We start from the raw sequence: 72,089 nt of genomic DNA, 5'->3' as shown, positions 1-72,089 counted from the left end.
ATAAATAGTATGAAACATAAATATTAAGTAATGCACCTAACATTAAGACATGATATAAATTACTGATTTATACTGACGTAATACTGCTGACATAAATTGAGTAAACGCGATCATAGACATAAATTCAAGATAAAATAACAGAAAGAAAAATACAATAAATCCGCTCACATTTCCATAAAAATATTTTGTTTTTCCCTTTCTGAACAAAAAATGTCATAACGGATAGTATTACTCAAACAAAGTACGGGTAACAAACAAAATCATAACGTTATTTAAAGCAAAATCACTTAAATACAGCCTCTTCAAACTCCGTAACTCAAATCTAAGTTACGTGGCCAAGAAATTCAGTCAGGCTAAACGGGAAGTCACAAACAGGAATACAGCATTGCGCGTTATCCACTTCTATAATTCTACGTTTCTTAATTTTCTTACGATAATTCCTGTCATCCGTGCAGCGTTTCAGACAAATCGCACTATTTCTGTTGTAATTAGGTTGTGTCCCATTATCGACAAAATTAGGTTCAGATACACAATTATTAGCCCCGTTACTGTCACTGGTAGGATTGGGTTTAGTTACTTTAAGTTTAGTTCTTTCTCGTTCTGTTGATATGGCAGTGTCGTGTCTTTTGACACATCTGTATCTTTTCTTTCCGCAACACGCACGAAACTTCATCCTACCACGGGTTCTGCTTCTTCTGTGTTTAGGTCCGGTTGTACCATCGGTACACATGAATTGAACATCACCTTGTACGTTGTGATCACACTTCAATCGCACACGCATATTTCGAACTTGTTTCCGACGGTTAGCTTGGTTCAAGTAAGCACCGTATTGTATCACTGAAAGATTCTCAAAACCTTGCATCTGTGAAAACACCATCAGACAGTTTGTTGAGATCACTTTAGTATTGTTGTTCACATTACTATCTCCCTTGTACTGGATTGGTTCACTGCTTTGATAGTTGCCAAGTCCGTTTATGCGCAGAGGTGTTTCTACTTCTCCAGTAGCAATCTGCAAACGAACTGAAACTTCTTTCATCAGCTCTTGGTTAGTCACAGATTTAATCCGGTTTATCGAAATACCAGCCTTTTCAACACCTGCACCTTCGCTCATTGCTTTAGTTATTGTTAACATTGCTTTTCTCCTCGCACTTTTCACTATGCTTTTTTGTTCCGGTGCATCATTAGATAGTGTAGTCTTCGGAATGTTAGAAGAACCATCAGTATCGGCATCGCAGCATGGATCTTCTAATGGTCTTGCATTATCTATTCTATCATCATCTTTCGTCGGGAAATTAATCTTTTCATCTGTAACCTTTCGTGACATATTGTTTGTAATTTTAGTAGTAACCTCATCAGCCGGTATATGCAAATCTCCTTTTCGATTATGTTGCAGGTGATCAAAACTTCCTTGTATAACCTGTATTTTATTTGGAAGAGATATGTGTTGTATCAGTATTTGTTCTAGTTTTTGAACATTCGATTTTTGTATCTGTTCCAGCTTTTTAGCGTTCGATTTTTGTATCTGTTCCATCTTTTTAGCGTTCGATTTTTGTATCTGTTCTAGCTTTTCAGCATTCGATTTTTGTATCTGTTCGAGTTTAACAGTTAGTAGTTGACTGATCGTATAAACAAGATTAGACTGACCATGTTCGGATACGGATTCGGTGTTTTCGGGCATGGTTTCCACTAAAGCACTTGAAACATCCATAACGTCTGAATTTTGCATATCTCTAGTTCTTTGGATTATATACCTCGTCCTTACTCGTATTCAGGACTTTAAGGTAGATTCCCGGGTCTACGGCACCAGATAAAACAAAAATACTTGATTTATTTTGTTTTTCGTTCTAGCTCTAATCCGCTGAAATACCAAATCTATCTCAATGAGTTATAACATTAAACATATCAATTAATGATTACTGACCATAAATTTATCATTTTTAGTCCTTTTAAATCATACGAATCGTGTCCAGATATCGTCGATTTATTCTTCTCAGCCATTCTTTTCGTGTATATTGTTTCAATAATAATTTTTACTGACAACCGATTAATTTAATTACTTATTTTCTCTTTTTTTAAAACTGTATATATGTTTGATTATTACGCCTCTGATCATATATCAATAAAATAGGTACAGATTGTCAATACCATTATATACCGTTGTACATGGGATCCGAACCACAAGAGCTCCTGCCAAATATTGATCAAAGGGTTTTCCGCGCTGAAAACCACATAACACCACATAGCTATGAGGGAACTCTACTTAGTTGTTAGTCTATAAAAAGCCACAACTTAAAGTTTGCCTTGACGTTAGCGTGTATAAGCTGCAGCTTGAATTGAATTTTGTGTAACGTTCACAATCCACAGTATAACGTTCTGGTGTGCATAGAGACAACAGATGGCAGGACTTCTACTCATGTAAAGTTGTCAGAACATAATTACACTTACAAAATTATTTTCATGAAGGACTACAGGAAACATTGTACGATATTCTCATTCGGTACAAATAACAAATATACCGCATCTAGTTCTGCTCATAGCAATAAGTAACAACTAATATAACTTCTCACAGTTAGATATTTAAGATACCCTACAAAGGTGATGACCTTGGTGTGGAGGTAACACGCTAACAGTGATAGACAAATTGAAAAAATGAAATGAAATATTTGAGTTTTACGTCCCACATTTATGCCGCCTACGCTAAAGGAGCGGTAATGCTGAGAAATGAATAAAATGGTGGAATGAAGAAGGTGGGAGGAAACGGGAGAACCTCGAGAAAACCCACGCACACGGACGTAACGGACGTACATACTAGCATTACAATGTTATAAGTACCACTAGTGTAATACAACAACAGCAACAACAACAACAACAACAACTACTACTACTACTACTACTACTAATAATAATAATAATAATAATAATAATAATAATAATTATTATTATTATTATTACTTATACTATCTTATAAAAGAGTAGAAGTGATTCATCAACAATATCCAGGACACACTACTGTGTATATAGGTAGAATATAAACATGGAATTTGAAAAAAAAAAAAAAAAAACAAGTCCATTTTGTCACGAAAGCGAGTAATAAGGAAATATTTTTAGAAATTCGTATCCTAAGTGGGGTAAGGTGGGCATGGTGCCTCAGTGATAGAATGCTTATCGTTAGTACGGGGAGTCCCCTGGTTCGATCTCAGTCAGTAGCGTCTTCTCTGGGTGTGCAAGTCGTGTGTTAACGCCCAACAAAAAATGAAAAAAGAGAGTATTTTAATTTAATGAAATCTTGGAACACGTCGGAACTTGGAACTTGGAACGGATCGCCAGAACTTGGGATTTTTTATTTTCAACGAGTCAGAATCAACTGTTAAAGTGCAAAAGAACAGAGAAGTGCTGTGCGGTCTCCGTCATGTTTTGAGGAGGCAACTCTGCGAGTAAGTCGTTGGCAACGCTTTGCCTGAATTTGCAATGCTTTAGAAGACTCCTATTGCGCATGCACTTCGTGTTTCTCACCTCGTGCTTGTGACCAAGGCGTTGGTTAGGAAATCAACATCTTGAGTTTTCTGCTTCTCTCAAGCGTTGCCAAGTCTGTAGATTTATTTGTGGATGTACAGATATTTTATAGCAATACGGAAATATGTTTTGGGGGTTAGAGGGGGTATGATCTATCTACACACTTTTTTATTGCTAAACATATCATTCAATTCAAAAGTTAATGGTGCAATCGACTTCTTCCTAAAATACGTGTAAGGAGTACGGTAAAAACAAACATCATTTTTTCTCGATCCAAGTTGTGTTGAAAGTGTTAGTTGATGAAAAAAAAAAAAAAAAGCCTGGACATTAAGCTACAGAACGGTTTTCCATTCTGCCTTTTTATTTCCTTAATTTTCATTTACTTTGTCGTTAGTGGGCCATCCTCAAGACTCACGGTTTAGGGCCCTATTACTGTTTCTAAAGCAGTAATCAAGAGGTTTCTACGCAAAGAAAGACGACTTGAGCTGAAATTCACGTAATTGTAAGTAAATAATTGCTTGTTTTTGATTTTCAGTTTCATATTTTGAGGGTATATTTACTTATACTATAATTATTATAATTAAATGTATTCCTGACGTAATAACATCCTCCTTGATTCCTCTTTATAATTTCCAGACTAAATTGTTAGAAGTAAATTGCTATTTAGTAATGAGCGCAAGAGTCTTGGTCTTGCAGTTTTTGCAAGAGTCTTGCTTGCAAGACCAAGACCAAGACCAAGACCAGGAATCCCGATACAAGACCAAAACCAAGACCAAGACTCTTGCACAAGTACCGACTAGGGATGGCCAGAACCGGTTCTTGGCGGAACCGGTTTTCGGGTCTGAACGGATCCGGTTCTAGAAGATCCGGTTCCGGAACCGGTTTTTCGGATCCAGGTCTGGAACCGGTTCTTCGGATCCAGATCTAGAACCGGTTCTTCGGATCCAGGTCTGGAACCGGTTCTTCGGATCCAGGTCTGGAACCGGTTTTGCTGGAACCGAAACTTTGTTACCATCCCTACCTAAACGCGAGCTGCTGGCAAGCTGTGAACAGTATGCTAGATGAAATGGTGGAAGCGACAGGCAGGCCCCCAGGCGGCGGCAGCTTGTCTCATTTGGCTAAATAAACTGGGTAACTGGCAAACTCATTGGCTAAACAGGCAAACTGGCCAACTCATTTGGCTAAACACCCACTGGTGGACCAAATTTTTTTTTCTGGGGGCACAAGCGGGTCTGGGCGGGAAAGGCACAAGCGCATGGTCCTCTTTGCATTATTTTTGAAGGTGAACTTTGTGCCTCCTTCGGGTCTTTGGAGGCTTGCGGATCCAGGTCTGGAACCGGTCCCTATGATCCGGTTCTGGAACCGGGTTTTCAGATCCAGATCTGGAACCGGTTCTTAAGATCCGGTTCTGGAACCGGGTTTTCGGATCCAGGTCTGGAACCGGTTCCTAAGATCCGGTTCTGGAACCGGGTTTTCGGATCCAGGTCCGGAACCGGTTCCAGAACCGGTTCTGAAAACCGGATCTCCGAGAACCGGTTCCTTACGGAACCGGTTTCGCCGGAACCGGAACTTTGTGGCCATCCCTAGTACCGACACTACTTGAATTTTTTATATAGAATGTAAAAAAGAAGGTGATTGATTTCTTGGCTTCAGTCAAAATGCTGCTGAAGTGAATGTGTCCTGTGCAATGCAATCTGTTTGAATCGATCAGCCCCTGTAGCATATAACTACAGTATGTCATTTTCTAAATTGGTTGTTCGCGTTTTCTGTAGATATTGCTCGTTTTAAGCCACACAGGTGTCATCTTGCGCATTGTGAGCATTTTGGTGGATAAACATTGTGAGCGTGGATTTTCTCGGCGTTTTTCTGTTTCCTCCTACTTTCTTCATTGCACCATTTAACTCATTTCTCATCATCACTCTCCTTTAGCCTTGGTGCATAAAAGTGGGACGTTAAACTAGATACTTCATTTCATTTTAAAGCATATTAGAGGTGTTCTTCTTCTAACACTAAAGAGAAATGTAGCATTGAACATCGGTAATACCGTACACCATAGGTGTCTACTACGTGGGTATGGCCTTGGCTCCGAGGCTCAAGCATCCTTTGGAAATGTTTAATATGTGCTCACAAAATTAAACTAATATCGAAATAACATTTTCATGATATTGACAAAAACTTAGTGCATGTGACCGCAAGTTTGATTTCATAGACGGATGCTTGTACGTTGAATAATTGTTTATTAATATAACTTTTAGCCTCCTTAGGTATATGGCACATCGAGGATTGAGCGATATTATATTATACTACAACAATAAATCTATATTATAAAATTGAAAGTGACTATTTTTGTTACTACTAATCTCTTGAACCTCACGACCGATCTTGATCAAATTTTCAACATACATGAGGTTTGGGCCTGGGAATGTTTTCATCATTTCACTTTGACGGTAAAACATAGGGGAGGAGAGAAGGGGTAGTTATGAAATAATAAATAAAACTTAATAACTCTTGAACCAAACTACCAATCTCGATCATTTTTTTTTTTTTTTTTTTTTTTTAACATAGATGATGTTCAAGCCTGGAATGTTATCTGTCAGTTCACTTTGATGGAACAACGTATGGGAGTAAGGGGAGATGTACTACAAAAATCAATATAAATAAAAATAAAAGCGACTAAGTTTGTGACGTAATAGCTTTTGAACCGATCTCAATCAAATTTTTAACATGTATAAGGTTCGGTCCTGGAAAGTATTTTAGAGTTTGATTCATTTTGATGGTGGAACGTAGGGGAGGAGGAGGCGAAGAGGATATATATATATAAATAAAATAAATAAAACTTAATAACTTTTGAAACACCCGACCGAGCTTGATCATATTTTCAACATAGATGAAGTTCAGACCTGGAGCGATTTTTATAATTTTACTTTGATGGTGGAACAAGGGTTGGGGAGGAGCGAGATATACGTATAAAAAAAAACTAAAAATATAAGTGACTGTCATTTTAACTTCATCACTCTTGATCCAGCCGATCGATCTCAAATTTTCAACATACATGAGGTTCGGACTAATGGTGGTTTTTATCGAATCCACTTTGACGGTAGAACTTATGGGAAAGGAAGGGAATGGAAAATGTACAAAAATAAATAAAATTCAATAACTCTTGAACCACCAGACCGAACTCGATCTCATTTTCATCATAGCTGAGGATCGGATCTGAGATGGTTTCTGTCATATCTGTTTGACGGTGTAGTTTAGGGGAGGGGAAGGGAAATATATTTAAAATGATCGAAAATGACCGACATTAAAATGGAATCTATAGTTTTGGGGGTCGCTGAGCTAAACAGTGACACTTCCGATGCTGTTTAAATTCAAATTCAGTCCCGTAGCTTGTCAGAGGGAAGGGAAGAGATATAAAAATGATCGAAAATGACGAATATTAGTGTCGAATCCATACTTTTCGCGGTCGTTCAGTTGAATACTGACCTTCCGATACCGTTTACAACCAAATTCAGCCTTGTAACTTGGGGGAGAGGGAGATACATAATAATGATCAAAAGTGATGAAATACAGTGTATTAGTGTCGAATCCATAGTTTTCGACGTCGCTAAGGTGAACAGTGATTCTTCCTATCCCGTTTAAATGCAAATTCAGCACCGCAACTTGGGAGAGAAAGGAGATACATTAAAACTATCGAAAATGACTATTATCAATGTCGAACTCATGGTTTTCAAAATCATTGGGATGAACAATGACACTTCTAATGCCGTGTCTCGCAACATGGGGGAGGAGAAGATATATAAGTTTATTGAAAATGACCGATATTAGTGCCGAATCCATAATTTTCGGGGTTTCCGAGACGAACAGTGATACTTCTGATACCGTTTAAATCCAAATTCAGCCCCGCAACTTGGGGAGAAGGAGAGGAAAGAAATATAAAAATAATCGAAAATGATCGATATCAGAGAGCGCTTTACTAATAGTAAAAAGTGACTGACTAACGAAATATTTTTATTTTTTTAGTCTAACCTAACGAAGTGGGTAATTGATGCTAGTAATCCATATTCACAAGTGAGACTTCAAGTAACTTGGAATTTGATGCCGTTATTTTTTATTTCTAATACAAGTCGAAAGTATTCATATACATTGAGTTTATACAAGACATAGACAGTTGACTTATTTTCAGTTTTTGCTCAAATTACTCTAAAATATTAAGAGGTTTGATTATAATAATTATTATTTTAATTTTCTCTCTCTTTTTTGGTCAATGTTGCTAAACATATCATCATCATCATCATAGCTGTTCTACCATTATTGGGAGGTTACTTGCTGCAACTGAGAAGGTTTGACGTTCGGTGGTCCTCAGCTAGTCTCTTCGTCTTGACGTAGCAATTTTCTGTTTTAATACCTTCCTTCAACTAGTCTCCTTCACTCCCTCCCTCTCTCTCTTTCCTTCCACAATACTCTCTACCACGTCCCTCATAATACAGTTCCTCCTCAGCCAATATCCTAACCAGTTCCTCTTACTCCTCTTAAGAATATCTAAAATTCTTCTTTTTCAACCTACTGCTAATATTTCTAACACCTTCTCATTCGTTTTACGTTCAACACACTAATTCTCTCCTTTTTTCTCCATGCCCATATTTCGAAAGCCTGCAATTTTTTAAATCGCTTTTGCGTAATATCCATGTTTATGCCCCATAGAGTACATATTGGAATCAGTGAAACAAAATCTCAATATTTAATTGGAAGTTTGTTTAATACAAGGGCTAATCGTGGTTGAAAAGAACAATCTGTCGCCTTTAGAGTATAAACATAATTTTACAATTCATGGTATTTCAATAATCTGCGCAGCCTTGATTTTCTTTCATGAGTCTGAGGGGTAGTCTTCCCAGTTTGGGAACCAGTGGAGTGTTGGATCTGTTAAAAAATATAAACAGATTTAGGCATATCTTATAAGTAGTGAAGCGTGGGCACCCATTAAAAAATAAAGGTTATCACCTATGTTGTACACTATCATCATACTTACACGACGTTAAATTATATTACATTTAGAAACATACATTGTATTTCCGTTATTACTGGTGCATTGTAGAGTTTATTATCCCTTATATCCATAGTAAAATTTACCTATGAATAGCTTGAGATTTCTTAAATGCAAGACTTACAAGACTCTTGCATGCAAGACCAAGACCAAGACCATCCCGGTCTTGGTCTTGGTCTTGCATTTGCTCATTACTATTGCTATTTATAGGTTGGTGTAACTAGGACATTATGCGGTGACGATCATGGTTCCTTACTTTCGAAAATCGCGAGAACTTCCAGGTACAAACTACGAGGAAATCGATGGGTGGGCAAAGTATAGTCACTATTAAATACTCGTATGCTGAATGCGAATGCCACTAAAATAGTTATGCGTAAATTAAGGTAAATTCATCACAATATTTTTGATCAGTAAAAAAATGTGGGTGGGCCCATCTTTGCTCCTGGGAAGAGGGGGTTCCCCCTCTAGTATCACCTATGGTTGCGAGGGTTAATATATTTTTCTTTTCTTGCCAACGCCTGAACATCCACGTCAGAAGACGCTACTGATCCCGGTACAAGTAAGTTTGTGGTGGACAACATCGTTTCCATGGGTTTTCTCGGGGGTTCTCCCGTTTCCTCTGACATTCTCATTCCACCAATTCTTCCATTATCATTCACTTGCCTTAATCATTCATTTCCCTTAGCCTACAGGGCATAATCGTGGGATGTTAAACTGAATGATTTCATTTCCTAAGCGGGCTAAGGGAGTTCCAAATTGTTTACAACAACAAAATATCCCATGGAACCTTGAAGTTGAAACAATGCGTATTTTTAAAAATTCCACACCTAAAGCAAGAAAGGGAGATCAATTCCAATAGTTTAATATTAATATTTTCGATTATTAATTCAGAAAATGTCCTATGTAAGGATTCACTCAAATTAGAGTTTTTAAATTAGGTGTTTAAACTCTTCATTAAAAACGAGTTTACCAAGTATCAGCAATTACGAAAATCCGCTTCTAGAGGAGTAAAGGGGAAATTTCCATAATATTTATGCTTATGATTTTATATTTATTCAATTCAAACCGTGTAAACAATAGGCATTTTTGATAGTAATAATATAAGGAACTGTACTCCCTTGTGCTATAATCCATGAAGTGTTATGGTCAGTTGGATAATAATATGGATTAGGATTTTGGATTTAGATTTCTGCTTGTTCGACATTTATGGTCATATTAGCCTGTCACTATGAGGGATGCTGTCCCCTGGCGATCACACTATTCGGGGAAACGGAACGAAGGAGCGGCCTGGAATCTATATGTTAGGTACCACCCCGGCATTTGCATAGTGAGAATGAGGAAAACCCAGAAAGACGTCATTCAGGATGGTTGATCTCGATAAGCTTTCTACACTTTTTCGACCAAGTACCCCCACCTGGAATTGAACTCGGAACCGCTCGCACCGAAGGCGACAGTGGTAGCGACTACGTTACGCGGGGCCACAGGTAGTAATACAGTAGACCCTATGTTATGCTGAGGGAGCAATGGTCAGTAAAATTCTTGGCTTTCTAAAGCAGACTTTAAAGGGACAAGTTTTGCCGATAGATGGCACTACAGTATTTGTATCTCTCCCATGTATTTTTTACCTTTCAGGAAAATTCACTATTTCTCTTACAAATTTCAACCTACAGACTTCAAGTTTTTAGAAAAGGAACTTCATAATATATCGAAGGCAAAAATCCGTGCCGATTTTTTATTTAGAATTTTCTTCATTGTTGAAATGGCTTGATTGTTGAAAAAGATATCCAAACTTTTAACAATGGAACTGTTTCAATAATAAAGAAAATTCTAATAAAAAATCGACACAGGTTGTTCCCTTTAATAGGTTATGAAGTTCCTTCTCTTAAAAAAATGAAGTCTTTAGGTTGAAGTTAGTAGGAGAAATTTTAAAATTTCGTGAATGGGAAAAAAATACATGGGAGATATACGAAGACTGTAGTGACATCTATCGGCAATACTTGTCCCTTTACACTAGGGTGACCAAATCGTCAACTAGAAAAAACGGGACACCTTTTATTTCTGGATAGGTTGCTCCCCTAAATATACTTTTTAGCTTCTCCGTTTTCGCTCTCATACACACAAAAAAGGGCAAATTTACACTTTTTCCTTTTAAAACCTATTGAAAAGGTTGTGGAATTAATTAGATAATAAGTAACTATCAGCAGCTAACAAAAAATGAAATATTTGAAAACATTACTAAAAATATATGAGCGCTCAAATATATCACCGACAGGATTTATAATTACTCTCAGTATCGGATTCCAACTCCTTTTATTTGCATTTTCTTACTTTTAAACATTATTTCATTTACAACTAGTTTTCTTATTACTTTCACTTTTATAGTTCTATACTTCTGGTCACCTTTCGTAAATGGAAGTATGTTACATCTTAGTCAAATCACGGAAACACTGTACTGTACCGGTGACAGCGCCTCTTCCACCGCCCGATACAGAGTAAAAACAGGTTACATTTGTTCTCCATAAAACTTTCAGCCCTTTGCACTGTCGTCTGCAGAGTGGGGAGGCCTAGGAGGGAAAACAGTGTAGCCACCACATCCAATATTGCAAATGTCGTAATGACGTTGCTCAGTAATTAGACATAGTCCAATATAATCACATAGCTTAGAAAAAATAATATAAATTAGGAAATTTTAGCGATTCGAAAGGTTTTTTGTAACCAATGTACGTAAATACGGGACATTTTGGCGTCCCGGGAGAAGTTTTCGGGACACCGGGAATGGTAGTGTAAAAACGGGACAATCCCGTTTTTACGGGACAGTTGGTCACCCTACTTTACACTAACCTTAATATCTATAATTGGAGTAACTTCTCAATTGCCTCGAGAGGTTGGGTAAACATTAAAATAAAGAGCATTTTATTTAATTAGGTATAATATTGTGGTGGGAATCTTCAACCGCTGTGAAATTATCTTGCTTCCTGCTTCTTATTAGGAAGACTCTTTTTGTAGCCACGGTAAGGAGGCTATCAGTTTTCGAAAATCTCTAGAGGCAGATTTGGTTACGTATATCTCGATTTCAGCATCGGAAACGGATTATGCTATTTCCTACAAGTGTTTTCGCTCTTTCTTCTTTCTGTCCCATCTGGTTACAAGTGCGTTTCCTGTTCTTCTCCCTGTTTCTCACTGCTTCTGTTGCCGGAAGCCAAGGTACCGGAAGTGACGACCTTTTAAAGGTCTCATTCACCATAGAGAAGAAGTGGAAGAAGAAAAAGCGAGCTTCCAATAGACTAGAAGAGGAAGTAGAGGAAACAGTAAATGCACCAAGGGAAAATATGGTAGCCAAACAAATCTTACCCGCAGTGTTGCTACAAGAACGATATTTATGTAAAACTAACTAAAGTATTCCACGTTACTAGGCAGAATACATCTATGGAAAATATTTGAGAGTTATATTTGAAACTCTATTCCCTCTATAGGATGCATATTTGAATCGAAATGAAGTAAGAAAGAAAGAAAACAGTTCGACCTAAGTGTAATTTTGCCCCGGAGGCGAGAAATTTCTTGTATGGAAACAAGCTGAGAATCTAGCCAAGTCAAGAAATTCTATAAGTGTTGTGGGCAACACTACTTATGCCTGACAGGAATTTAGCCAATATCTCTGCATTTCATATATTCTCCGAAAATTTCTCTTTTTAAAATCAGTTAGTATTGGTTCGGTGCTATGAACGATTCTTATGTTCGTTTGATTACACACACATACACACACACACACACAAATAAAAGTTCTGTGTAACAGCCCCAGAGTATGAATTCGATGTACTTTGTTACACAGAACCCAAATTTCGAAACCCAAGAACGATCAACCGTGTCAATTATTTTTATGCGAAAAACTTAAGCGATTTTGGATAGGAAGGATACACGTAACACAGTCATACAAAAAACACAAGTTCTGTGCAGTCAAGGGCGCCGATCCTGGGGGGGGGGGGCAAAGCTCATGTGGCTCCCCCTATTGTATTTATGAATATACAATATTTGACTTAATTTGAGTGCAATTTGTTTTAAAATCCTCATATATAGGGTCTATACCTTCTGCACATGAATGCCCTCCCCCCAAATTACAGAGAAATCGGCGCCCTTGTGTGCAGTGGACCCCAGAATGCGGATTCGATGTATTTTGTTCTGCCGAATCCAAATTTCGAAACCACAGGTCGATCGACTGTGTCAATTTTTTTTATGGGCGAAAATCGTGGGTCCTTTCTATCAAAATCACTCAAGCTTTTCGCCCATAAAAAATTGACACGGTAAATCACCCTGGGATTTCGGAACTTGGATTCTGAACAAAATACATCGGGCCTTATGCAGAGTCGTTTGAGCGTGATTAGTGTCATACTAAAAAGTTTGACTAATATATGTGTCCTGCAGTAGTCAAGCCTTTCGTATGACGCTAATCGTACTTCAAAATGACTTTGCATATGGTGGATCGTATCCATACTCTGGGTTCCGGTGCGCAGATTTTTTTTTTTTTTTGTGTGTGTGTGTGTGTGTCTGTGTTATGAACGTTAAGAAACCTGAATGCCATGTTTTTTTTTTTTCCTTTTAAGTAATTCAAATTATTCAATAGTTGTCACTAAATACCAGCCATTAGCAACTGGTTGCTTCATGACGTCATAGGTTGCTACTCGGATTCACAGTAAACTTCTCATACACACTGTGCAAATAGATGCCAGCGAAGTTAGCATTGATACACTACAGTTTTGACAGGAAAAAATGACGTAGTTCATGGTTTTCTCCAGATATACTAGTCATGGATTCACAACTAATCGAACACCATGAATCTTGTTTCATTCCACTCCACCTGCTTCGTTTCCTTCCATTTTTTCTTTAACCTGTTCTCTTTCTCCTGATTGTGACCACAAAAGCCGGCTCCTACGTCATACACTCGACAACTGAAAATGACCCCATTACAGCATTTGCATTTCCTATTACTAAATGCAAAATTTTAACCAAAGCCTACTTTCCAAAAATGAAGTACATACATTTTCAAAACGAAACGAGATCTTTTCGAGAATCGAGACGAGATGAGACTTCAAAAAAATTAACGAGACGAGATAAAAAAAAAAAACTTTATTTATCGTTTTCTCTCGTCTCGTGGGAATCACTACCTACATGTTATCTATCAAAAAATCAAGTGATATAGTTATTATTCTTTGTGAAAATTTTGAAAAACCATTTCTGAAAATCATAGTGATAAAAGCAGAGGGCGATCCAAGAGTTAACTATTTCCAATAGAAAATGAAAAGAAAATGGTTGTACATGGTGTAAGGGCTGGTGAATACTATATATATATATTTTTTTTTACATAAATTTTGAAGTCCCTTCGCCTTTAGTAATAGCCCCTTTCTTCTTTTAAAAGCTTATTTTCGAAAAGCCAAATTTGTTTTTAACAAGGAGCTTAGATTCCGAGTTTCAACTGCATAGCATAAAGAATTCGTGACTGTTTTTTTTTTTTTAAAAAAAAAAAAGAAAAATGACATTTGAACCCCCGTCCCCATCAGGATATACATTTTATAAAATAAGAAAAGAAAAAGAAAAAGAACAAAGAAAGAAAGAAAGAAAGAAAAAGCTAGATAAAAACACGGCTTGAGCTAAAAACTAACTAATCCAGTAATACTGAGACAAACTAAGTCTACTTCAACATTGTATATATCTATACTGTCACATACACTGGGACATACAGTATGTACTGTAAGCTCAGCTGATTTGAAAGTATTTTTTTCTGTTATGCGATGCATTTAAAAATGGCTAAAAATACGATAAAGACTAGATTTATGAACCTGGTTCTGCTTAACATTGTGAATCACCTTAGTTTCCATTTCCACGGGTACATGATGTGTTTCCTGAAAAAAAAATAATAATCGGAAACTAAAAGTGATATAGGCACAAAAAAGTATGATGAGGATACATTATCTTTATACAGGATATGTAGGTATCTTTTAATTTAACAAATGCTTCGTACTCCAATTCTTAAAAAAAAAAAAAAAAAAGTATTGGAGAAAGAGAGATTATATGTGGTATCCAAGTGTAATTTAAGTAATTATATAAATAGTTAATTAATGATATACATGTAAATCTATGTGTACTCAGAAGTAAAACAGTAAATTGGGTTCGCTCAGAATAGTAACAGTAGAATGTATGAGTTTTGGTAATTAACAGTGTTAATTACTGCTGTTAACGTTCATTGTATTCCATTTGAATTATATAGGAAATTATTTCGCGTCTTCCTTTGAAATGAACTGGAATTTTGATTCCCCCCCCCTTTTTAAGTACAGCTAAATGTATATTACTTTTCTAAAATGAATTTGCATTACATCATTCACTGTATAATTTTCAAGAAGAAAGGAGTTTCTGAGTAGATTTGAGAAGGAAGTCGGTAAAATCAATATGGGGCCGCGGTGGCTCAGTGGTAGAGCGTTCACCTCTGGTGCTTGGGGTCCCGGGTTCGATCCCAGCCCCCGCCAAGTGAACTTTGTGGTGGACAAACATCGTGCGCGTGGGTTTTCTCGGGGTTCTCCCGTTTCCTCCCACTTTCTTCATTCCACCCTTTCATTCATTACTCATCATCACCGTCTCCTTTAGCCTAACCGGCATAACCGCGGGACGTAAAACTCAAATATTTCATTTCAGTAAAATCAAACCATTGAAATTTCAACCTGGTCTCTTTCTTCTGGCTCTGATCGTGAAAAAGCCAACTTCTACGTCATACACTTGGGAGTTGGAAATGACTCCAATACAGCATTTGAAATTTTAAACAATAATACTTCCAAAATTCAAGTACATACATTTGAAAAACAAGACGAGAAATCCTTCTTAACTATTTATTAAACTACATGAATAAAATAACGAGTACTTCCGGTTGACATAGAAAGTTGAAATTTGGCATGATTGTACTTTTTTGGGACTAACCCACAGGAAAATTGCCAAAAGTGAATATTTTTAATTTTTAGGGGATCTAAAGAGGGGATGAATAAATTCCTCATGTTATCTAAATGGGCCTTTTATTGGACCTATCATTTCATAATTTGGTAGTTGTAATTGGAATAAATACTTGAAATTCGGCATGCATGTACGTTTTCGTAAGCGTTACCGATATAAATCACCGAAAGCATAAGTTTCCAACTGTAGAGTGGTTTTATGGGGAACTGAAAAATCTTTCCCGTGTTATTTATATGAGGCATCTACACCCCAAAATGTTTAGGCACTTCCGGCAGGATTAGAATGATGAAATTTGGCATGATTGTAGCCTTCTGGGACTAACTCACAAGAAAATTGCCAAAACTGAATATTTCTTAGTTTTTAAGGGGTCTAAAAGGGGATGAAGGAATTCCCATGTTTTTTAAATTGGCTTTTTCTTGAGATGCAAAATCGTATCTTTAAGATAGTTGAAATACGAAAAGAAGCTTGAAAGTTGTTAGAATGTGGGATTAAGAGGTGCGAGTTCGTAGGCCGACTAAACGTGGGGTCTGCGAGCGCACCACGTGGCTGGTTAAATTCAGCAAATTTCAAGAGCAAATGCATGAAATTCATTCTTGATGCACATAGTCCTAACAGACGCAAGGGGCTGAGAGCGGAGCCCCCAGCTAGCCAAAGGCTAGTTTAAAATTACAAAATGTAAGAATTAGAATTATATGACAATGATAATTTAATGTTATGAAGATATCTCTTCCAGTTAAAGTCTGATGAAGATATGTTAAGTTATTGAAACTGTTACGCCTTATTTTAATTTTAATAAATAAGTATAGACTCTGGTCAGAAATGTATTAATTATTTATTAAAATTCCATTTCAACCAAGAGGGAGAAAGTGATTACCAATATAAATCGATGGATTAAAAACATAGATGGATTATATTTAATCTCTCCTTATTGTAAAATAAATTTTTCATCTAGAACTACTTACTTCGCATCAGACGTTCAACCCAAAATTTTTTGTTGGGAGTTCTTCAAGTTTTTTTTTTTTTTTTTTTTTTTTGTGGGGGCGGGAAGCAATACTATAAGCCACTACATCTATGTAGTATTGAACGAGTATTATTGTGCATGGAAAAGTAATTGTAAAATAGTTCCATCTACAGTATATTTCAAGAAAACAAATGATAGAACTATTTTTTTTTAATATATAAGAGAAAAAGTGCAGATGAAGTTTAAGATCAAATATTCATGATGCATCAATCAATTTCCCTTTTTAACAAGCATAGGTTTATTCAGTAAGTGTAGGTTAAATTAGGAAGTTTTGGGGGTTCCGAACCCTGTGGACCCCCGCTGTAGGCGCGCCCCTGGTTCGTTTTAATGGCAATCTTAAATCAAGTTCTGTTATAATAAATCTTCAGTAATCTGTGTTGCATGACACTAATTAAAGTACATAAAATTTATGTTTTAGTAAAATAGAGAAGGGGTCCCACTCCACGTTTTCTGCGGAGAGACCCTCAAGCCTTTAATTACGCCACTAGTTGAAGGCTAATGATATTTTAGTACTTATCTATTTACCTACTTTCCATGGTTCTTTCTATAACATAGTTGGCAAGTCTTCCAGTGTATTTCTTCTGTCAACCTCCGTCCATCTGCGCAACACCTCTTCTACACCAGTAGTCGTACTCTTTTTGCTGTTCCTCCACGCTCGCCATCTCTGGAGCCACTTCCTGTAACATAATCTTAGCCAATTGCTTCACATTTAAAAAGGTAGGGAAAAAAAACCCTTTCTAAATCAACCATAAAATATCCATGCTGGAATATTGTTCAGCCAACTGGCTTGAATGTGTGGTCACATTTGCTTCTGTTACGAACAATATGGCCGTGGCAGAAAGGAAAAACATCTCAAACTGTGAAGGAGTTAATTTTGTATGTTTTTTTTTCCTTTTGGTACCATAAAGACCAACACTTGTGCACTATTAACTGTGGAATATACTTAGGTAGATAGTGGGTGGGACAACTTAAGAGATCTATCACGGCAAAATTAAAATACCGCTAATTTTACAGTAATTATGTGATATCTTCAAATAGATAAAAGATAATCTAAAATTACAACAATGGCTCCCTAGACAATATTTTACATGAGATGCCGTTATCATGACTTACATATCTGCTTTTGATTTCCAGCCATTTAGAAAATCGGCATTTATTTTCGCGTTTCTAAATGGCTGCAGACGGAAAGCTACTAGGTGACTCGTGATAACGGTACCTCATGCAAAATAATATTGTCTAGCGCGCTCTTGTTCCACATTTCGATTATATTTTATCTATTTGAAGATATCACATATTTACTGTAAAATTAGCGGTATTTTAATTTAGCAGTTATTAGGCCTCTTAAGTCTTATGTATAGGTTACCAAGCAGCTGGGTGATTTGCTTGATTATCTTTCGTGTCTGTCATTCCAAGTTCGATTCCCGAAAGTATGTATCAGGTACTGTGCTTATATTGTACAAACTTTGAATACCAATCAACAATACGTTGAAACTTTACATATTTATGATCTATTGTAACATATGAAGCAATCTGATCTTAATCAAAATTTCAGGTTCATGTAGTCCTATAACTTTGCCCGTCACGTCTAGTAAATTTTTGTCGAATTCTCATCTCGTCTCGATTCTCAAAGAATCCCTTCTCGCTTCGTCCACAAGAGGTCCACAAAGGGTGTGACATAACAACGTTTAAATGATAACTCTTATTGTAGTATATAGTAAAATGACTTGCGTATGTTTAAAAACATTGACAAATGCACTTTAAGGTATTTTGTATGTGCGTTGCACCAAGGAAAAAAATTAACGATTTTCTGCCATGTGAGCAGAAGATAAAGAACAGGTGGAAGAAGTGTTTCCAGAAACTTCTTAATGAAGAAATCCCGAGGAAAACTTGAGAAAATCTACCCATGAATCAGGGTTTTGTTCTGCCTGTGACTATGTTCATCATCATTGGTATTCTGCCATTATAGGCAGGTTACTTGCTGCAACTGAGAAGCTTCCATGCTCTACAGTCTTCTCTCTTCTGATAATCTCTTCGTCTTCACGTACGACTTTTCTGCTTTGATATCGTCCATTAATTGTAGTCTCCTTCGCCCCCTCCCTCTCTTTCTTGCCACCATATGCTCTAGCACGTCCCTCATGATACAGTGACTATGGTAGAGGTGGAAAATGCCATGAAAAAAATGAAAATTAGTAAACCCCAGGACCGGATAATATCCCTATCGAAGCACGGAAAGATTTAGATAAGGAAGGAGTGCAGTGGTTTACTCGACTTTATAATAAGATATTAGAAACAGAAAATATGCCAAAAGAATGGAGCAGCTACGTTGTGCCGATTAAAAAAAAAAAAAAAAAAAAACTAAGATTGCAAGAATATTCTAACTACAGCAGAGACCTGCACGGGCAGAATTTTTAGGCCCGAGCCCAATCCAGCCCGAATGTACCTAGGCCCGGCCCAGCCCGGGCCCGAAAAGTTTTGGAGATTTTCGGCCCGAGCCCGGCCCGACCCGATAAGTTTTTTTTTTTAATTCTTGGCTTAAGCCAGGCCCGGGCCCGAAAAATTCTAAAGTCTCATTTTGTAACATTTTTCACGGACACACTTCTTCAACGTTTGCCTTTATTCTACTTATTGTTTAACGAAAGTCAATAATTATTAAAGAATTGCAATTAATCGGCCCTAGTCCGGCCCGACTTGAAGAGAAATCAGTGTCGGTCCAAAGAAATAACAGAGTCGGCTTCGAGCCTCGGGCTGAGCCCAGCCCGTGCAGGTCTCTAAACTACAGGGAAAGGAAACGAAAAAAAAAAAAGCACCGAGAAGATAGATACAAGTGGAGGACAACGATCCAAAAGACCAATTCCAGTTATCTAGCAGAAAGGTTGAGAAAAAAATGAAGTATTCGCACAAGCACTTTCTCAATATAGCTTTTATACTATGAATCACGTGACACTAAAACAATGATTGAGATCTAATACTTGGGTAATTAGTGTTGCCGACGAGACACGCAAAATTTATAATTTCGTCTTGCTTTCGAGACAAGAATTATCATATTTCCCGCTTCATCTCAAATTTAAAGGTTTGGTCTCGTCTTCCATCTTTCTTTCTTTCAGTTCGACGTCCCACGATTATGTCTGTTAAACTAAAGGAGACGGAAGATTAAGGCAAGTAAATGATGGAAGAATTGATGAAATGAGAAAGTGGAAGGAAACGGGAGTACCTTGAGAAAACCCACGGGCATGATGTTGCACACCACAAACGTACTTAGCCGGGGAACGAACCAGGGACCCCACGCAAGTAAGAGCTGTACCATTGAGCCACCGGGTCTTCGTCTCGTCTTCTAGACGAGAAACAAAACAACATAGGAAATTTCTCGTTTCGTGAACTACATTACCTCCAAGGGCCCGCGGACAACAGTTTAAGAACCGCTAGCTTAGTATACTCATACACTAAAATTAGTCTTGAGAACATAAATAGTAAATGATTCACCAACTGAAGAAAGCAGACAAAAGGTCTGTGAATACCAGAAACCACTTGTTCCACAGAAAGGAGTGGATGACTCACGTAAATGTTCCTTTATCACTCGGGTGTGTTTGTGTTGATTAGCTTCGGGAGAAAAGGATGGATATCCACCTGAGTACAAAGGTTCAAACAACGAATGATAAACTCTTCAAGAAGTGGTTGCGGACAAAACAGGTACAAACATGTTTCTTCAAAGGAATGCGAGCGATGTGATGGAATACCAGGGAAGAAGGGAGGCATCATCAGGTGATGTGAGGTGAGTCACTAAGAAACCTCAAAAGTATTGGAAGGATTTTTTTTCCTTTTTTAAATGAAAAAGATGGCGTGATCTAGTGGAATTTAAAATGAGAGAAGAGAGACCACGGCCGAAATGACATTAAATACATCACTATGGGAAAGTGTCATAAAAAAAACAGCGATCTCACCTGAGTAGAAAAAGCTGAGAAAGAAGAATATGTATAATTCTCAAATCATTTAGTTAAAAGGGGAGGGAGAGAGGTGGAAGAGACCGATACACAAGCGAAATCGCAAATATCGTGAATCTAAACTTCAACAAACAACCCTTTCAGTAATAAGAATATATGTAACAGGACCTACTACTTAAAGTACGGTCGAACCCGGGACTGTGAACACTGAAAGTAAACGCATAAGACCTTTTAATTTTTTAAAACAAAATATTTACTTCAATTTATAATAATAATAATAATAATAATAATAATAACAATAATAATAATAATAATAATAATAATAATAATAATAATAATAATAATAATAATAATAATAATCTATATATATAAAAGAGAACGTACAAAATTTTGTCCGCTCATCACGCTAATACGGCTGAACCAATTTCTTTCATTTTTGGGGGGTTATTAGGATTTGGACCCTAGATGGTTTTTATCATATCACTTTAATTTTTAATTACCAGTGTCTTGAGATAATTGACCATTCAAGTGTCCATAACGTACAAATCCTTTGTTATTAGTTCATCATAGGTAAAAATAAACGTATTTATATGCAACCCGCATGACCGTGTCACTCGGCGGGTTAACATAAATGACAGGCGATATACAGCGGAAAATAGCTTGAATCTTCTGTTTAAAATTTTTTAATTGATTTGCTTATTTTTACAGACACTTTTACAATATGCCAGCACCGGGATGACCGCAGCGAAGCGGGGCGGGTTAACATAAATGACAGGCGATATAATGTTAAGATTTACTGCAATCTTCTATGGTTTTTATCATATCACTTGAAAGCGAAAAAGTAAAAATTATCTAAGTAACAAAGTTTATTGCGTTCCGGGGTGACCGCAGCGAAGCGGGGTGAACGCTGCTAGTAATAATAATAATAATAATTATAATTATAATTATTATTATTATTATTATTATTATTATTATTATTATTATTACTATTATTATTATTATTATTATTATTATTATTATTATTATTATTATTATTATTATTATTATTATTATTATTATTATTATTATTATTATTATTATTGTCCTTTCTACTCTTAATAGGCCTACCCCTTCCTTACATTTTAAATTACTTCCAGACACGACACGGTCACAAATGCAGAAATATCGGGAAAAATTAAAAATGCTCATGCTGTTCCGTGCGACAAGTGTTGTCAAGGAGACGAGAAATTTCTCGTCTCGTCTCGTCTCAAAAACAACAAGAGTCGGGACAAGAAATACTTTTTTTTTTTTTTAAATTCGAGAGAAGACGAAAAACTTCACAATCTCGTGGAAAATATACTTCAATCAAACCTTAAATGTAAAACACTGTTATATGATTCAAAGTACAAAGACTATAAATTTCGTAAAGTAATTGTACGAACATAAGATACACAGAAGAACACGAAGAATATTTATCAACATTTATAGATACGTAAGATATTACCAAATATACTTCAATTTAAGAATGGTGTCATTGATATCCCAATCAGGAAGTCGCGGTCGGAAAGAGGGATTGCCGCCGTCGACGATGGCAGGCCGCTGGAGGCGACCGGCAACTAACCGCGGCGGCAAGACGATCTACTTGTTCAAAGTTGCCGACCTTTTGCCGAGGCGGCAAGCGGTCGAAAATCGTAAAATAAAATGCCTTTTGCCGACTGTTGCCGGCCGTCAGAGTCGGCAAAACAGTCGGAAAGGACTCTTTCCGATCCTCTGCCGACTCCTTATGTTGGCCTCTTTTCGACGGCGGCGCCGGCTCATTTAATGCTCATTTCCGGCTGTTTGCCGACTTCTCGGCAAGGCAACTATTCGTCGCGGCCGAAAATCGCGCGGAAAGACGCGGTGTCCGACGCCGGCAGTCCGACCGCGGCATCTGGTTGGCATGGACAAATTGTCCGACTGTAGGCGGCAGGATCCTGATGTGGAATATATCTCACCATTCGTGGACCTCTGTGATGCGGAAGGATTTTGATATCTTCTAGATTGGATTAATAAAAGAAAAAAGATCAGAATGTAGTAAATTTTGCACGTAAGTTTATAAAATGAGACGAGAAAAATTTCAAGATGAGATGAGAAAAGCTTTTAGTGAATCAAGACGAGACCAGAAAATATTTCTCGTCGTGCCTCGTCTTGTGGACAATACCAAGTGGGGCTCGAACTCACGATTATCAGGCCGTTTGAATACACCTTATATTCTTAACTGGGCAATCGATCTTACACCAGTTTCCAGAAACTTGAGTTTCTTTATTCTTGATTTTTGGATTAAAAGATCCAATAGACCTATATTTCAATCAAAAATTTTCTTGTAAAGCCTTGTATCTGGAGAACTACATATAGTGTAGCTAAACCCAAACTATCACTTAACTCAGTATGATGTGCTTATTCTGTAGAAAATACGAAAACTGGATTATGGGGAGGTTCAAAAATTTTGTGGACCCTGATCCAAAAACTAATTATTGGCCGAGATCGCAATCTTTTTGATCCATTTTTAGGTTTCCTAAAATTCTTGTTATTCTTACTTAATCAGATGGAAATACGAACAAATACATAGCGAAAACAGTTAAATTGGTTGAAGACTCACCTAAATACGAAAGATTCGTGACTCGATCCTAGATCACGTAACTCAGGGCAGGGGTGGATCCAGGACGAACTTCTGGGTGGGGGGCGGTAGATCGTAATACTGCTACTTAAAGCTTCTTTCAAGAGCTCTCGGATGGGTTTTATTTATATATAAAATAAGAAAGTTTCCTCTTCTGGGGGGTACGATCGGGGCGATCGCCCCCTGGATTCTTCCCTGACTTAGGGTGCAAAATTTCCGATCGCCAGATCGCCATTGGCACTTAGTGAGAGAAAACGAGGAATGTGAAGTTTTCAAAACGTACAGTACATGGAAGGAAGATTCAAAACTTTGTAATTCGCTCCTCCTTTTTCACCTTTAATCGAAATGGTTTGCCTGACACTGGATGATTTGCTGACAATTTCCATAAATGGCCCTCCACTTAAGGACTTTGATCCGAAAACTGCAATCAACAACTGGTACTTCAGTGCCGTGTCGCCACGTTTGGCCTAATCCTCGTTTCGCCTAACCAATTATCTGACACTTTTATGACAGATAAATGATAAGATTTGTGTCCGCCATTTTAGGCGAAAACAGGATCCTCGTTTGGCCTAATCCTCGTTACGCCTAAAATGGCGGACAATAAGAAAAAATCGTGGAAATTCAACTAGAGGGAAATTGTATAAGAGAAAATTCCCTAGTATATAAAGAATTAAGAAATGTAAAATATATAAATATTATATTAACTATTTTGGAGGAGTTAGGATTACCAAAACTCCTTTATGTATTTACTAGGACCATGGATATATACGAATATATATGAGTAGGTGAATAGCAAAACCCGTTAAATTCACATTGTAAAATTTGTGACAAATCGAGAAAAACTGTTTAAACACGTCATAATTGTAAAATAACATTAGAAATTAGAAAACATTAAAAAATTAAGAATAATGTGAGTGTTGGTCTGTCGAAAGCTGTATAACACTAGTCTGTGAATTGCGTTATTGAAGAAAATAGTTTGAATTTAACAGGTTTTGCGTATATAAATGGAAATAACAGCTTTTGCATCTGGACGAGCGGCCATTTTTGTTTAGGCTCAAGATACCAAACCTATCAAAAAGAAAGGGAGTCAGAGTCAGAAATAAGTATGAAATATTGGGGGGGGGATGTATTATCAACTATACATTGCACAAGATTGGCACAAATGAATATGAATACATAAATGCTACATTAATTTTGTTCTAAATTGAAAACAATGGATCCAAATGTGCAAAAAATTGAATTATGTAACCTCCTCTCCATCATCATCTACTAAATGGAAATCCATATCGTCGTCGTCCTCTGGTGCATCACCATTTTCTCGGTTTTCTATTCCTCAAAAACCTCTTTGTAAAACGTGAGCTTTGAGCTGCTTTCAATCGTCAAACCCTTCGTAACTACAAGCGGAGTTAATTATACCCGTCCGTATACATTTCTAAACTGAATGACTATATTTGGGAAGAGTTTGTAAGCTTTTATGGAATAACATAGGGTGAATATTAATTTGCCAATTATCCCAATTATCCCAATTTGAAATATAGCAAAACAAAAATGTGCAAATGTTGAGTTTGAGCAAACCAGTGGCAGAAAGAGAATCAGAAATGGTAAATAAGTGACAAAAATTTTTAACATGTACCAGAAGCATGGTATAATTTTGAATGAGGATCTGCTGAAGTTGAAGAGACCGTTTTGAGAAGAACCTAATCCAACAATGTTCTGTTCAAAGTAAAGAGTTACCCTGAAATACAAAACAAACGACTTTTAACCATAGATAGTCCACTCACCTTGTCTTTTTGGCTACATTTCGTTTCCAGTTTTTCATGTGTCTTGTACGTTTTCTAGACAATTTTGGTGTTGTCTGATAACAAAATTATGATCATCGCTGCTTAGAGTATCGTTTTCTTTCGATTTTGCGTGCATTTGTCTAGTAATTATTAAAGGAAAGCAAATAAGCACAGAAAAGTTTCACGAACAGTTAGGTTAAGACATATAGTGTCTCCATCTTCAGTCCAGGGAGCGCGGTGACTCAGTAGTAGAGCGTTCACTTCCGGTGCTTGGGGTTCCTGGTTCGATCCCAGCTCGCGCCATGTGGACTTTGTAGTGGACAAACATCGTGCTCGTGTGTTTTCTCGGGGTTATCCCGTTTCTCTCCCACTTTCTTCATTCCACCATTTCATTCATTTCTCATCATCACCGTCTCCTTTAGCCTAACCGGCATAATCGTGGGACGTAAAACTCAAAGATTTCATTTTTTTTTTCAATTTTCAGTCCAAAAATAAAAAAATAATGAAAGAACACACATCAAATTCTGCCAAATAAAATTTCGAATGATTTACGAAGAGTTGCAATAAATATTCAGATTACTAAACTAATCCTATACAGTACGAAACCTCAAATTGTTTGAAATATGGAATTAACCGGGTTTGATTCTGCTTTTCTCATTAGGTTATTTGCAGGTTTGGGATTTAACAGTTTATGAAACTGAATATGGAAGAGGGATTTAACTGGTTTTGCATCTGTATTTCTCAGTTCTTCACATAGTAGGGAATTTTTTTTTCGAAAAATTTCCCTCCAGTTTTATCTCCATGATTTTTTTATAGTCTACCATTTTAGGCAAAACGAGGATTTGGCCAAACGAGTATCCTTATTTCGCCTAAAATGGCGGACATAAAGCTTATCTTTTATCTGTCATAAAAGTGTCAGATAATTGGTTAGGCGAAACGAGGATTAGGCCAAACGATGCAAGATCTTCAGTGCAGAGAAAGAGTGTTATACAAACGTGATGTCAAAGATATTTTTAACATGTACAATTCAAAATTGATTATCCAGTATATAATTTCTGGTTATGAAATTTTATGCTCTAATATCTTTATTTGTCAAACCAAAGGCCGTTTGGCAGGGGGGACCTCTCACAATTGGTACATGAGAGCTACTGGCAACCATAATTTTTGTATTGGTGAGTGCGTCTGACTTTGAAATTTTGCGCCCTGACATAAGTTGTGGTGAACATCACCGTATCCGCCGAGTTTCTCTTTTTCTTCTACACTCTCATAACATGAATTTTCTCATAATCTTTCATTAACCAAAGCCCAAAATCGTGGAGCGTTAAAGATTTCATTCCATTTTCAATTTCTTTCGCCATGAAATGGTATATGTGGCATTTATGATTTCGTATAGTACACGTTCGTATAAATGCATTATCTAACGTTTTGTCTGTTTAGAAGTTTAGGGTCCCTTTGCAACATCGAGAATATATGATATGTGGAAACTACAGATGTGTGACCCGAATTAACAACATTTGCTCTCTTCAGAAATGGAAACCATTTTCCTACACAGAAGTCAGTCAAGAAGATTAATGTTTAGGCTGGCCGCACACTGACGGAGAAAAACGGGTGGAAAGATGTGTTACGGAGAACATCTCTTGGGGGTACACTGTTGTCGGATTGACGTCAAGTTTCGTTTTGTTTATTTTCGTTGTTATTGTTGTTTTATATTTTTGATAATATTATTGTTATCGTTTAATTCCAATGATTGTTAGTGTTTGTATTATATGTTTTTATGTGTTGTTTTTTGACGCTTGTTCGCTATATTTTATAAATTTGGCAACATTGTTGGTGCACTTAGGTTGTTTCATGGTTTTTCAGGTGTGCGTTCAGAAGCCAACTCTATCAATTGAGCCGAATTCTTTCGGTACATCACACTTGAGGTAGAGTAGTTTTCTGACTGATGTATAGCCTAGGCTTCACATGAGTTCTCGCGGTCATTACAGCTATCATGCATTCAATAAGGTTACCGCACACTGAGCAAGCGCGTGTTCCAAGGTATTAGCAATGCTACGCGGCAATTGGAGGGAGCAATGTCTGACATCTACCCTTAATTCTTTGTTGCGAGGCAAATTTGCGGGAGCATTTCGATTTGGGTCATGCGCAGACCGACACCTCATATCTAAAACATGCACTGACTACGAACACACAACATGGTGTGTGATAACATTCCACTTCATTTGGGTAAAAAGAGAAAAATGTCCTGGTGTGAAGCTGCAGCGCATACTGAGTTAACAAAAAAAGCGAAATTACTTGGTGAAAACTGATTTGCAACACTTATTTCTGTCCGTTTTCTCCCTCAATGTGCGGTCTGACTTTGAGTCTCCCACGAGATAAGACGAGATTTTTTGTAATTAGATACGATAGAAATCAGTGTTTCTCCAATAAAGATAGTTTTACTTTCCAATAATAATAATAATAATAATAATAATAATAATAATAATAATAATAATAATAATAATAATAATAATAATAATAATAATAATAATAATAATAGACCAAAGTAACCATTTATTAGAAATAATTACTAATCCGTGTTATAGATTCGACAATATATCATTGCCTTCATCAGACGGAGAGACACAGACTTGGTCAGATTTTAATTTTATTTAAGTTGACAAAGTTCCGAAGATCGAATGAGTAACATTTACATATGTATATGTTTGTGTTCATTATATATGACATTAAGAATAGTTCTAAACCTCATATTACTATTTCTATTATTGATTAGGACCCGCGGTGCCCAGTGGTAGAACGCTCATCTTTGTCGTCTGGTGTTCCTGATTGGGAAACCCATACCAAGTGGGTTTTTGGTAAACGAATATTGTGTGTTTTGGTTTTCTCGGAATTCTCCCACTTGTTCTCGTTTTTCCTCATCTTTTAATGATATATTCAGGATTTTACTTTCAAACCTTGTAAGGGAGTCAGCAGAGGAGCACACTCACTCAAGGTCTCCACCCCACCCCCCAAATCTTTATACTTCCACATACATTTGTACACTTTGTTAATAAAATTATGCTTGTTCGGCAGAGAATAAAGATTTCCTCTTATACTTCGTCCATACTATTCCTTTTCTCAAAAAAAAAAAAAAAAAAAAAAAAATCGAATTCTATATTTCTTCTGAGAATATAGCTGGCAGTACTTAACAATCATTATCGTCTTTTTGGATGAAGAATAACGCTGGTTAAATATTATAGTGGTTAAAATAACACTGTTTCGTAGCATCTCCTCCAAACTTTGGACCCTTCCGAACAAAAATGTCTGGATGCGCTCCTGACCTTTTCATGGGTCTATTATAGGTTGCACTCATTTTTCATGTTGGTGACATTCATGACTTAGCAAAATCATTCGTGCTTTTGCATAGTAAAATCAATTATTGTTTCCTATATGAGTTTTCCTATTTCGTACGTTTATTTGAAAACTTGGTTGCGCTCATAGTTTATGCAAACAGTAAGACACTAAGTCAACTTTCTAGCTCCGCCATGCGTGTACCTTGTAAATAATGGTGTAAAACAGTAAATCTCTGTTAGAAGCAACCTAAATAAATATTGAAGGTTTAATGAATCAAGGCGCAGTTTAAATATATTTGCATTCCTGAACTGAAAACCAATTATTGGAAGAGAAGTCTTTACATGAAATATGACGCATCAGAGAATAACGAATGAGACGCAGTAGTTGATGTAATGAACCCCCTCTAGCCTCAGAAATAAAGACTTTAAAAAAAATGGTTAGTGAAGCAATGCAAGAATCACAAACTACTACTCTTCGCTCCACCCAAAGTTGAATGTTTTTGTTAACAGTGAGAGAGAGGCCTATCCCATCGGGAGCTGAATTCATCATTATTTTCAATCTGCACGATTCTATGGTATACACCGCGCGTCAAGGAATTATATACACACATACACAGAGTGACGTAAGCCCTCTTAAAAACATGGCTCGGACATTAGAATACATAAGCGATGTGATGGAGAAGAGAAGAGGTTTGGCAGCCGTCGGCAGCAATTTTTGGGTGACATTACACTTTTCATCCATGAAGAGAATGTTAAAAAAAGAAAAAAGAAAAAAAGTATGCTCATAAGATGGCGCCATCATTCTGGAATTCATTACAAACTACTACAGTCCGGGAACACTTGAAGTGCTTGCATCCAGAAGATTCTACATCCACTTGAAAAATGTTTAGGAAATAGAAAAAAAAAAAAAAGTTTGTTGATTTTTCTTGTACAAAGTTAATCAATCCAATTTTATTAGGACAAGGTATCTTTTTTAATTCACTTTACTCATTCATAATTTTTGTTTACACATTTTTTTTAACTTTGTAAACTTATAAAATGTATGGATATAATACATCTTGAGGTAATATATGTATATAACACTTTATGACAGGTAGCAAGTAAATTTCGGAATAATAACACAGCTGCCTAATAAAAATAAATAAATAAATAAATAAATAAATAAATACAAGTACTGTGCACCGGATCCCAAGGTATAAATTCGATGTATTTTATTACACAGAAGCCAAACTTCGAAACCGCACGACGATCGACCATGTCAATTTTTTGTTATGGGCTAAAAACTGATAACAAAAAATCGACATGGTCGATCGTCCTAGGGTTTCAAAATTTGGATTCTGGGTAACAAAAGACATCGAATTTATACCTTGGGATCCGGTGCACAGAACTTTTGTGTATAAGTGTGTGTGTGACTGTGTAATTTTGGAAATTAATAATACTTTTTTAAAAAAAATATTATTTCTTTATTAAACAGATCACTTGAAACTTAAATATTAACTAAAACTAAACCCAAACTAAAAGTACAAAATGAAACATTTCACGCATGAAATGTAAAATGTCATATCAAAAACAAAACAGTACAGTTACTTATGAATGTAAGAAATATTGATGTCTGTAGGCACTTGTTCCAAATTAAGTTCAATGTTTTCTTGTAAGTAGTATGTATACTCAAAGAGTATACACAATTAAGTACTCTAGTATATCAAATATCTGAAAATACTGTCAAATGCATTATTAGAGACCCCCCATTAGTATATATATTTTCAATTTCTTTATTTGCTTCTTGTGTTAAATCAATTTAACACCTGTTGTATACAGTCTACAACATGCTGTTGTCACAGTTGCCTACTATTAATCATGAGAAAATTTTCTTTGCTGTTATAAGTTCGGAACAAGTGAAAGGCTATTAAGCTATAAAGAATTTATATAATTTTAGTTGATAGTAAAAACATGGCGTTCCCATGTCCGAATATGAAAGCAACCACAATGTTTAGTATTTTAATGACAATATACACTGAGAAAAATCAGTTATCCGGACAGCAGTGTACGGTACAAATATACGGAATCCTTATGGTTACTATGGAAATCAGTACAGGTTATCCATATGCTACATACTTTTCCAGCTTAGATGTTACATCATGCCGTTGCAGGATGTATGACATCTAACGGCCTTCCGTATATTATATACATATACGTATGTTATATACGTACAATTGTATGTGAGATCTTCATGGCCTATATACAGTTCTTTTGTTCGTACGGAAAGGACATTTACGTGGAACACTTATATGGAAAGTACGCATAAAATATACTTTTTCAGTTATACGTTTGCTATACGTTAAGTCCAAAAACTACAGGATTTACACATGTAACCTATGTTTTTACGTACGTTTTTTCTCGGTGTAAATCGAAAAAAAAAACAATCATTAAACTTAATACTGTTGAGAAAAATATACGTATTACGAGTATTATCATTAATATAATAATACTAACAACAGTTTTATTGTTAGTGTTATTTTCGTTTCCTCAGTATTATTACTATACTCAGTATTATTAGAAATTCTCTCTTCTTAGCAAAACTGATATAAAATTGCCATAGGTCTTCCAAAATATAGCAGACTACACTATATCAAATATTTTAACTCCGAAGGGACAGCGTAAGTTTTGCAGAAAAATAAGAAAATAAGAACTTCTATGAAGTTTGGAGTCCACCTGCAACATTTAATGATTCTACCAAATGTAATATAAATACTTACACATTGTTGTTTGTAGAGAAGGCATAAGTATGTAAAGTTTCCTTGTCCATTTCTTTTAATGGAAATGAAACCCCATTAATAAAAAAAAACTTCTATGGTATTTATGCCATTGACGCCGTTTTTGAAGTTTTTTCAATGCCTGCTCAAACTTTGGCATTAATATCCTTTATATATATACAGATGGTGATCAGAAAAATGCAAACACCTGAACGAAATTGCAACTTACCAGATTAATATGGTGTCGGACCACCTTTCGCCTTCAGAACAGCCCTGATGCGACGTGGGATGGAGGCATAGAGGCCGTGAATTGTAGCAAGTGGAATTTTACACCATTCCTCGTGCAGGGCATCGGCCAGTTCTGTGAGAGAGGATGGAGGTGGAAATCGTCGCCGGAGTCGTGTTTCCAAGACGGACCACAGATGTTCAATTATGTTGAGATCTGGGGATTGGGCGGTCCAGGGGAGGTGTTGAACTTCATCCCGATGTTGCTCAAACCACGCTGCAACAACGCCAGCTGTGTGAATGGGTGCATTATCATCCTGGAAGATGGCGTCATTGTCCGGGAACAACATCCGGACCATAGGATTCAAGTGGTCTCCTAAAATTGCGACATAATAGGTTAAAAAAAACTTCCAAACCAGAACACAGGGGGAATTATTGTAAGGTTTTTGAGGCGAACGGATAAAGATAGGCTCATGCAAAGGAGAAAGGTAAAAAGAAATCTAAACGCAAGACATTTGGGTTTTTCATCTAGTGAAGTTGTGTATATAAATCATAGCCTTACTCCTTACCGCAAGAGTTTGTTTGGTCAAGCTAGGAAATTAAAACGTAATAGGAATTTTGCATATTTGTGAGTGGATCATGCTAGATCAATTAAATTAAAGAAAAATCAAAATGATAATAATGTAACTGTAATAAAAGCGATTGAAGGTATTGAGAAGTTGTATTAAATGTATGAGACAAATGAAGTCAGAATTTATTATCAGAATGTAAGGGGATTAAGGACGAAAACAAATTATTTTTTAGCTAATACGTCCTTGAATGAGTATGATATTATATTGGTAACAGAAACATGGTTAAATGATAGTATTTATGATGGCGAACTATTTAGTAATAACTATACAGTATATAGACGGGATAGAGGTGTTAAAGATAGAGGAGGAGGTGTTCTAATTGCAATAAAAAACAAATATAGTACCTGTAGATGTACACTAAATGACAAATTAGAAAATCTTTGTGTACGGGTGAATTTTCAAGGAAAATACTGTTATATTGTCATTGTGTATTTTACTTCAGGATCTAAGGTAAAGGATTATATTAGTTTTTTTCAATTCATTCGAAAATAATGTACCATTTCATAATAGTAGTTTTATTATAACAGGTGATTTTAATCTTTCTTTAATTACGGGTGTCGAATGCGATCTACAGGTTCAAGGACCAAGTTATAGAGCACTTGATAATTTTATGAATTTTTATAATTTAAGATCGATTAATAATGTTAGGAACAAAAATGGAAAAATTTTGGATTTAGTTTTAACAAATTTAAGACAAAATATTTTAGTAACTAAAGACGACTCACCAATAGTCCGACCAGATGAACATCATCCTCCATTAATAATCGAAGTAAACTTTCATAAAAATAACGATTACCGGTACACGAGAAATAGTTCAGCGTACAGGTATAACTTTCAAAAAGCGGATTTTTTAAAAATGTATGAAATATTTCGGGAAACGGATTGGTCATTTCTGGAGAGAATTGATAATGTAGATATAGCTGTAGAGCAGTTTAATGAAGCAATAAAAGAAAATTTTTAGCATAACCGCACCCAAAAGGAAAACAAACTCAAGTAAAACATTTCCCTGTTGGTTCAATAAGGATATACTGGATACTATTAGGCTAAAGGAATATTATAGAAAACACAAAAAACAATCTGAATATAACACAATGTTTTATAAAGAATACCGGAAACGATTAAAATAATGCTGAATAAAGCATATAAAGAGTACGTAAGGGAAATGGAAGATAATATTATAGGGGATGCAAATGCATTCTGGAAGTTTATTAAAAATAAAAAAGAAAGGTCATCTTCTATAAATCAACCAATGACATTAAATAATAAGAATTTATGTGATGATAAAAGTATAGCTGATGATTTTGCAACATATTTTAGGTCAGTGTATTCTGAAAACAAAGCATATTACAGCATATGTGCATCTAGCAAAATGGACGTAAATAATTCGTTAGTGTTACATGCCATAAAGATAGATGAATATAAAGCAGGAATAAAACAAATTAAAACCCAAAAGGGCAAGTGGACCTGACAATATACCACCATATGCACTTAAGGCTTGCTCTGAAATATTGATGTATCCTTTATGTACAATCTACAATCTAATCCTGAAGACACAATCATTTCCCAGTCTCTGGAAAGTTACAAGAGTCTGTCCAATTTATAAGTCGGGAGAAGAAAATAAGGTAGAAAATTATAGACCTGTAAGCATAATATGTGCACCTGCAAAAATATTAGAGCAAATAATATATATGCGTATTTATAATCATATCAAATGTTTTGTTTCTGAAAACCAACATGGTTTCTACCCGGGTAGATCAACATTAACTAACTTAATAAATTTTACCCAGGATGTTTATGATGCATTTCATAGAAAAATACAGGTGGATACTATATATATAGATTTTGCTAAAGCTTTTGATAAAATTAACCATGATATATTATTACGAAAACTTTCTAACTTTGGTATGTCTAGTGAAATGTTAAATCTTGTGGTTTCGTATCTTAGTAATAGGAAACAGTATGTAATGTATAAGTATGTAGAATCTTTTAAATATGATGTAAACTCGGGAGTTCCACAAGGATCCAATTTGGGACCATTATTTTTCTTGTTGTTTATAGACGACCTACGAAGATACGTTGCTACTACAAGATGATGTAACTACTATATACAATTGGAGTGTAGATAATGACCTCCCATTGAATTTCAGAAAGTGTTACTACCTAAGGTATGTAAGTAAAACAGACAATGAAAGACGTACATATACAATTAATGGTAATGCTATATCAAGAGTATATTCAATAAAAGACCTGGGAGTTACAATGAATTTTAATTTGTCATTTCATGACCATATACGAAACATTATAAAAGATGCGTATAAACGATTAGGGTTTGTAATTAGAAATTCAAAATATTTTCATAACTTGTATACCATTATTGTAATTTACAATGCTATGGTTAGATCAAAATTAGAATATTGCTCTCTTATATGGAATCCATATCAGAATTTTTTCCAGGGACAGCTCGAACAAATTCAAAAGAAATTTTTAAGTTGGTTATATTTTAAAAAATATAATATGTCTGCCTATGAAAATAAAATACCGTATGTTGCACTATTGAAAGAGTTTGACTTTATATCGTTAACTAACAGGAGAGAATATTTTGAACAACTATTTCTTTATAAAATCATAAATGAAGTAATACAAAACAGTTCCTTTTTACATAAAATTAGTTTTAATGTAAAACAAAATCATTTAAGAAGTAGAGATCTAGTTTATTGTGAGGTCGCCATAACAGTAATGTATAGAAATACGCCACTTACAAGAATGTGTTCGAAGTATAATTTAATAATTTCGACAAAGAAAGAGAGAGATTTGAATTTTAGCGAAAATATTATGAGAAATTAGGTAAGTTTTATAAAATGTAAACTATTTTATAACTGATTTGATAAAATGTTTTATTTGTAAATGAGTACGTACATAATGTTTTTATTAACATCAAGTGAATTTTTAAATTTATTTTTACTTAGTTTTTGTAGAAGTGAAAAGTGAAACTTTTTAGATGTTACATTCTTACAAATAATATGGATATTCTAGTTTGTTTAAATTTATATGTCTTTTTCATTTCATTTTTTGTATTTGTGTGTGTGTGTTTGTTTTTGTATTTTTGTGTTTCTGCATAATATGTATACAAATGTACCTTGTATAAGCCTCCTGTAACTGGAGCTTGTACTCTGTTGGGGGTAAATAAATAAATAAATAAATAAATAATCGTTGGCAGTGATTCGTCCGCTAAGTGTGACCACAGGACCCAATGAAAACCATGGTATGGCGGCCCACAGCATCACCAAGCCGCCGCCATGTTTCACAGTTGGGCGGAGACACTGCAGATCATAAGCTTCTTTGGTCGTTCTCCACACATAAATACGGCCCGTGGTTGGGAATAGGGTCAAGGATGACTCATCCGACCATATCACACGTTTCCAGTCCTCAACGGTCCACGTTGCATGGTCGCGGCACCATTTGCGGCGTGTGAAAGCGTTATGGTCCCTGATGAGCGGTTTGGCCCGTGCAACACGACCCCGTAAGTTCATGTCGTGTAATTCGCGGCGGACTGTGATCGTCGAAACAGGGTGGGGGAGGTGCTGATTGAGTTCCTCCGTCATTTGCTCCGCAGTGGCACGACGGTTCTGCGCGACAATGCGCTTTAATACCCGGCGTGACCTGTCACTCATGATTTTCTTTCGCCCACTGTTCCGCTTCCCCGATGTGGTTTTCCCGTGTGTTGTGTAGGCCGTCATCACCTTCGACACTGTCCCACGCGACACACCTAACCCAGTAGCCACTGCCGTCACACTCACTCCACATAACCGCGCACCAACAATTTGCCTTCTTTGAAAATCTGAGAGATCTCCCATTTTACACTACCTCCGTCTGCTGCAGCCACTGGACACTGCTGTTCCACTGCGCGCCTGACGTAGTATGGAGACCGACCTAACACCCACCACCAGCGGTCCGGCGCTGCGGGCGCCACGACACCACTGCCAACCCATACATCTGACGTGTTGCCAACTACAGGTGTTTCCATTTTCTGATCACCACCTATATATATATTAGATTCAATAGACCAATGGTTCCCAAATTCTTCCTGAGAGGCGAAAAAGATTATCAAGACCCGCTGAAAGAAAATGAAAAGTGAAATTATTTTTAAATTGCAAAAGCAATAATAATAATTTTGTTCTAATTTATTTCCTAAACTTTCTATTGAACAAAATTCCTGAACATTAAGATTTTGTTTGTGAATTTCAAACGTGTTTGGCAATATTGGCCAAAAAACGGAGACAGAAAAATAATAATGATTACAGTCAAACCTTTAGAACATTTAAAAATAATGATTCGACTGTTTTGTAATTTACGTGAGGAATTTTTACATTTATAAAAATATAAATTAGCAACATAAAACATCGAGTTTTTTTAAAAGAATTAATTGCACAAAATTACATTCATGGATTATTTTTATCCTTGTAATGTTATATCGCTCGATCCTCGATATGTCGTAAACCTGAAGAGTCTAAAATAGGTATTGAAAAATGATCATTCAACACATAGAGGAAGTTGGGGTATTTATGGAATAGTCGGATAATATGGAATATTTCATTATCTTGCCTGTGATGTAATACTTCCAAACAAAGAAACTACTACCTCACGTCCCCATGATGCTCTACAGTCAGTCTCCATGTGATTGTGACATTCGTTGTGTTGGTAGACGTGGAAATTTGATTTCTTATTCGTGTAAACTTTTACAGATAAGTGTTTTACAATCTGTATTTTCCTATTGCAAAATAATAGAACAACAATTTTCTGTTTACTGTGACGTTGGATATACAGACTGATAGTTTGATAAGCGCCATTATCCTATACGCCTTCGAATGCACTTAACAGCTCTTTCGTTTCCACGATGGCATGGAGGGCAATATGGAATACCCGCGAGAAAAGCATGGTATTCCGTATTGCGTATGGTATTCCAATTACAAAAATATATATTGGAGATTGGACAGTTAAACATATATTTATGATGACAACAATGCTAAGTATATTTTTGTTACAACAAATTTTCTGATGATACAAGGGGTGAGTTTTGGGTCCAGTGTTCATCATGTTTAATGTGAGCACACAATGATTGTGCTGATCCTGAAGGAAAGTATTATATTTATGACCTTTGCAAGTAATCACATGCAGTTATGGCTTGGCATTAAGAATTTTCATATATTGTCACTGTATTCATTGTATTTACAACAGAAAACTCGTTTCTTTTCTGGGGGGCGCGGTGACTCAGTGGTAGAGCGTTCACCTCTGGTGCTTGGGGTCCCGGGTTCGATCCCAGCTCCCGCCAAGTGAACTTTGTGGTGGACAAACACCGTGCTCGTGGGTTTTCTCGGGGTTCTCCCGTTTCCTCCCACTAACTTCATTCCACCATTTCACTCATCTCTCATAATCACCGTCTCCTTTAGCCTAACCGGCATAACCGTGGGACGTAAAACTCAAAGATTTCATTTCGTTTCTTTTCTATATAGCATTTGTATTCCATATTACTCGACTATTTCATATTACCCTCCAAAGTGGTTTCTTTATAAATTATAAATTTTGCCCGCCCCTGTAACAAAACTTTCTTATCAAGATACCAATAAATAAAGCCAAATATGAAAGGCTTATACTTAGTTAATAATTGCACATTGAAACAAAAGGGAAAACGAGTTAAAAACGAACAGGGAGGGGAAGCGCGCCAAAATACACATTTTTAATGAGGAAGTTCATGGGCGGAGGTAGCTTTCTTGCTTTCAGAATGTTGTAATGTACAATAAACAGTAAATAGAAAGGCTGGGTTTCAAGATGTTTTAATGACACTAACCAAACTGGTATTAAGATTTTCATTATGATATTAGCAAGATGACATTATGTTGTATAGTTAGTGAGATATAGTATTAAAATTAAGATTCTCTTAAACTGTAATGTTTAGTATTTCGTTACAATATTGTAAAGAGGACATTAATCTGAATACAATAAAATGCGCGAAAGTAAATTTTCACGTATAGTATTCTAGAAAGACGAACTTCATAATGACAAAAGAATAAAAAGAAGTTGCTCATTACCGGTAATACTTATTAATTTTTGTTCTGTTAGAAGAAATTGCTAATTTATTTATATATTTACTTTACTGTCTGTTTGTTTGTTTTTTTAATATGCTATTAAGTAAGATTAATCAAGTCTAGGAGGTCCAGGTGGGCAAGACATGTAGGCAGAATGGAAAAAAAGTAGGAACGCTTTCAAAGTTTTAACTGGAAATCCAATCGGAAAGGTGTCTTCCCCTTTGGCCGTTTGGCCTTTTCCCGTTTCGACTTATGCCTGTTTTCATTACTTCAGGCTATGATGCTAAGATAATGTATGTTAATTTGATTATAAGGCGAAACGGGAATTCCCGTTTGGCCTTACACCGGAGAAGGGAATTTTCAAATTAGGATAGGGAAATTTAGTGTCACTTCGCAAAACATTTGTAAGGCTAGTAGTATTTACGTTGGAATGAATAAAACATTGTATAATCAAAGTACGTACTCAGAGTAATACACTCAGAGTAAAGGGTACAATTGTAGCTGCCCTTTTATGTTTGTGTTTTCCCATGTTGTTTCATAGCGTCTGATGAACCCAATTAGGCTGTATGAGCAATTGCTTCAGTGTGTAATATGCGTTTGTAGAAGACGGAGATTCTCAGTTTTTTTTTCTCATACAACGTATAACTCATTAGTGGAGTATAAATATTCTCAGCTATTATTTAGTGTAAATTTCTATTGTTAAGGGTTATGTAGATCTAACTGTGTCTGTAACATTTGTGGCCAGTAAATTATAAACATGCTGAAAAGGGGTTATTGGAAGTGCAAGAACGGATGCAATGCAAAAGCTGTTATCAGTGATGAAATAACAGTTGAATCTGCTTCTGGTACACATAATCATAAATCTCAGCGTGCACCAATTGAAACAAGAATAACTGTTGATAATATGAAAAAAAAATGAAATGAAATCTTTGAGTTTTACGTCCCACGATTATGCCGGTTAGGCTAAAGGAGACGGTGTTGATGTGTGATGAATGAAATGGTGGAATGAAGAAAGTGGGAGGAAACGGGAGAACCCCGAGGAAACCCACGCATGCAGTGTTTGTCCACCACAAAGTTCACTTGGCGGGGGCTGGGATCGAACCCAGACCTCAGAGTGTTGATAATATGAATTTATAGGTAAATATATAGTAATAGTAATACTAAGATATATAGGTAAATGTATAGTAATAGTTGTAATAAGGCACAAGTAATTTTGAAACTGAAGTTTATCTGCATGCTTCTAATACAGTATTTATTCTTGCAACTTCTCCAAAAGTTATTTTAGAACCTTAGATGTGGTACTTTTCTTTCATGACATTCTACCTAGCATACAAATACATAGTCCACTTTTTATTTACAGTGTAACACAAATAACTGATCGTGGTTAAGCAATAGCCCGTTTGTCTTTACTTTCTCGACGGAAAGTATGACAAGTTTTTTGTGTTGATGTTTAAAATTAATTTATTTTCCTCTTTCCAGAGAGGAGATTGCTAAAGGAAGCTATTGTAGTGAAACTGCATCTATTGTCCCTACTTTTGGTGCCGTCAAACACTTCTTATATAACGTACGAGCATGAACCCGGCCACAACTACCGCAAAGATTGAGTAAATTGAAGGTGGAAGAATCGTGGAGTGAAATGCACGATAGCAAAAACTTTTGTTGGTGGAAAAAAGTGTTGACGCTAGTAGAATACTTGTAAGTTATATTTTAGTAGTCAAGAAAATAGTTGATCATTTCCTACTTTCTTCTTGCGTTGTTTTAGTGCTTTTTGTTGTTGAAATTGTGAAAGTCTGACATGACAATAGTAATAGAAGTAAGAATACTAATACTAAAGCATTTTCGTTATGTAATGATCACCTAAGATCAGGACAATATACACTGGAAGAATGAAAAAAAAATATAAAAACTTTACTTCTAATATTAAACAAAATAAACAAAGATTTTATAATTTTTTCATTCTTCCAGTGTATATTGTCCTGATCCTAGGTGATCATTATAGTTAGAATATCTGTGTTATTTATTCTAGTCTTTCTATCTTCAAGAGGTTTTCTGCGCTGTTGAAACTTTGGAGATTCTATGTCAGTGCGACAGGATGGGACATTTAAGACTGTACCTCGCCTTTTCTCCCAATTGTACACTCTGCATGGAAAATATTTGGGCCAGGTATTTCCTCTTCTCTTCTGCTTACTTCCCAGCAAAAAGCAAGACACGTACGGTATGTAAGATTACTAGAGATAATCAGAGAAGAAGCTGAGAAATTATAACTGCGTTTCAAATTGAAAGAAGTTTCTATTGATTTTAAGAAAGCAGCAATCAAAGCTGTAAATCAAGTATTTCCTGATGTTAAAATCAGAGGGTGTTTCCTCCACTTCTTTCAATCTGTGTGGGGGAAAGTTCAGCAGTTAGGACTTTCTTAATTGTACAAGAGAACTCTGAAGTGAAAATATGGATTCGACGTGCAGAAGCACTATCTGCTACCAACTTCCCATTTAGATGTAATGTTTGTACGTTTGCCGCCTGACATTCCATGTACGGAGGAGTTTCATATTCATGATTATCTTGTAGACACTTGGCTGGATGATGGTGACGCGCCATTTCTTCCGTAAGTATGTTGTCTTTCCTACATAGATAGCTGGCGTTTAATGCGTTTTTTTTTTTTAAATTACTAAATCATTAATTAAGCTATTCCGAGCATTCTACAGTAAAGCATTTTATTCCATTAGCACCACATGTAGTGTAATATAGATTTTCTTGCGATGTACATGTATTGAAGATTCTGCTTCACTGATTTGTAAATTATCAAAAGAGTAAATTCTTTTGATCTACAAAAGAGATAAATTAGCTTCAGCCAAAATTTTGCTATCGACTTTCCAACGTAGATTCTCCTGCAATCCTTTGAATCTTTAATGTGCTAATGATGTATTTTTTTTACCTATTTGCATTGATTTGTGGAATCACTTAGGAAACGATCAAGAACGAACGACTAACAATGCGGAAGGGTGGCACGCAAAATTACGAAGAAAGGCATGAAGGGACCACTTAGACATATGTTCTTTCATTGAATTAATAAAAGACAAGGAACGTGAAAATGAGAGTGACCGTGACTACTTCTTCAAGTGGGTAATCAGAGAACATTTACGAAGCTAAAATGGAGACAGCTTGACGACAGGATTTGCCGCCTAAAAGATAGACTTAAGAACAGTGAAATTGATGTAATTTTATATATTGATGATGTATCCACATAGAAACTTGATATGCTATTTTGGGTGTGATAATAAAATGTATGTTCTTGTAAGATATGAGTTAAATTTGATATAGAAGAGAAGTTGGAGCTGAGGATAAAATAAATTCCTCTTTGTTACAAATACGGAGTGAAAATTCCCTTCTATGTTATAAAGCGAAACGGGAAAAGGTCAAACGGGAATTCCCGTTTTACCTTAAGATAACAACCTTATCAGCTGTCTGTCAAAATATGTTTTGAGGGCATAAGGCGAAACGGGAAAAGGCTAAACGGGCATAAATCATCGGAAAACAACCATTAGGATGTGAGGACAATAATAAGATGGATCGCGCACATATAGGAGCACAATCAAGCTGGCTAAGGACAGAAGTCTATTGAGAGCTTTTGTGAATATGGTACGATTGAACCTCCGAGTGTCATAGGTCGCAGAGTTAGTTAAGTAATGTTCCAAGATTTTTCAGAGAGAAAAAAATGAATATTTTACGATTTCTAGGAAGGGGAAAGAACATGTATGACATTCAGAATTTACGTATAACAAACACATAGAGGGTATCACGTCGTACCATAAAATATTAATTTAATTGAAAACTGGAAATTGAAAATAATTGCAAGCCATGAAACACAAAATAGTATTTATAGTTCCTGGTGGGAGCTCATCTGGTTCGGATCCCACATGAAGCTATACGTCTTCTTCTCATATAACCTTGGTGATGAAAGGAACGCTAAATTAAAATCCAACCAATGAAATACCGGTATAAGAAGTAAATAAATCTTTGTTTTGTGTTAAATATATTTTAATGAACACCTCGCATCTCTGAACAGCTTCTCATTACAAATATAGGGTGGGTGCGCCATATATGGAATACGTTCCTAATATGAAATACCAGACTATTTAGTCTACTATGTGTTGTTACCAAGAAGACTTTACTTAAACTTGTAGACAAAGACGCCCTCAGTCTGCGCATGAGTGGTGCGCTGCCAAACAATAACATAACATTTTCTTTTGCTGCAGAATATTATTTTGAACTACTTGACTTTTTTTTTTTTGGGGGGGGGGCGTATATTTCCAGGCTGCTGAATGTACGCAAAGAATCATATATTATTGTCGAGTTTGTGGTATTTCTATTAGATATATAGTGCACCATAAGGGTATAAAGATTCAGAACACAGAGAATCACGTAAGCGTGTGTAGGAAGAGAACTATTCAAAATGGCGATTTTCCTAATATGGAATACTAGCAGGATCCTAATATGGAATATTCCTAAATAGGTCCATACGTATGTGAACCAGAAGTGAAGAAGAATAACTGAATTGTAAGTTATGTTAGACTTGACCTATTATTTTAGACCGAGCGTCAGCGAACGTCTCCTAGTCAAAACTTTTGGCATTTGTACTGTCTGTCTGTGTGGGTATCTGACTGTGTGTTTCGTGATAACTCCTGAACACATGAGCCGATTCGAATGAAGGTTTCACAGGTTGTTTATTAGTTCAAATATCAAACCTGCCGTGTCGTCTATAGTGCAAAGTACCGATTGAAGTAGTGAGTCTGCTACCAACTACAGCCACAGCATCGCAACCACGTGGTCAAAAGCTAGATGAGGTGAAAGTAGTTACGAGAACTCCTCACGAAAACGATTAAGAAGCTGCCTCTACTTCCTCACAATGGGCTTTTACCTCATCATTGAAAGTAGTTTTAAAAAAAAGCGTTTAGTTTTTTCAAGCCCCGCCCAAGAAAGTTCAATCGAAATAGCGAAAGGAAAGGACATCACGCGACTGCAAATTACAAAGTTAATCCGAAGAGTCAATGAGTGACTTGAACGAAAATAGTGACAGTTTAAGTGACCCTACTGATGATCATGATGATGAGAAATGTGGACATTGTGGTAAATTGTTGTCGCTCAGTGCAGGGGAGGGGGATTGGTTAAAGTGCCCAGTTTGTAAAAAATAGGTCCCATGAAAAATGTCACATGAAAGGTGGAGAAAAATATGTTTGTGACCATTGTTTTGCAAAGTAAATCTGGAATCAAAATTTGGACGCCTAAAGGCACACTAATCTAGTATGTTTGAACTTTTTCTTTTATATAGGGTAGTTTTACACTTTATTTGTCGCACATAGTTTGCTTACCCGAATATTTCGTTTTGTTATTTTTATTATTAGTTGTATCTAGTAAGCATGCTTACTCCAAGGCAAAAGATATTATAGCTACTCCAAAAGTTAAAACAAGTAGCTATTACAGCCTATTACAGCAATTTATAAACATAGGCCTAATAATGAATAAGTCCAGTCAAGTTCGATAATTATCTTTATACTACGTAAAATGCTGGTATTTCTACTTTTTTGTTTTAATTATCTAAAGAATGTTATGTAACTTTTGTTTACTTGTCTTATAGGCCTACCAAATATAATAAATAGGCCACAATGCTTACAATGCGACATTTGGATAATTCGAGCATGAGCACGATCCCTGCTCAGACTGCCCTTCCTAAGTGACATTTTTCCTGGTTTTCTTGTCCCATCAGGCGTATGCCTGGATGGTACTTTTTCTGAGGCCACTGCTAAGTTCTTTCCAATTCGTAGACTTATCTTAAGGGCCGATGTTATCTCGGAGTTGGAGGCTCAAACTCTTCCTTTGCTAATTTCCTCGATAATGAATAAATTTATTCCTTAAATAAAAAAATAAATGCGTTACCTATGCTCGAATTATCCTAATGTCGCATTGTAGGCAGACGCGCATTTATCTAGTATTCCATTTTAGAAACAGGTAGTGTTCCATATTAGGAGCCGGGTGTGCCTAATATGGGAAATTGAGTTTCTTTCAATTTTGTAATATTGTAAAAAAAAAAAATCAATAATGTAGAACAAAGTTTCATACTCGTATTTTGTTTTGCAAAGGTACCGCAAGTATTATGATGTATAATATTTTTATTCTGGAGTATGCATTTCTAAGAAATAAAGAAAAAACAAAAAGTATTCCATATTCGGTGCCTTTACCCTATATATAATTAGGGGCAACACAGTTGCACCACCGTGAAACAAAGTTTTTAATGCCGTCGGCGAAGAATTGTGGTGGCTGCTGGCTACACCATAGCCAAACTGCTGCTTTGCCTTCCACGTTACAATGTAGCATTGGCCCATAAGGTGATCCTTAAGTTTGGGGAAGAGTCAAAAGTTGCGGGGCGCAAGATCCGGATTATAGCCAGGATGAGGCAGAATGTGAAAAACCCTGACAGTAGATGGGACAACTTTGCGGAGGAGAGAACATGTTGCGGTACTATATCAACTGATGATTCATTTCCAGGTCGTAATTTTGTATCCATGACTCGTCGCCGGCGATCAATGTTCCTGAGTGTACAACCTTCCGCAGTCAGAAATTAAGTGACTGCGCTGTTTCAACCGGACGTCACAACTGTATGTTATGGATAGTTCCATTAATCTGGAATGAGAAGAGATAGGAAGGTGAAACAAGTGACAGTTCATAACATAAAGATCAGTGCATTAATGATAAACATGCATTATTAGTGGCCAAACAGTGGGCTTGGAGAGGTGTTACTGTCTGAATCACCTTCTTATATATCCTGCTTTACGCTGGATAAAGCGGCAAACTATGGTTTAGCCCCTCCCTTGATCATATCCTGGATCCGCCACTATATATATATATATATATATATATATATATATATATATATAGGGTAAAGGCACCGAATATGGAATACTTTTTGTTTCTTCTTTATTTCTCAGAAATGCATACTCCAGAATAAAAATATTATACATCATACTACTTGTGGTACCTTTGCAAATCAAAATACAAGTATGAAAGTTTGTTCCTCATTAATGATTTTTTGCAATATTACAAAATTGAAAGAAACTCAATTTCCCATATTAGGCACACCCCGCTCCTAATATGGAACACTACCTGTTCTTAAAATGGAATACTAGAACAAAACATGCTCATTTGTCTACAATGCGATATTTGGATAATTCGAGGGTGGGCACGATCCCTGCTCAGACCGCCTATCCTGGCGCCGGCCTTTGGTGAGGTTTTCCTTGCTTTTCCTCAGTATCATTAGGCGTATGCTGGGATGATACTTTTTCCTTAGGCCAGGGTCGAGTCCTTTCCAATTCGTAGACTTAACTTAAAGGCCGATGTGATCTCGGAGTTCGAGGCCCGAACATTTCCTTTGTTCCTTTCCTTAAGCTAATAAATTTCTTTCTTTCTTTCTTTAAGAGTAGTAGTAGTAGTTATTACAATTAGGAATATTCCAAATTAGGATCCTGCTAGTATTCCATATTGGGAAAATCGCCATTTTGGATAGTTCTCTTCCTACACACGCTTACGTGATTCTCTGTGTACTGAATCTTTATGCCTTTATGGTACACTGTATATGTAATCTAAATATTACAAACTCTACAATAATACATAATTCTTTGCGTACATTCAGTAGTCTGGAAAGATACATTCAAAAAACTCAAGTTCTTCAGAAAAATATTCTGCAACAAAAGAAAATGGCTTGTTATCGTTCGGCAGCAAACCACTCATGCGCAGATTAAGGGCACCACGATGTACAAGTTTACGTACAGTCCACTCAGTGGCAGAACATAGCATACAAAATAATCTGGTATTTCATATTAGGAACGTATTCCATATATGGCGCACCCACCCTATATATATATATATATATATATATATATATATATATATATATATATATAGAATTAATGGACTATACCGACAAACTGTAGGCAAACTGTAAGAGGTGATTCCCCACATCAAAATAAGGGGAAAAGCTCATATAGACCTATGGCGAAAAGTGCATAGTTTCAGAGCTAGGGCTGTTCAAAATCGCGAAAAAGCCAAATTTCAAGAGGCCCTATTTCGAATTCGAGAGAATGTGAATGGCGATCCTTCTTAGCGTAAAGGAAGTCACGCATATGTAATCCAAAAATGCATATTTCATTAATTTTCAATGATTGCATAGATTATTTCCTGCAGGGTGAAATTCTCAGACATGCCATCTTCCGACTTTTGAGATATGCTCTGATTTTATGCTTGGTCCAAAGGAGGCAAACGATAAGCCTTGATAGCAGTGAACACAGAATCCTTTGGCGCAATGTCGGAAGTGTTAAGGATCGTCAGCAGCACGGTCTGTCGTACTCTGGAAAACGCATGGTGCGATGTTTTCTTTCACGCTTATAAGTGAAGAAAATGTGAAATAAGGCCTATACCGTAACGAAATACTGTACATATCATCACACGTTATTCCAAACGCAAAGAAACATGGAACTGCCTGTTCCTAACACCTCCGCCTTCCCTCCGAAGCATTGGATGTCCATTTGTTGTCAAGGTTTACCTCCTGCCTACTTTGTACCCTTCTTGAAATCAGGATATATCTGAAAACTCTATTGAGAGCATATCTGAGAATTACACCCTTTAGGGAATACACTCTACACCTATTGACAATTAATGAAATATTCACTTTTGGATTGTGCATGCGTGGCTTCCTTTACGCTGATAAGAACCACCATCGACAGTTTCTGGAATTTGAAAAAGGGCCTATTGAAATTTTGCTTTTCTGCGATTTTGGACAGCCCTAGCTCTTAAACTATGCACTTTTCACCATACGTCCATATGAACTTTTTCGCTTATTTTGATGTGAGAAATCACCTCTTGCAATTTATCGGTATAGTTCATTAACACGATATATATATATATATATATATATATATATATATATATATATATATAGATATAGATATAGATATAGATATAGATATATAGATATAGATATATAGATATATAGATATATAGATATATATACAAAAAGTCCTTGCAGAACAATTCGAAATCACAACTTGAACAACTTGAAGTCCTGCTTTTATTACTTCATACTAGCTTCTGTTTCTGAAATCACATCACGATCGGTCGACACTGCGATATGATCGAGATGATGTAGGCAGACGAAGACTAAAATGCTAAAAAGCAAATTATTCTCAACCATAAGGTTGGGGTATTGGTTAGATAGCAGATAAAAACGCAATCTGTTATATTTTCTCTTAGCACTCATACGCTGGAACTACGTGTGAAACACGTTTGTCTATTGTTTACGCAAAATCAGTTCATGAAAAAAAAAAAAATAATTAACAAGAATTTTAGGAATGATCAAAAAATGGATCAAAAGATTACGATCTTGACCAGTAATTAGTTTTTGGATTAGGGGCCTCAAAATTTTTGAACGACCCCTAAATTTAGTTTTTGTATTTTCTACGGAATAAGCACATCATACTGAGTTAAGTAATAGTTTGGGTTTGGCTACACTATATCTAGTTCTCCCGGCATAAGGCGTACAAGAAAATTTTTGATTGAAATATGTTGGATTTTTTGATCCAAAGAAAAAAAATGCAGTAACTTACCAAATCATTTTAAAATTGTCCAGTATTATAATTTCTTTCATTTAACTTTTAAAAAAGATGTTTTTCGGGAAAATAGTGGGGCGTTTACACTTGGTCGATTTAGTCGCACGACTAAATCGACTCGCTGCATTTGCCACTAAATCGAAGCAACTAGGCCGAATCAGATCGATGGATGTGTTCAATTATTTCAACCACAGAAAATAGAACGTCTTTCAATTCAGTTGCCAGTCGATTATAAATATGCCACATTGACTTAACACCCAGTCTTCCGTTTCAGGCGCTGCTATCGGCTGAAGGAATTCCACTCTCTTTCGCTGAGGCTCTCTCGCTTAGCAGCTGCTGAACCTTTATTGGCTCAATGCGTGGGTGTGTCGGGGTGTGGGCTTTAGTTCGCATTTTTGCCACGGCTCAAGTCATTTTGGCAGCACAATAGTCGCCTTCGATCAACAAGCGATTAAGTTGAAGTCCCGTTTACACGGTCGATTAAGTTGAAAGTGACGTCAATTCAACTGAATCGAACGCAAATCGACTAAGTGTAAACGCCCCATAAAAGTGTATGAAGTAACAGTGCCAGAAAAGTGTGAAACTTACAAAAAAAAAAAAAGTTAAATCTAGCAATGCAAGTGTTTAATAACAGATTGTATCTTTTCTGTTTATTTTCTTCTGATTGTGACACACACATATATTAAATTAAAGTATTCTGCAGTTTTTATCATTTGTCTTACGCATAAGTGTATTGCTATTCCAGAATGCGCTTCCTATACGTTACCCCCCGCAGCGAACGCGATCTAGGTGGCTATTCGGTAATTTTACTTTCGCCACAGTTATAAATCATACTGTGAAGCAGTCAGGGTTTCCCTGTGAGCTAGTCAGGGCGTTTTCCAGGCTTTACTGCCACACCCTTATTCTCATTCATGCGAATCAAGAGAAATAACTCTATTGTGTTACATAGATTTTTCTGTGATTAGCTAATTTTTCGGAATTCCCTTGTATTTTTGTGAATTTTCTTTTGTTATACAGGCACATACTTTATAATAGCAGAGTGCCAATACACTGCATAAAGCATCTTTTGCTAAAAATCCCCTTGACTGGCAACATGTCCTTCCTTTCCCCTCCTTTAGACATATTTTACTGATTCTGAAAGAGCAGGCGGTCTATTGTTCCGAAACGCATCAAATATGCTCGAGACAACGTATTCTGTACGTTTTTATTGCTTTCGAGTCTGCAGCGTATTGTGATTAGCCACCCACATTTAAATACATGGTCAGTGTATTCCAAGCGTATGCATGAGCCATAAAAACGCTTTGCGAACGCGTCGAATAGCCGTGCACTAATTGTTTAATTTTCTCACCTTATGTATGTCATTGACATTACTAATCATCAATGCTTCTGTTGTTTCCTTCAATATTGTTTCGTGGGTTATCACCATGCACATTTGTCATGTTTACATTCCCGTCTTTATCAATTTTCTTACGCGCAACTAAGAACACACTTGCATTTTCTTGCACGAATCTTATCATTTTATCTCGATTCATGTCGTTTTACGGATAAGCAGCTGGTTCAATCCATTCATTGATATCTACTGTTTTCTGTGCTAGACTTGGCTTTTTCTAGTTTGCACAGGGACATGATTACCCTACTTCAGACTGCTTTGAATTTCGAAAGAACCATCAACCTTACTACGAAACAATGAAATTTCACACTTCCTTTTTTTTAAACGTTTTTTTTTCTGATAGAAATGGTATGAGATGATACAAGATTATAAACAGTCTCAGTCTCGTACTGTTGTCAAATAGCTGTCTCAATTTCAGTCTCGTCCCGAGTCGAAAATCACAGTATCAATCTCGATGTTGTCTCGATCTCGGGTAGGCCTCGGGAGCCAAACTTTGATCTCGTCTCATTAGTCTCGAAATAAATTGTGTTAAATGAAAAATGTACACATATCGTCGTATAGCCTGCTATTTACTCTTTTATATTGATCCATTTCATTCTTTAGTGTGGGAAATCCTGGTTCGATTCCCGGCGGGAGTTCATGTGGTTCGGATCAAACTTTAAGCTGTAGGTCCACGTCTCACATAGCCTCGCTGCTTCTGAAAGGGACGCTAAACTGAAAATCAAATAAATCCCTTTTTCTCTTTTGGCTGCAGAATGATTATAGGCTCTTGGCTTAAAACTCGTACATTCTGCGTGGTAGCTCTGGTAAAGCGTTCACCTCTGGTGCACGGAATACCTAGTTCGATCCCATCTCGCGCCAAGTAAGCTTTGTTTTGGTGAAACACTGTGTGCTTGGGTTTTCTCGGGGTTTTTCAGTTTTCTCCCACTTTCTTCACTCTATTATTTCATTCATTTCCCACCCTCACCGCCTCCTTTATCCTAGCCAGCATAACTGTGGGACGTAAAACTTAAACATTTCATTTCATTTTCATTTTTTGTGCTTCCTGTGTGTGTTAGCGGATTCAGTTCTCTATGGGTGTATCAAGCTTTTTATATAATATACTCTGCTTGATTTGGGTACAAAACCTCGCTGCCCAACACATCGCGGCTAAAAATCGCACCTAGCAAAAACCTCGCCTGGCCAAAACATCGCGAGCCGAAATCTCGCCGGGCCAAAACATCGCGAGCCGAAATCTCGCCGGGCCAATATCTCACCTGACTAAAACATCGCCACCGAGTACCTCGTGTACCAAAATCTCGTCTTACTCAAAATTCCGCATGGCCAAATCTCGCAGCACAGAATCTCGCCTGAGTTAAATTACACGTAACTAGGGACGTAATCTCGCCTAGGAAAGAATGTTGTCAGTATAACACCCCATCACAACAATTTCTACGATGTAGAATGTTCTATATATTGTTATATGTATATATTTAGTAATAACACATATTTGCATTAAAATAATGAAGAGAAAAAAAAACTAACGTGTGCTTTGGAAATATATATGATGAAAGAATAATTTCACTTACTAACTTGAAAACAGTAGTAACAGACTCTTGAAATTTTGTACAAATATTCCTCTTGTACCCGAAAGTGTAGGTAAGACGATGTTTTGTGTTATTTTAGGCGTTCATCAGATCTCGGAAACAATTAGGCGTAGAAATTTTGAAATTTTGTATAAATGTTCCCTTTGCATCGTAGATTAAGATTATTTTTGTCGAAATGTGCGTCCTAAGGGGGGATTGGAGTGAGTTTGATTTTTTTTTCTGTCATTCGCAAAATCTTCGAAAATGTTATGCGTGAAAGCCTGAAATTCGATGCAAATGCATTGTACTATAATCTGCAGATAAGGGGGCATTTTGTGAAATGCGTCTCCTAAAAAGGGTTTCGGGGAGAGGGTCAGCTTAAGGTTTTCTGTCCCTTCGTCAGATCTACTACACGTAGAACCTTGGAAATTTGTACAAATGTTCTAATAGAATATTATTATTATTATTATTATTATTATTATTATTATTATTATTATTATTATTATTATTATTATTATTATTATTATTATTATTATTATTTGTATTATGGAATTACATGTTAAGAAACTCATTGGGTAAATTTTATGAAAAAGTTTCATCCTGCATGGTTTTGGTCAAACGAGATTCTGGCTAGACAAGATTTTGTCCTGCGGAGTTTTGGGCAACGAGGTTTTGGTCACGTGAGGTTTTCGGAACACGAGGTTTCGACACGCGAGATTTTGGGTGGCGATATTTTGTCCACAAGATTTTGTCCGTATCCCATTCTGTTTTAAAGGGACGAAATGCTTCATTACTATTTCACATCCCCGAGTTCCAAATTGAAACTTTATAGCTCAGGTTTCCTACAATTTTATTGTAAGCTTATTCTGTTACAATAAAGGTCCATAAACCATGAGAGTTGAATTTTGATGAAAATTAGTGACAAGATTCAGTTCGAGTTGTTAAGTAACGTAGTAATAGTCATTCGTTGAGCTGCTACACCGACGCCACCTTGAAATCTGGTAGGAAATGTCCAAGAATATCTTTTTAACACAAAAATGAAAAAGCTTTATGATAGATCTGACTTCACCAATGCAAACCGGGATAAAGTCGCTTATATGTGGAGTACTTCCAGTGCATGATCGCCATCTTGAAAGACACCATATTGAATCGCGGCCAAATATGATAAGGGGGTCGTGTCGGTATCAAATTGGACTGAAATTTACTCCTGAATTCATTTCCGTAACCAAAGTTTCCATGTCTGTTTTCACTTCAGAGTTGAGAGCTCTTTCACCCACGGGAATATATAAAAACTGTGCGAGTTAGATTTGTGTTATGAAATGCGGTCATGCCAGCAGTTATAAATTTTAACTAATGTAGTAGTAGTCACTTGATGTATAATAGCCACCATACCAATCGGATCTTGAGCCTAGTGAGAAAAATCGGTAATTAAAATTGAAATGCCCCTAGTGAAAAGTGAAATAGCAGAACTGCAACAAATTATACCTATTTCGAAGCGCGATGTATTAGACTGGTGAACGATGAAATATCCGTTTAATAGTACTGACGAGCAGAGAATATACATCCGAACAATCCCTTTGGTATTCTCTGCTCGTCACTACACTATTATTTTCAAACTGCTCTGGAAATTTCTGTGTTCATGTCCATGTTTGTTTGAATTACACAGAATTGAAAAAAATATACTATAACATATAAAGAGCCTGGTTGGATTCCCTAAGAGAACATCGAATGCAGTACAGATTAAAAAAAAAAAAAAAAGTTTTCTTGAATTTTTTCTACCTGCACCAATAATAAAACCCAACAGCAAGAAACGCCAGCAAAATTTAAAAGAAGAAATCAATGTAGTTGTTTGTATTTCAAGGCAGATGTATGGCCTTCAGATGTTTATGAAAATAACTGATAATCTTCTCATAAGTGGGTGTCGAGAGTTAGAAAGGAAAGAAATGTCACAAAGTATCAAATAAACTAAACAGTAAACAGAAGATAGAGAATAATGATGGATGACCTGTCATTCGTCACATTGAGACACCCAGAGGTTATCAAAATTATAAGCACACGACATAGGACTGACGTTGCAAATGGCAAGAATAGGATAAAATACAAATAACGCGTTACTGATAATCATATAGATGCATGGACGCTTTCATTACCATAATTATGTAGAGTGCGTGTACTCCATGGCACAAACTATTTACATCTGCCTAAAATATTAAGCGTGAGCATCACAGCACGTGTTAATGTAGCTTGTAAGGGATGATGTTCCGTCAAATTGGCGCGCGCTAAAGGTCATGATACCAGCAGCTGGTAGCAATCATGTGAGGGTGGTGCTGAAGAAAATATAAAAATAAGGGGAGGAAACTGAGGGTAAATTATATACTGTGATAATATCAGAAAATTGTTGTTTTATATTGTCTGCAAATGATCTTTTTTTCTTTCAGGAATTCGATAAGTTGCATCATTCGTGTTAAGAGCAGATGAACGGGATCATCACGCGATGCTTCTACATATGATTGGCACCAACTCTGTGTGTAAATATAAAGTCAAACATACCACAATAATGCTATTAACTGTGATCAAGGAAGCGTTAACAATTTTTGATCCAAGTTAAACATCTGTAATGAAAGGTACAACGCTGCCAATTTTAATTGAACTATCCGAATGACAGATTTATTTATTTATTTATTTAGAAAACAACACAACAGGCTTAATGCCTAATTATAGTGTCGTATAATACATACATAGACATATATACATTTACCCGTACAATTAATCAATTCACTTCGAGTGTCAGGTACTCGGCAATAATTCTGTTTCTAAATACATATTCTGACATACTGAATATATCTAATACATCAGTTTTATGACAATTCATTGTAGGAGTCACACATTCTCCACAGCGGAGATTTACTGAGAATATTTGTTCGTGCCCTTTCACAGAAAAATATACCAGTATTCCCTGGTCTTGTTCTGCCTGTTGGAACTCAGATATATTTTCGTGAGTAGCTCTGGACAGTCAATTTTATTATTTAATCTTATATATAAAAGAGAACGTACAAAATCCTTTGTTCCCTCATCACGCTAATACGGCTGAACCAATTTCTTTTATTTTTGGGGGGTTATTAGGATTTGGACCCTAGATGGTTTTTATCATATCACTTTAATTTTTAATTACCAGTGTCTTGAGATAATTGACCATTCAAGTGTCCATAACGTACAAATCCTTTGTTAGTTATTCATCATAGGTAAAAATAAACGTATTTATATGCAACCCGCATGACCGTGTCACTCGGCGGGTTAACATAAATGACAGGCGCTATAATGTTAACATTTACTGCAATCACTTGAAAGCGAAAAAGTAAAAATTATCTAAGTAACAAAGTTTATTGCGTTCCGGGGTGACCGCAGCGAAGCGGGGCGGGTTAACATAAATGACAGGCGATATAATGTTAACATTTACTGCAATCTTCTATGGTTTTTATCATATCACTTGAAAGCGAAAAAGTAAAAATTATCTAAGTAACAAAGTTTATTGCGTTCCGGGGTGACCGCAGCGAAGCGGGGTGAACGCTGCTAGTATTTTATATAGAAATAGTAAATCGAACATCTTTCGTCGATTCGTCAACGTTAGGAAATTCAAACTCCTTACTAAGTCCACTTAGGGAATCTGTGTGGGATAGAAAGCTGTTTTCTTGTACGTGAGCATTTTTAGAAATTTAAATTGTATGTTTTCTATTGCTTGTAAGTATTTATTTACATTCGGTGTCCAAATAACGCACGCATATTCTAATCAGGACTTTACGTACAAATTATAAAGTTTAATGAATGTTGACTCGTTTCTAAACTCTTTACCCGTTCTATAGATAAAACCCAGAATAAAATTTAAAAGGTGTACTTTTGAAGGTATAGTAAATCAATCTGCGATCAAAGAATATTTATATACACAGTGCATTCAATAAGTTCCGGAACACCTTCGAGATAATGTAATTAACAATGTAAGAAAAAAATGTATTATCACTTTAGTTTATACATACATTCCTTTCCACGTTACACACTCGCGGGTCTGATCGTAGAGACTGAAACTCCGTATGAAAGTTGTCCTCTGAAATACTGTTCAGCATTTGCCATCATATTCAATGAATCGATGCAACATCCTCAAAACACTTCCCTTGAGGACATTTTTGAACCTGATGAACAGCATGACGTTCGTCGGGCCAAATCAGACGAATATGAGGATGTTCAAGAACTGTTGATCTTCTTTTGTCAAAATCTAACGCATAAGCTGGCCCACGCGTTTTCTCGTGCATCATTTTGGCCAATATTATTATTGGCCTTATTTTTATTATCTGTCTGTCTCAGATTCCAATTGGTGTTGTTGTGATTTGATTTGATTTGATTTTCAGTTTAGCGTCCATTTCAGCAGTGAGACTATATGAGAAGTGGACCTACAGATTAACGTGGAATCTGAACCACCATTGCACCACCGTGTTTCCTTATCAATGATGCCTCTTCCTTTTGTTTCTCCTACAACTTTTCTTGCTCTTTCCCTGTATGTTACTGATACTCTGCCCCACTCCTCTTCCACGAGCAACTATTCTTCCTTTATTTGCAATACCTGGGAATTAATGATATCCTTTCAAATCTTTTCAGCACTTGACGTATCTATATTCCACCACTGCGTTCGAACAGGAACATTTTGTCCTCTTCTTCCCACTTTTTCCTTGATGAAAATATTGGCTACTACAAGGTGGTGTTGCTCTATTAGACTCTTACTTGGCATTACTTTGCATCATGTAGGTTTTCATTCCTTAATAAGATAAAGTCCGTCTGAGACCTTGCGGTGCCACTCTTATAGGTAATAAATAAGTTGTTCTTCTTGCAGAAAGTATTCAGGATTGCCAGATCGTATGCTTGTGCAACTTGAAGTATGTTCTCGCCTTCCTTAGTTATGATTTCCAATTCATATCCCCTATGTAATATTTTATATCCTGATCTTGATCATCCTGCATACCCATTTAGATCTCCTGCTAGAACAAGCTTTTTATGTAATGAACAATTCTGAAAAGTACTATCTAGTTCCATCCAAAATTCTTGCTTTTTCTCTTCATCACATCCAACTTGTGGGGCATAGGCGCTAATTATATTCAAGGTTTCACCTCCTAGCACAAGCTTCACTATACTATTTCTGCCGTTTACTCTCTTCACTTCCACTAATTTTTCCTTCATATTCTTATGCAAGAGAATTCCAACACCATTTTTTGTGTTGTTGTTCCCCGTATACAGGGTGTCAATGAACTATACCGACAGAGGTGATTCCTTACATCAAAATAAGAGAAAAAGTTCATATGGACCTATGGCGAAAAGTGCATAGTTTCAGAGCTAGGGCTGTCCAAGATCGCGAAAAAGCCAAATTTCAAAAGGCCCTGTTTAGAATTTCAGAAAATGTGGATGGCGATCATTATCAACGTAAAGGAAGTGACACATGCGCAATTCAAAAATGAATATTTCATTAATATTCAATGGATGTATAGAGACTTCCGTACAGGGTGAAATTCCCAGACATGCCATCAACCTAATTTTGAGATATGCTCTGATTTTATGATTGGTCCAAAGTAGGCAAATGATAAGCCTTGATAGCAGTGAACACAGAATCCTTTGGCACGATGTCGGAAGTGTTAAGGATCGTCAGCACGGTCTCTTGTACTCGGGAAAACGCATGCTGCATTATTTTTTTTTTCACGCTTATAAATGAAGAAAACGTGAAATATACCATGACGAAATACATCGTTATTCCACACACACACACACACACACACACACAAACACACACAAAATTGGTCTCGTCTGAGAACAGCACGTCATATGCGAGTCGAGGATTCTGTCTGATTTGTTCCGCGGCCCACTCACAGAACTCGACTCGGCGGTCTGGATCATCCTCGGTTAGATATTGGAATAGCTGTATCTTGTACGGGTGCCACTTATGCACAGATACAATTCGCAGGATGGACGTACTGGATACACTACATTGTTGGGCTAGGCGAGGGGTACTGCGGATGGGACTTTTCGTGAATGATGGTAACACAGCAGTGGATGTAGCTTCGTAGCTTCGTCAGTAGCTGTGCAAGGCCTCCCTGATTTTGATTTGTTTTTCACCAACCAGGTTTCTGTAAATTTCGCTGTAACTTTCCACACTGCGCTATGGGAAATGGGTTCCCGTTCTGGGTGACGAGCGTTGAAATCGTCTGCGATCGGTGTGCTGCTGTACTCTCCTGAGATCAACACGATCTCTATAAGCTCATATCTTGTTAGTGCCATTCCATGTTACACCATTTGAAACAAAAGGAAATCAGTTAAAACTCTACAACGGTTGGTCGCAGAGCCAAAAACATTTCACCACTGGCTTCCTGAAAAAAAAATCAGTCCTATTTGATATTTCATACGACAGGATTCCCATTTTAAAAATTTCCCGCCATTTCAAGATGGTGGATTTCATGACGGCGGCCGATGGTGCCATTATGTCTCAAAAGCCTTTTCCCCCTCGTCTGTTATCATTACTTTTTCCTCTTTTTTCCAATTCTGAACGGTTTGAATTTTATTTGGATCTTTCCATACTCTTGTACCATGTTGTAGTATTAAATTTCTAAATTCTATCTTGCGAGCCATCTAGTGACTGAGGTATGACCTACTGCTAATTTGGAATAATTTGTCGATTTTTGCTTACTTTTCATACTTGGTTACGAAAATGTTTTTTTGCAAAAACTCGACGTTTCTTAAATTTCGACGTATGGAAAAAGAACCCTGGATCGATCTATTGAAGTAAATTGAGGGCTTTTGGGATAGGAAATCTTTTGTTCGCCATTTGCCATTAAAACTTTTAAGCAAATTCTAATGATTATACGCTGTTCACACTATAAACAAAGACTGAGAACCTTAGGTATACTGTGAACAGCTTTCTCTTGTTCTTACAGTTTTAAAAGTATTAAGAATAATAAGTCAGATTAATGCAACGTATGGTTTTTAATATTTTTTTCGACCAAAATAAGCAATTACAAATTTCTCGTATGTATTTTCAGGTTAACATTCTGATATGACGGAAACGAAACTAATTTGTTTGTTTGTTTGTTTCTTTCTTTCTTTCTTTTCCTCTTTTTTAAAGTTCCTAATGTGCCTAATGTAACAAAATAATCCTTCAAATTATCAGTGAATATGGTTTGCACCTCTTCCATGCCAACGCTCCTTTCTTTATCAATATCGTCCCATCTTCTGCTTGAGATTCTATTCCAAAGACCATTTCAGTTTTAGAAAATAATTACTTCTCCATTGCCTGGGCTTTCACAAGTGTTTACAATGTGTTCAACAGTGCATTCACAATAACATCTTCTTCAAATACAATAAATTAAATAGAAGCTTTGAATACTTCTTTACATACAAAGTAGAACAATCGATTAATACAATGTATATCAACATCCACGTGTGATGGCCAATTCATGCAGAAGTAACGTTTTAATTAATTTCTGATTAACCTAATTTAATAATTTCTTTGACGATGCTTGATAATCTCCACTCCATTCGTTAACACATTCTCCAGCGGACCATCATATTACTATTATTGCAGGTAAGCCAAAATGATATGATGTAGGTTGGTTAAGATATTTTTCCTCCTAAACTTCTTTTTGTGCGCCAAGGCTCGGCAACTACAAGTCAAATTTTTCTTTCTTTCTTTTTTTTTTTTAAAGGTGCCAAAAGGATTTTTAGTGCAATAAGGATTGAAGTATCAGGGAAATTAACTCCTCCTTAGTTTCGGCATTGTTGTTATGTAGCCAAAAATGTTCCCTGTTGTAGGCGTCTGTAGTTCGCGTAGACGGCTCTAAATATGTGTGCAGAATTTCCCTTTATTCACTACTGTTGAAGCAGCAACACAACTTTTTCCACCAAGTTCTCGTTGGTGCTTGTGGCTTTCCTAAACTATCTATGCTGACTTTGAAAAGGAGTCTGTCCAACTCGGACTCTGAAATGTCTCGGATGTCATGTTCAGATATTTCGCTTCGAAGGTCGTCATCACCCCTCCACGAAGATCTCTTTGGCGCTTGTGATTGTGCTACACTTCCTGTGCTGCTGCTAATGAAGATTCGGTCTAATTCAGACTCTGTTATGTCTTCAAGGATAACATGTTCTAATAGTTCATCACCGGATCCAACAGTGGTGCAGGAGTTGTGTGTATGCATTCCTTTAAGCAACTGGTCTTCTACGTCGAAAATATCAACTTCTTCCTCTTCTTTTCCTGTGTTTTGGTAACAAGAGCGACTTGATTGATCACTGTCTTCGCTATCGAGAGAATTCAGGTACTCTTCTAAAGCTTGTAATTGGAGGGATGGATCCTTATGGATCTCTCTAAAGCGACGTAGATCAGTTCTCACACTGACATAAGGAAGTAATCCTTTGAGACGTCTTTCCTCTAGCGAGTACCAAAACACAGCAAATGCTTCTAAGGTGTAAATAAAAGCTGTTGTCACTACTTCTTCATCAAACCTGTATGTATAGACAATATTACCATTTGCATCACAACTCTGATACTCCCGACACCTCCGTTCACAACTAATTGTAATTGACGGATCATCAATATAGGGAAACATCTGCTTATATTTATGTAGAAACGACGTCTTTTCCCACTTTTTCCACTTGCCACGTGAGGTCATTTTTTTGTATTTAAAGAGCATTTTTTTATCAAGAGCAAAGTATCAACACGTCTTATCTTCAACCCTTGTTCGCTGCACTGAATTTTCCAGCTCTTAGTAACGACAACAGTGAGTTCAAGAATAGAAACTTTTAATTATATAAACAATGATTTACAATAGTTTGTATTAAGCATAATATATAAAGAATAGACTTACAACATTGACATACTGAAGACAGATCAGCACAACATTGTTGACCTTAATGAATGTACGTATATGTTTGCATATGAGTGTTCTGCTCGAAAATTTTTTTTTATAACATTTGCCGAGTAGGATCAGGTGGGCCATTAGGAAAGTACAGAATGGCTAATGTAGTACAGTTTGTTTCACAGTAATTTGGTTCTGTGAGAAAGTAGAAGTTAGTAGTCAAGGGATAGCCTAGAAATTAGAATCAGGGTTTCCATGTATATAGAAACTGAGAAATAATGAGTATTTTACCCTTTTCTTTTAAATTATTGTGTGTATGGGGAAGGGCAGTGCCGGATTTACGTGTAAGCTAAACAAGCTATAGCTTAGGGCCCCATACCCTTGGAGGCCCAAAAATTCAAGGAAAAAATTGAATGCACATTTCCAAAATATAAGAAAAACAATAAATAAAGTAAAATCTACATATAGCAACAGCGCTTCGTTTGTGTAGGCCCCTGTGATGTAAGTAATGGGGTCCCTTCTGTTAGCCTGCTTCCTAAAATATCACTGGTTTCTTCATTTCTGTATATAGGGTCCTACGTTTATCTGGACACGTATTAAAGGGTCCCATTATCTTCAGTAGCTTAGGGCCCCACTAAACCTAAATCCTGCTCTGTTTTCGGGGCCCCTAAGTTGATTGTTGACACTGTCTATACTATTTAAGTCTCTAGGTTTAGCTTCCATTAGTACCCTGGGTTGGTGGGAACGGTTGACATGTAAAAACAATAAGAGGCGACTGATATTAGTGTCGAATCCATAGTTCTTAATATCGCAGAGATTAATAATTACAATGTCAATAGTGTTAAAGTACAAGATCAACTCTCATAGGTAAGGGGACAAGAAGGGTTGATAAATAAAATGTCTCAAATGACTGTGATTAGTGTCGAATTCATAGTTTGAATTCGTTAAACTATTAAATTACAATCGCATTGACATTTAATGCCACATTTAGGATTTTAGCTGGATTGGGAATTTTACGGCAGCATCGAAGGTGTTGGTCGGACAGCTATAGATATTTGGATGTATTTATATAACGATCCAGTGTAACTCCGGAATGCCTGGAAAAACTTCGACCGAATTTGATACACATGGCACTTTCAAACTGGGAAAAAATGCTGTGGTAGTAAGATAGGGATGAGACTTGGAAGGAATGACATGTAAAAATAACGCATAACGATTGATACTAGTGTGCAACCCATAGTTCTCTCGGTCGCTGAAATTAATAGTGGCGCTTTCAATGCTATTTCAGTCCTAGTTCATTCTCATCACCATATGATGAGGGGATGGAGAGCTGAAAAATAAAACGTCAAAAATTAATGATTTTTTTTGTCGAATTCATAGTTTTTTTTTGTCGGGAAAAGGTTTGACGTGTTTCTAATAACTTTCGGATGGTAGCTTGTACAATCCGTGGCAAAAAAAAACCTGCAACATGAGCATATAAGTTTATTGTGAAATGACGAAGTCTTTTGCTCCAAAATAAGTGTGCACGAAGGGAGGCCGAGGTTTATCCTGACGTGATTCGTTCCACTTAGACGTTATGCTCATTCCCTGTGCTGTTAGACGTAGTTTCACAATAAACTTACATCCTCATGTTGCAGGTTTTTTGCCGCGGATTGTACCATTTGAATCTGAGCTTTTAGGTTGAATCAATTTCTTAAAGGCGTATTTTTTGGCGGTGTAGGATCTTTCAATTTTTATGTCAAAGGTAGAGTATCTTTTTCAATAAACTCTTATTGAAATCAATATTCTAACAGGAAGAAGAGTCAAATATTTCCCATAAACGTTTTCTCACCGTGGCAAAACCCGTCATTTCACCTATCATACAGGGTGTTTCTAAACAACACTGACAACATTTGGAAGGTGATTCCTGACACCAAGATAAGGCGAAAAGTATAAACCAACCTGGTTGTATAAATGCCTCTTTTCGGAGTTAAAGGCTCCCGAAAACATGAAAAAATGAACTTATAAAGATCCATAGGTCCTAAACTATGGGACCTACCGTAGTCGAATCAAGACCACTAAGGAACTAATATGTGCGCTATCCAAAAATGCATGTTTCAGAATCCTAAGGTGTTCACGCAACAATTTTTGTAAAGGCTGTTTGCCTACGGGCATACAGTTTGAAGTAATCACCAACTAAATCTAAAAATTGTAGCGAAATTACCACGGATTATGAAACATGGATGTTGAATAGGGCACAAACTAGTTCTTAAATAAAGTCTTTGACGCGACTACGCTATCTTCCATAGTATTAGAGCTATGGACCTTTAAAGTTCATTATTTCACGTTTTCGGCAACCTATAACTCCGAAAGGAAGCATTTATGCACTCAGGTTGGTCTATACTATTCGTCTTATCTTGGTGTCAGGATTCACCTCCCAAACGCTGTCGGTGTTGTTTTGAAACACATTGTATATGCGAAAGTTTATTCAAGAATGCAAGTGTTTATTGATGGTTGTGGGGACTATTTTGATAAATATTATGAAAGGTATTATGTAAGATCTAGTTTTTTAAGGAGTCTGTAAAAACTTTTGGCATGTCCCTCGCATATAGTTATGTCGGTATTATCACCAATCTCCTTTCATGCTGATTAATTAATTATTGACTCTTTAGCGTATCTATGAGTTCCTGACGATGATTGCTATAGATTGTTGTAAACTAGCTCCGAACCATTATGTTAAAATTAAGACTCCTACGAACTTTGAATGCGGGCCCACGCTCATTGTAAAAGAGCGCAAGAACTATTTAATTTGGTTTACCTAGAGCCCTTCTCCACTGTTTCAATGTTATTTATTTATGTATGTCATCGTGAGTGTCACAAGAGCTAAAACTTAACAATAAATGGAGTCACTGAAACAATATCTGAAATAGTTTCTAACTAACTACTTTCACTGAGATGTAACAGCGTGATCGTGAGTCCTTAATGAATAAATAGAACTCTATTCAGCTTTAGTGTCGCTAAATTTTAATCGATAATCAAGGTCAGTGAACTGAATTCTTAATTTTTTTCTTTGTCTTTCAGTTAGGTGCTATGATAAATTCTTGAACTGGAGAAAACTAACCAAACGGAAAAGACCTGCTAGTACCAGAGTGATCATATTAAAAGTGAAGTCACGAATTAAGGTAGTGAGACAGTCATGTCTCACACTAAACCAAAACACAGAAAACACCATCTGTAGTGTTCCTCATTATCCATTTTCTAACGAGTGTTGGGTTTGATATCTGGTAGGGATACAAGTGTTTCCAAGTTAAACTGATTATCCCAAACGTAGAAGTTCAAAACTTCTTCTGAACAGAACACCCATCAACATCTAATTATTCGCACAGTAAATTCCTATGCTAAGCATTACGTTGTTTCCTTAATTCAAATTTTCGAGCACCCGTGTTGGTTATTTTCTCTTACACAGTAGAAATGCATTTACTTCAGTAATTATCAACCAGAATGCGATCACACATTAGTGAGTCTCGACGACTGATCAAAGCCACGAATCTAAAGAAATCGTAGGTAGTCTATTGATCTCACATGAGCACACCCTTGAGAATTCTCGATGTGCAGTAAACGTTTCTACCATGCAAATGGTTCTTACAACTATTGGCAAAATCTGGGAGATCTTGACCATTATACTGCTTTTGAGACTACTTCTCTCTTACAAGTTGCGGTAATTCCCCTCAGGATTACTTTTGAGAGTGAAAGGTAAGGGTGTTTCCTGGAATATTATGTGATATGTGCATATATATCATCATATAAAATATCAGTCAAGGTGACAGGCAGCGGATAATACCAATTCCGAGACGTTAGCTACTAGACTGCATGATCAGGATAATATGGTTTCACGTTTTAATGTATATACGATTTATTCCAGTTTCAGCATTTCTGTAAATGTGAGATTTTTCTTGTGGGTGGTTGTAACTTTGTTACATATTTGTTTCAGTGACACAGAATCATGAAATTTTAAGACTGTTGAACTATTTACACTTAACCGGAATCGTAGAATTTGCATTTAATTTGTAAGTCCTTTAGGCAAGTTTGGCTCAGGCCGGCCGGATAATGAAGAAATGAATCAGTGGAATGAAAAGAGTTGGCAAGAACGGAAAGACCGCGAGAAAAGCAACCCAGGCGCTGTCCAGAAGCCCAATGAAAATGCGCTTGGACCAACAGTTTGTCTTTCTCGATGTTATGTAGAGAGTACACATCTGGTCGTGACTATCAACTACTTCCTTGTCCTTGTTGTAGAACTGGTTGATTTCTTCTTTCCCACTTTTATAATTTCTTTCACTATCTGGATGCATCGTAGACAAAAAGATTACCTTTTTGTTTCGCTTTGGTGTAATTGGCAGAAGCATAAAACCATAAGCATTATCAAATGCGTACTGCACTTTCCCTTCTTCTGACCTTTCGAGAAAGGATAGCAGTATGCATCTCTTGTTTTCTTCCATGTTTACAACTAGTATGAGGCCTCTAACTTGAGCTCCTTTGCCACACGGATTGACGTGTATTAATTGTCCGTTATAATGTTCCGATTTGATTCCGCAACTACTCCTATAGCTTGAGTACGAACTGGCAAGTCAGGATCTTGAGTACCTTTACCGATGTATACTTTGGAATACAACGAATAGAAAGCCGTGGTCTCAGCTACCACGTAAACTTTTATCTCGTATTTACGAGACTTCTTTGGAATATACAATCTTCATACCAATGTAAAGTGAAAGTTTCAAAGTTTTTTGCAATACATTATAAATGTTCAATGTGTTCACCGTCTGCTGCACGGCGGTAGCTGAACTCGTCCCACACACGTGCAAATGTATCTACTGTTACTGAGTGCACGGCAGCTGTGATACGGTTCCTCTGATCGTCCAGAGTTATTGGTAGAGGTGGGACGTAAACACCTTCCCTAACATAACCCTATAAGAACTGGTCACATGGGGTGAGATCAGAAGATCTCGGTGGCAGAAAACCTTGTGCTCCACGGTAGCCATCTCACTCACAACTGATAGGGAAACGAATGGCGGCCAATTGCCGTGTGAACTCTACCGGCCGCTTCGGGAACCATCATTGCCCACCGAAACTTTCAACCTTCCTCTTTCCATTGGTATAAAGATTGTTCATTTTGGATTTGTACTTTAATTACTACAAATTTTTAAAAATGGGTCCATCATTTATAATAGCCCTGTATTGTTTGAAGCTGAATCTGCCACATAACTCCAATACAGTACACCCATTCCCCGGCTTGTAGTTCACCTGGCAGGCTCCCACAAACATCTCAAAAACTTCTCTGATTGGTGACAATTTATCGGCAGCTCTGCGCTGGTCTCGCGTGGTTCTGTTATGCACTCTCAAGCAATAGAGGAGAAACAGAAACCACTTCTGTCTCATGACAGCAAAGCAGAGCTATTTTCCAGTGCCCTCCGTTGTCCAAATGCTTGGTGCACTTTACTTTGAACTTTTGGTTACACCAAAAAAGAGCCTAAAGAGCTTTTCGTTCTTCCTCGTTTGTGTCGTAGGTGAATCCACATTTACCCTTGTACTTGCTTCTCACTCATTTCGAAATCACAGACATCATTGGGAAAGACATGAATACTTCTTATGCTTTAAGGGAATATCAGCTTCACTTCCAGCTCCTATAGGACCTGTTTTTCCACTTGCCAAGTTTCTCGCTGGTCTTCTCGATCATTTTAATTTTGCTGCCCTCACGTATCTATCCTTTCCAAGTACCTTCTCACAGGCACGTAGCCAAGGGGTGGGTATGGAGGGTCCGGACCCCCCCTTCTGATGCAGAAATGAGAAATATTAAGGAATAGTAAAACAAAAAGAAACGAGAAAAAGATGAATCAGCGTCAAATATATAAAACTACAGCAGGCGTTTGGTTACTCTTTCTTATGAGGAGCTTTGTGTGGATGAAACCGGGAGGAAAGTTGAAAATGGATATTATTGTAACGAAGCATTCCGAATTCCATCTTTCTCCATGCTAATCCTATGGACTACAAATGATCGATAAACCGGTTCGATAAGATAGACTCTCAGGTAGAACTTAAGAAATGCCCAGAATTACCAATAATATAAGCCATTTTGAATTTCGCGGCAACTCTAATCCATTTTATAGGATGTCTTTACTCCCGAAAGAGTATCACGTTGCTATCCTTGATGGTATTAAACAAAGATAAGAAAAAGAAGAAGACAAGCAGAACCGAGTTTGAATGACCTCGGAAGACTATATCTTTACCAATTCTTTTTTGATATTCTTTCACTCAAGATTTCTTCATAGTTTTTCTTATTAAAATACATACTGTACTTACTAACATATCCTCATTTTATTGTCCTAAAAGTTCAACATGGGTATGTTACCTGTAAAAGAGTTTAGATAGATCGATCTCCTGGTGTGTAACCACAGTATGTCATATCACCTCACCCCCACCCCTATTACGAAATCCTGGCTAAACGAACAAATATATGTTGCCAGTAAAATAGTTTAAAATGATCGAGCCCCTGGTGTGATAACCATAGTATTTCGTCATGGACCCACCCTATTGCGAAATCCTGGCTACGTGCCTGCTTCTCATTACCGTTTTCTTCCTCTGACTCAGAACTGCTTGCACTTTTCTCATCCTCAGAATCAACCACTTCGTTAACATTATCGTCATTCCCATCCTAGCTCAAAGTGTCCTGATATATTGTCTTCCTTGTCATTGTTCAGCTCGTTCAATATGCTAGCATTTCCTTTATAAATAACTTATCACTACTAGCCATTATTTCGATTTCTTGACAACTGCTTGGAAACAATGTGTCTACTGCTACTAGCGTTGCCAACCCTAGAGGTTGACATGTTACCAACCCTGGCGAAAAATTATCTCATATTCCACGAAAATATACTAGACACAAGTGAATATAACATAATAAATAATAAATTATTATTATTATTATCTCTATGATATACTTCAGTATAAGTATGTGATACACAAAGCATACCTATGAATATTAATTTAATAGGTAACATTGAACAGAAAAGTACCATGGAACCTATCGTAGGCAGGTCAAGACATCACTGAGGGACTGGTATGTGAACTATTCAAATATCCATCTTTCAGAACCTACGGTATTTGCACAATCCATTTAGAGAGGCTGTTTGGGAGTACTTGATCACTCTTCACCTACCTCTCTAAAAATTAGTGTGCAAGCACTGGAGCATTCTTAAACATGGATATTTGGATAGTTCATATACCAGTTCCTCAGTGATGTCTTGATCCAACTACAATAGGTCCCATACTAGTGGAGCTATGAACTTTTAAAGTTCGTCTAGTATTTTAAGTTTCCGGGACCCTATAACTTCGAAACTATCCACTTTTGAGCACATGCTTATTGTGAACTTCTTTTCTTATTTTGATATGATGAATCTGTTCCCAAAATATTGTGATACATATATGTAACTCCCTGTATATTTTCATAAAGATAAACTCTTGCAAAATTTAAGAAAGTCCAAATTTTTTAACTTGTCTTAGTCTGCTAACAAATTGGTCTTAGCTTTTTTTTTTGCAATATTTATTTCTTTGTCATGTTATGATTTAGCAGGCTGTAGATATGCTCAATAGTAGCGACAATTTTCACCTAATATTAGTGACTCATAATGGTCGTTTCTCACGTCAATTGATATTGACTGTCTTGAAATGTATAAGAATCAGTTCTATAAAAATCGTGCAAACTCAGCTCTGTGCATAATATAATATATAAAAGGATAAGAAAGTAAACACGTTTTTACATAGTTTATACATTTATAAACAAAAGAATTCGACAACATTCATCACAGTAGTTCACAAGCATGACTCTGTACTTTTTGAATTTTACGTTTATTTCCAAAGTTACTGCAACATTGTCCCGCATTTGTACTCTGCTTTCGCTCACTGTTTGCCTTCACGACCACCGACAAAGTAGTGGTTGTAGTTCTTGACTGAGACACAGCACCATCAACTGCCGCGATGGTAGTGGTGGTTGAATTAGAGACGTCACTTGTATCAACAGCTTTAGTTGTCGGGGATAAAGCGTTCGAAAAAGTAGGTGTAGAATTTTCTTTGGAGTTGTTGCAGTAGTCCTTAGTTCTGGCTTGCTCGTTTCCAAATTTACGATCCCAAATGGGTGCCCGATCACACAGCTGGATTGGAGGTGTTGGTGCCCGCATCGGTAGCTCCTCACTGTAACGGATGAGCGATACACATATAATCTTTAAATAGCCCCCACTACCCACAGTCCTGCGAGAACGGACGTCACCCCACTTCCCCCTTTAGAATATAAGAATTTTAAAAGGAGAGAGAAAGGAGAATTCCACTCCCCCACGGCCGAGAATAATGACGACGTGAAGAGTGAGGTTCAATACTGGAAAAGGCTTATACTGTATGCAAAAGTATTACTATTAAGATAATCAGGAGAATTTCTACAAATACTTGTAAATGTAAAAAGTTTTCTAACAAAATGGAAAATTTTATTATAACAAATCCGAAACGTAATATATAAATAGTAATATAGAAAACATTCAACAAATTTAACAAGCAATAATAGCATTAATCGAAATCTCACAAGTAAACCTTACGTTTGGGTGAATCGAGTTGCTGACGGAGACACATATGAGAAAGTAGTACTAAATGTGGTCAGTATTTCAGTGAAGTTATAGGTGCGAAGCTCCAGGGGTTTAGGAAATACAGCTACCAGAACATCACATGGAAGTACAGAATAGTCTTCATACAGTTGGAGGTAAAAGCTCTATAAGACCTCTTGGAACGACAAAAGGTGAATAGCAAATATATAGATACATATTAGGACTAGGGAGAAGTCATATAGTAAGGGTATATCTGACGGCGGCCATCTTGAAATCCGCCATTTTGAATTAAGGTTAAGTTTTTAAAATAGGAATAGGGTCATGTGATACATGATTTAAGACTCGAATTTAATCAGAAGAACAATGGTGACGTTAATTTTGATTTACGGGCAATTGGTAAAAAGTTACAGGGAAATTAAATATTGTTGCAGCATATGTATTAGTCCTTTACCCCATCTTGTAAATTTTGTGTTAATGATAATAATTAAATAAATAGCAGGTGGATAAATATTAGTTCTATGGTAAGAGTTGCCTTGATGGCGGCCATGTTCAAATCCGCCATTTTGAATCAGACAAAGTTTTAAATAGCGAACGAGAAATAGATGTGAACAGGATACAAGAAAAACAACGAAATGGCGTGCAAGTACAGCATCAAACAACTAACATTGTAACGCCAACATTCTATTTTTGATTAACTTCTAGCCCGAAGTCATCTATTGCATTACTCTATTCCCATTTAATTTTGTGCTGAATAATGATAAAGCAAAAATGGGTATACCGTTGGATTTATGGCAAATTTGCTATTAATAAGATGTCACTGTTATGCGTTTTGTTTAATACTTTTGTCTGATTCAAAATGGCGGATTTGAACATGGCCGCCATCAAGGCAACTCTTACCATAGACCTAATATTTATCCACTTGCTTTTTATTTAATTATTATCATTAACACAAAATTTACAAGATGGGGTAAAGGACTAATACATATGCTGCAACAATATTTAATTTCCCTGTAACTTTTTATCAATTGCGCGTAAATCAAAATTAACGTCACCATTGTTCTTCTGATTAAATTCGAGTCTTAAATCATGTATCACATGACCCTATTCCTATTTTAAAAACTTAACCTTAATTCAAAATGGCGGATTTCAAGATGGCCGCCGTCAGGTATACCCTTACTATATGACTTCCCCCTAGTTCTAATATGTACCCATATATTTGTTATTCATCTTTTGTCGTTACAAGAGGTCTTATAGAGCTTTTACCTCCAACTGTATGAAGACTATTCTGTACTTCCATGTAATGTTCTGGTAGCTATATCTCCTAAACCCCTGGAGCTTCGCACCTATAACTTCACTGAAATACTGACCACATTTAGTACTACTTTCTCATATGTGTCTCCGTCAGCAACTCGATTCACCCAAACGTAAGGTTTACTTGTCAGTTAGCAAGCAACATTTTTCCAAAAGAATTTTTTTTCAAGGACAAAAGTTTCTGAAGTAAAATATTATAACCAATCGTAAATCCAAATATAGAATATAGAAACCTATATAATAATATCATCAAAAACGTATGGAACTCGAAGTTACTGCAAGGTGGCTTTCGTTGGAATGAAAATGTGGGAGGAAAAGATTCCTTAAATGTGGGTCAATATACATGAATTACGAGCAACAGCTCAACTGTAATTCCATAGAATCCTTTTTTTTCTTTCCTTTTCAAAACGGACCTAAGACAAATATCATTCATTTGAAGTCTCCACTAGCCTTAATATTTTCCGTACTTGCAATATATTCAATTTCCTGACTAGCGATTTTTAACTAGTTTTTCAAGAAAAACAAGAATCAACATGTTTTTAACAAAAGGCATAACTCTGCCTACACAAAACCATCCACCTGACCTTGATAAGAGAGGACTACAATCCTCTTGGGACGATCCTCTTATAAGTCATCACTTTTCAGCACTACTTCAGTCATCCGATAACCCAGAAGATAAGGCCAGACTTCTAGCTACATCATCTCCAGAAGCAGGAGCTTGGCTCCATGCTATCCCGTCACCTTCTTTAGGAGTACATCTTCCCAATGACAGTTTTCGAATTGCCAGTGCACTGCGTTTGGGAGCAGATGTTTGCGAGCAACACAGATGTCCTGCCTGTAGAAGTGTCGTAGACAAGAAGGGCCTTCATGGACTCTCCTGTGCCAGTAGTGCGGGCAGACATTCACGCCACTTCAGCGTCAACGACATTATCATGAGGGCACTAATTTCAGCAGGCGTTCCTTCTATATGTGAACCGTTGGGATGCAGTCGTGCAGACGGCAAGAGGCCAGATGGTATGACCCGAATACCGTGGAAGAAAGGAAAAGCACTTCTATGGGATTTTACTTGTTCCGACACCTTCGCCCCTTCAAATTTACATTCTTTCTCAGCACAAGCTGGCAACGTGGCTGCTCGCCGAGAAACAGAAAAACGCAGGAAGTATAGCAATTTACTCGACAAATATCATTTTGTCGCTATAGCTATTGAATCGGGTGGTTCATGGGGTCCCGAAGGCCTTAACTTTATAAAAGAAGTTGGTCGCCGCATTTCTTTATCGTCAGGAGATGCTAGAGCAACCTCTTTTCTACTGCAACGCATCAGCATGGCAGTACAAAGAGGGAACATTGCATCAGTTTTGGGAACGCTACCCTCTGGTAAGGAACTGGAGGAGATCTTTTGTCTGTAATCTCGGCGAAGGTTTGAGGATGCTGTTGCGAGGCTTATCACAATAACGTGTAAGAAAAAAAAAGATTAATGATCTTTGCGTAACATGAGATAATCGTGCTATATGTCACATACTCAATCAGATAACCCACACAAGAAGAATTCGGAAGTTTCCCGATCTTTTTAATGCAGTTCTTTTTTATTTGTGTGTGTGTCTGGGTAGTGTAGTGTTGGAAAAACAGAAGTGGATTTTGAGTAATTTCAGTTTTTAAGCGAAGTGTTTTTAAATCAAATAATAGGACTGATTTGTGCATTTACAATTATCATAAGATTTTCTTTTCTTTTTAATGTAACTGTTTTTCGTTTGTATAGCCTATGTGTAATTACCCAAATGTAGTATATACATGTAAATTGAAGAGAAATAAATTTGTATTTACCTTAACTATTCGGTTAACTATTTTTACTTTTTTTCGCAATATTTTAGAAATGAATGCTTCCAAATATACTGAATAATAATAATATCTTCTGAATAATAACCATAGTCAGGATCAGTTAAAGTTCTCAAAAGAAGTTAATTAAATTATACGATTATACGGAAAGAATATATTTTAACGATCCATTCTTTTCATTCAAAGGACCTAACACTCTTACCTCATTTTATACACTGCGAAGCGCTTCAGTCTTAGAGCAAGAACCTCGGCTGCAACTTGACGTCATCCCGAACGCCACGACTCGCGCAATCCAACCGAAGGTTATGCAGTGCTTCCAACTCCAAGAGAAATAACCAACTTAACAGTAAACTGGAGTTTCATCTCACAAATTTCCTTTTACAAATTTCATTTTATTATGAAACTTGGGTGGGTTACATAATATCCGAGGGTCGGTCAAAAAAAATTCCTATCCAGAACAAATCCCAAATTGAATAATAAAATTATTTCAATACATTACCAAATTCTTCCATACATTTTTCAAATGCTAACGCCTTCTTTACAAACTTCTACAGTAAATTTTCCAATTTCTTACATAACATACACAAAGGATGATGATGAGGTATTTACAAAATGAAAAGGGATGACCTCTCACTTTCTCGGACGAGGCATTCCTGCAGGAATAAAAAAATTTATACTACACACAAAATTTGTTCGAACAAACGTCCTAAAACATATATATATGTACAATATTAACAAATTGCTTAACCTCAATTCTCACATCAAATCATTTTTTTCGTGTTACCTTATGGGTTAGGGTGATTAACTTGTCTCGATGGAAAATATTTCTTACAAAAACGAACATGGAGTTTTATATGTACATATGGTCTTTCATCAATATTTTCTAGCTAAACTGT

The 72,089-nt window shown here is 36.6% G+C and overlaps 1 long non-coding RNA gene across 1 annotated transcript; it reads left to right on the top strand.

Moving 5' to 3' along the window:
• Positions 1–20,187: 20,187 nt before the first annotated feature.
• On the top strand, positions 20,188–39,688 carry LOC145670722 (uncharacterized). The gene is made up of 2 exons (XR_014128394.1): positions 20,188–20,334; positions 39,421–39,688. It is a non-coding gene; the product is annotated as an uncharacterized LOC145670722 (long non-coding RNA).
• The last annotated feature ends 32,401 nt before the right edge of the window (positions 39,689–72,089 follow it).

This window comes from Thermobia domestica, chromosome 14 (assembly GCF_964235325.1).
Source record: "Thermobia domestica chromosome 14, izTheDome1.hap1.1, whole genome shotgun sequence".
In the NCBI taxonomy this organism is placed as follows: domain Eukaryota; kingdom Metazoa; phylum Arthropoda; class Insecta; order Zygentoma; family Lepismatidae; genus Thermobia; species Thermobia domestica.
The sequence above is the reverse complement of the archived record's forward strand: the minus strand, read 5'-3'. Positions and strand labels throughout refer to the sequence as shown.